At 38.7% G+C, this 72,089-nt stretch overlaps 2 protein-coding genes across 9 annotated transcripts in view; one reads left to right on the forward strand and one right to left on the reverse strand.

Annotated features, from left to right (window-relative positions):
• Positions 1-9,043: 9,043 nt before the first annotated feature.
• On the reverse strand, positions 9,044-33,035 carry LRRC8B (leucine rich repeat containing 8 VRAC subunit B). 3 transcript variants are annotated; one of them, XM_054834031.1, is made up of 6 exons: positions 32,895-33,028; positions 21,707-21,771; positions 17,407-17,461; positions 15,953-16,048; positions 13,124-15,285; positions 9,044-12,128 (listed from the first exon to the last, which is right to left on the reverse strand). In XM_054834031.1, exons 5-6 carry the CDS (start codon positions 15,257-15,259, stop codon positions 11,856-11,858), a joined length of 2,409 nt encoding a protein of 802 aa, XP_054690006.1. In that variant the 5' UTR covers positions 15,260-15,285; positions 15,953-16,048; positions 17,407-17,461; positions 21,707-21,771; positions 32,895-33,028; the 3' UTR covers positions 9,044-11,855. The 3 variants fall into 3 exon arrangements, with proteins under 3 accessions (XP_054690006.1, XP_054690007.1, XP_054690005.1); XM_054834032.1 differs by lacking the exon at positions 32,895-33,028 and adding an exon at positions 30,992-31,025 and having other exon boundaries at positions 21,707-21,777; XM_054834030.1 differs by lacking the exon at positions 21,707-21,771 and having other exon boundaries at positions 32,895-33,035.
• Positions 33,036-45,106: 12,071 nt separating this feature from the next.
• KYAT3 (kynurenine aminotransferase 3) overlaps positions 45,107-72,089 on the forward strand; it is a 27,339-nt gene continuing 356 nt past the window's right edge. Inside the window, exons 1-15 of one of the 6 annotated variants that reach the window (XM_054833828.1) lie at positions 45,107-45,262; positions 47,763-47,798; positions 49,735-49,865; positions 53,064-53,122; positions 54,349-54,493; positions 57,491-57,640; positions 58,908-58,994; positions 60,368-60,490; positions 60,581-60,701; positions 64,668-64,744; positions 65,642-65,731; positions 66,370-66,556; positions 67,565-67,638; positions 68,082-68,168; positions 70,534-72,089. The exon at positions 70,534-72,089 is cut by the window's right edge and continues 356 nt beyond it. In XM_054833828.1, the coding sequence (XP_054689803.1) occupies positions 49,767-49,865; positions 53,064-53,122; positions 54,349-54,493; positions 57,491-57,640; positions 58,908-58,994; positions 60,368-60,490; positions 60,581-60,701; positions 64,668-64,744; positions 65,642-65,731; positions 66,370-66,556; positions 67,565-67,638; positions 68,082-68,168; positions 70,534-70,596 (1,362 nt within the window). In that variant the 5' untranslated portion in view covers positions 45,107-45,262; positions 47,763-47,798; positions 49,735-49,766 and the 3' untranslated portion in view covers positions 70,597-72,089. Of the gene's footprint in view, positions 45,263-45,616; positions 47,799-49,734; positions 49,866-51,496; positions 51,568-53,063; positions 53,123-54,348; positions 54,494-57,490; positions 57,641-58,907; positions 58,995-60,367; positions 60,491-60,580; positions 60,702-64,667; positions 64,745-65,641; positions 65,732-66,369; positions 66,557-67,564; positions 67,639-68,081; positions 68,169-70,533 lie in introns of those variants that run through there. The other 5 variants (XM_054833824.1, XM_054833823.1, XM_054833826.1 and 2 more) reach the window with 5 other exon arrangements.

Below are 72,089 nucleotides of genomic sequence, written 5' to 3' on the forward strand. Positions count from 1 at the left end.
AAAGTTCATTAGAGTGGATGATTTAGCTCAGAGGATACTGCATTCAGAGTAACAACTATGGTTTCTGCAGATTTCTCAGGATGAACATCATATTCCCACAGGAAATTAGGTAAGGGATAAACATTAAAGTAATGATGTGATCTGTGTCATCATCCTAATAACTACTGAATGTGCTGGTTGATTTCAAACAAATTTAATGAAAGAATAGAAGTGTCAGATAAACCAAGTTACTTCAAGTTGCATGAAGATAGGAAACTGGCTGCCTAGGGGAAGAAGATCCTACAAGTGTTCCAGCCAAGAGAAAGCCTGCAGGATTAAGTTAAACACCAGAAAAATCTGGAAGAGGGAGGTCACTTTTAAATACCCCAACTATGAGGAAATCTTCAGGGACACTGATCTGTAGGCCAGGCTTCGTTCCTTCAGCTGCTTATGAAATGATGCAGTGTCAGGCTCTTCCTCCCTGTTTTCAGTTTTCTTAACTTCCATCAAGTTAAGGAACAGTTTGTAAGACTTCAGATAGACTGTATGCTTGTGCAAGCTAGAAACAGTAAAAAGCATCTCCAAGGAAGAATGTAGAGATAATGTTTCTGCATCTGAAAAATCCTAGGGATCCCCAAGAGTTAGGGTGCTGATGAAGTGCATGTTGTACTGACAGGAGTCCCTGGCTACACACACATTAGCTGGAAGACCTACAACTCTGACACACAGCAATGGCTCCAGAGAAGTTTTCTTTATTGCTCTACCCTGTTGGCTTTGCCACTGTTCCCCAAGGCACTCACCAAAAGCAACCTCGGGCACAAAAAGGCAAAGGTCTTCAGATTTACTTTTTTCTTGCTCCTGGTACCTTTAAAAAGCCTACACGGTGAGAAACTACTAACTCCTGTTTTACATCTTCTGTCCTCCTAACCTGGAGGTAGACAGTGGCAGGATCAGTAACATCCCATCATGAACATTTAAAGCTTTAAGAAAAATGAACTGGTACAAGGAAGAGACTGTCTTTAACTATGTGGGCGTTAGTGCTCTATTAGAAGATGATGATGTTGACCTCTAGTGACTAGTCTGGGGATACCTGGTGGCATGATCGGAGTGAGACATTTCTGTGAACAGGTAGCCAAAAACTTCACTGAAGCTGGCACACAGAAACAGTCACCCTCCTTGTGGAGTTACACATCCTTTTTGTGGAACAGAAACCCCCAGCTGAAATGAAGACCCCAGAAATGCTGCTATATAGCCCAAATTATGGATGCAGAGAGATTTAAATAGGGGATGATTGTACATGGATGCCTTGAGCTGTACAGTGGCTGCAACCTCCAGAGAGAAAATGCACCCAGAATAAGTGAAAGGACTGGACAAAGCAGCCCATGAAGGCAGATACCATGGTATAATCCCAGGAGAAAACCAGAGGGTGAGGAGTCAGCCAGGAAAGGACCCGAGCTGGAAGCAATGAGATGTCCCAAAACACAGAAATGAAGCAAGAGAAGACAATTGTGATTCATTTTAAATAAGCAAAACAGCAGAGGAACGCCCCAACCCACTGTCTATTTCTTAGCTGACATAACCCATTAGACACAACATTTTCCCAGATTATTAGTAATGGAAAATATTGTTAGACATTTAAATACTGGCCATCAGCGAGCTGTACATTTGATTTTTAAATCTCATCCATTCTACATAATGAAACTATTTATTCAATTATGTTTGAAAAAATCATGTGGAGTATGTTATGATGCATGTTCACAGACTAAAACCAGAAGACAATACATGATACCTTAAGGAAGTTACTCAGATCTTATCCACAGATTCAAAATAACAAGTGTTTTATTTTCCCACTTATTCAAAAGAAATGAAGAAAAACATCTCTTCCCAGCAGAGCCACCCAAGGCATATGAAGAAAATAACAGATTTTCAGGAAAAGGTTAAAGAATGAAAATGATTCAAGGATTGGGAAGGAGAGTATGTACCAAACTAGTGACATGGCCCAGGTGATATAGTGACTATACTGCCCCATGCAGAGATAGACACCAGCAAAAGGGAAATTAGGTGAGCAGGGCATGCTCCCAGGTAACTATTCTGACATGGATTTGAAGTGGGGAGAAAATTAACATAATTTCTAGCCCCTCCAGAACTAAGTCAGGGTAGCTGTTCCTCAATAGGAATTCTCTCTCCCCCCCCCCCTTTTTTTTTGGGGGGGGGAAACTTTTTCCATTTAATACAACTTTTCTGATAGAGCTTATTATCCATCTTAGTATCACTGCTTACTTCTCAGCTTGGACTGATTAGCATCAAAACTGGGCAAAGACACCCTGACAGCAAAAAAAGTAAACTGAAAATGCACATTTTGACACTCAAACACATAAATTAAGGAATTCACTTAGCTTTTTGCTATTTGGGTAGTGCACTTGCTTTGCACACAGTGGCTAACTGGCAGTGTGAAGATGAACTGGTGCTGCTGTCCCCCATTAGAGTTCCATCCCTGGTTTTCAGGGCTTTACTCCATACTGCAGTGACTGGAAATCAAGGGTGTGTTTACAATCAAAATTCAGAGAGCTTAAATTGTGATTTGTATTTAATTCATTAAAATATTTTTCAAACTGTCTTTTCAAAGAAATTGTCCATACCTGAAATCACGTTACAGCACCCATTTAGTCATGCAACAGTGCCAGCAGGGGGGGATGAAGAGTAAAACTGCATAAAGCATGAGTAGGAGAGAAATTTTACAGTAGAAATGCCTTACACAGGGGTCTGGTAGCATTTAAAAGCAGAAACAAACTGGCATTTAAATAGGAGATTTAAAAAATAAAACAAATAAAAGATATTAAGGAGCAAGAGCTCAAGGTAAATATTCTCTACAAAGTCTAGTTTTCTGGGTATAGCTGATTATTTCTGAACACATACATTAGTAGCTTAATTTTTGAATCTTTAATAATCATACACACATACCTTATACATTTCTGTAACTGTTCGTAAATGACTGCGATCCTTTTGTTAGCATTCCTCAGCACATATCCTCTCTCTCAACTGGAGACGTTCTCAGGACATGTATCATTTTGGGAGGGAAAGGCAAAGACATTACTTGGCATATCCAAATGTGTCAGGTCCCTAGCTGCACAGGATGCATTTCCCATACCTCAGTGGCAATCTGATTCAATATCAGTATGTACAGCTTCTGCTAAAAAAATCAGAGAGCTTTTTTAGTGTATTGCTTTGGCTGAGAAAGAATTAAGGTAAATGCTACTCCTTCCCCACTGACCTACGGACTTACATAACTGCAAAGAAGCCACTGGCTTAACCCTGTGAAGATGGCAGAAATACAGCTGTTGGCTAAATTAATGCTATGGATGCAAATAGAAATGCTGATATTGGGAGACAGTTGGACCTACAACCAAAGCTTTCCCCTCCAGACAGTGTTTTTTTCCAGTACTCTTCGCCAGCTCAGTTCTTTCAACATATAGCAGGGACAGTCTCTGGAGAATTACTGAGTTTGCCTCCCAGTCTGTGTGTTTCTTATTCATGCTCTACACTTGGATACGGCCACTATTTAGGTCACATTTCTATCTATGAACAACCAAAACTGGCACAGCCACTGAAATAATCAGCCCTATTGTGCCCCTCCCAGCTCTTTCTCTCCTGCCAGCACAAGCATGAATTCTCCTGCATACCAGGCTGTCATTGTGTCAACAGCTGGACTCAAAGCAGGAGGCAGCAGCCACAGTGATTTAGCATCTCTCTGCCCTCAATACAGGAACTGAAGGAACATTTACCTAGACACAAGGGAGATAATTTTCACTGCCATCTAGAAGCTGCAGGGGACTCTTTTGCCCTATGAAATTATTACTATGATTAAAACTAAGGGTAGGCCATTAATGAGAAAAGGCAGAGTTGAAATCAACTGGCATACAGGCCTTCCTTAAAGAGAGAAACTTCTGAAAAATGCAAGAGGGATATTGCAACTTGAAGGAGCTCAGAGCCTTATTAACCATACTAGACTTCTGCAGCATGCCCTCCTTTAAAAAAAACAGCAGCTTTTTTTCAGGGAAGAAAAAATCCCCCTTGTCCTCTGCTCCAGTTCTGTTTTCTTGAGTCTGCAAGGTCCTGGAGCAATACTCCAAGGGAAGCAAATGACTGAGATCTGAACAGATTAAGCCTGCAGTCTTAGAAGATAACTCGTCATGAACTACTTGCTACTTCACTGCTGACTCAAGAATGTTCAGCTTGTGTGCGTGTTCCAGTTTCCCATCTACCCACTGCTTAAGCTTCTCACCAACAGTTGCGCATTTCCAGCACAAACATCTTCTATATATTAAGAAAAAAGTGCAGGGCAGCATAAAACATACAGAGCTTTTCATCAAAGTATCAGAAGTACTACTCTATTGACTATTAATCTTCATTTGTGAGCTTAACTTAAAAGCCTCCATTTTAACATAATAATGTAACTATGTATTGTAGCCTACTGCAACTAGAAACTTTACATAGAATTTCAGACTTCTTTGCTATGGAATATGAGGCTTTGTTTATACTCTTGATGGATCTGTGTAAATCTACAGCAATGAAAACCAATCCCTCTTTATAAGCTGCTAGTGCTATTAAATACGGAAAAACAGACAGCTATAGCTAAGAACAAGACTGAATTTAAAACATTATACCTAAAGTTTATCAGAGTTTTTTCCTGAACCAATGCAGGAAGGAATATGTTATCAGTTAAGACCATTCAGTGGATTTATTTTTTAAGCTAGGAAAACCACACGTGCTTGGCATAAAAACAGCTTTAAATCAAATAAGATTCATATGTCCTTGCCTTTGACATTGTTGCTTGTTTCTAGCCATTTTTAAAACAGAAAACTGTTACCCATTTCCTTTTCATGCGTATGTTATAATTTATATCCACAGAACAGAAAGAAAACAAATTGTTTTACAAGCTCCTTTTATCAAGACATCTTTAAGAATAAGAGGGGTTATTTGGAATGGTATGAATACCCTGAACTCCCACTGGCTTTGGGTGGGAGTCAAGCACATTCACTAAGCAGTTACTCAAAAACTCAGCACCTTACAGAATCAGTCCCTGCACAGCCCTCAAATTACTTCATGAGTTTTCTATAATGAGATAGACTGCTTTGAAGAAAAACTAGCAGTATCTCTCATCAGCCACATTAAGGAACTGATTCATGAGTGAAAATGGCTTGCTCTACAACAGTTGGACTAGCTCCTGCCCTAGCTTCTTCTTGTGATTTAACCTGACAGGCAACTAAAATACTACACAGATGTTCACTCATTCCCCACTGCAGTGAGATGGGGAGAGATTTGGAAAAAACACAAAAGATAAACTTGTGGGTTGAGATAAAGACAGTTTAATAGGGCAGAAAAAAAAATATGCAAGTGATGCACAGTGCAATTGCTCACCATCCACTGACCGATGCCCAAGCAGTCCCCAAGCAGCGGTCCCCTGGCCAGCTTTCCCCCTAGTTTATATGCTGAGCATGACATCATCTGGTATGGAATATCCCTTTGGCCAGTTTGGGACAGCTGTCCTGGCTGTGTCCCCTCCCAGTTTCTTGTGCACCCCCAGCCTCCTCGCTGGCTGGGCAGTATGAGAAGCTGAAAAGTCCTTGACTTAGTGTAAGCACTGCCCAGCAACAACTAAAACATCAGTGTGTTATTTGCATTATTCTCATCCTAAATCCAAAGCACAGCACTATACCAGCTACTAGGAAGAAAGTTAACTATCCCAGCTGAAACCAGGACACTTCTCTCTTCAGTTTTCCATGTCCAATACAGGAGTGGCTCTGTTGCTTTAACGTAGCCACTTAACTTTTATTTACCTCACAAAAAGTGATGTCAACTTTGGGTTACCTTAATAACCCAGACTAAAATACAACAGTTAAGCTGCTGCTGCTGGACAACCTGAATCATCCCTAAGTAGCAGAAAACTCTCAAGGCAGCACAGAAACCACTATCACTACTCCATAATCAGAGCACTAATCTAGATAAAACATAGGCAACCTGAGGAAAGCTGATAGAGTTAGGGATTAATGAGCCCACACAGTCACCAATTACCATGGGTTACACATCTTGAAAGTCTGATTAGTTCCCCTCCTACTCCTAAATTTTCAGACAATCATTGCAGCCAAGGTAACTGAGCATATCTGTTATCCAATAAGATCAGTTCAAGACATGCTATTTATGAACTCCTGAAGAGTTTTTTTAAATCTTTCTATTCTTACACTTTCCACTTCATTAATGTCTTATTTTAGATAAACATATTTAGTACATTACTGTGTCCTAGACCTGTTTATTACCAGATCTGGATTCAATACCTATGTATGTGCATATATGTAGCCCATGTAAAGAAGTCATGACCATTTGGTTCTAATAGTGTACTATTAAAAAAAAAACCAGAAGAGGCAGCTGAAGATAATTACTTTGCAAGCAAATGTGAAGTTGCACCCTAAGCAATCATCATAAAGGGAGGTGCTGATGTTTGTCCCATTCTCCTACTGACTTCAGTGCTCATCAGACTGTACCAAACTAATTCAGCTTGTTAAACTAGCAGAAAACTAGTACATTAAGTAGTGTTTTGCCAGGCTTTTGCATTGAATCAGCTCAGCATAAGGTCCAGCTAAAGCCAAAACAGTGGTGTAGTCAGACCACAGGGCTGAAGCACAGGGGCCAGAGGACTGGGACCTCCCCTATGCTGATGCAGAGGGATTAAACACTTTTAGCTATAATGAGCTAATTCACTCAGAAAAAACCCAACCCACACCAAACTGTTTCATGCACAGTTTTACGTAGTTTTGCTACTGAGCAATGATCAGTATTTACTTGCAGGTTTGCTACATTTTCAATTAAGAATAGTGAGCTGTGTTCATCCGTTCCCCTTACCATCAATATACTAAGCCTTAACTCTGATTTAGATTTTCAAGTTGCATCGCCAGTGAGACTGCAGTGACTGGTATTTCTACATACCTCCTCTTACAGTTTTTGTCCTTGCACACTTCTCAGATACTAATCAGTTAGTTGCTTTGCAACATTTTTTGACAAAAGCATTGGTTCTGCCATACATAGATATGCAAGTATGAAGGAGGGGAAAGAAAAGAAGTTTTATTCAGAGTTTTATAAGTAAGTTTTAGAAATAGTAGCATTAGATTTATAAATAGTATTTTTATAACAGGAAAAAAGCAATAGCAAGTAATAAATTCACCTGTTTAACAGCATGCCTACAAGCACTATAGACTAATACCTCACGGTGTTAAGCACCATACTATCATAACTGCCTACTAACAAGTAATACTTCCCAACAGCTTCCCAATAGCCTTGCTGGGCTAAGTAGTAATAATGATCTCTCACACATCTCCCTGGTTACTTTGAGCAATTATTACTTTCCCCTCTCTCTGCAGGTAGACCATTTTTCACCTTCTCTTCTCCACCTCTCCAAGTGTTAAATGCATATGGTTTGCATATCCATACACCTGAAAGTCAAAATAAAAAAAATGGATTATAAGTTATTAGAGGTTGGACAAAGAGAGAGCAGATATTCACATAAATGGAGGAACATAAGGAAGCAACAAGACAAAGACGTAACAGTTCATTTACTAAACACACTAGACCGAGTTAATGCCTAAATCTTCCAGATGCCAGTCCAGCCCTAGTGAGTTGCTACTGCCCCCTCTGTCACCTATGAGTCCTAGTAATGGAGGACTGGAATAAACTCTTTATGTAATTCCAGGATGGTGACTTCTCCAGACACAGGAATTCCCAAGACATTGCTGTATTCTACAAGTTCATAGGACTGTAGTATCACTGCTTCTTCTTATCAATTAACTACAATTCCTTCTCTCTTGCCACAGCCTACATTAGCTGTCAACTCCATCATGACAGCAAGTAAACTGCACAGTCTTTGCGTTCTCTCTGGGAAATACATTACCATGCTTCCACATTTGAGGGACTCACCAACCCAAGAAGGCCAAATAAAGTGTGAGAGCTTGATCAATTCCTCATCTCCAGAAATACCAAAAGTTCTGTAAAATCCTTGATATAAACAATCCATAGGATTGCAAATCTTTCAGGATTTTCAGCCATGTATTTGCTAGTAGAATTCTTCAGTTGCTCCTATATTGCTCTCTATATTCAGAGCATTTATTGGGGTGGAAATGGAAAAGAGAAAGAGTCACTTATTAGAAGTGATTACAGAATGAACTTCAGGTCACATTCTTGAAGATGGAAAGTCTACATACCAAGGAAGTTTGTTAGCATGATGTAAATCAAGAGAGATACAATAAGTTGTCATGAAAACAAAATACATGGATCTGTAGGAGCATGGAACAACAGCTTTAAGAATCATCATCTGCCTTGTTTTACTAACACTACCACCTTAAAACAGGTAAACCACAGGTAATTTTTATTAGTTATTTAATTTCATCTTCAAGAAGAAAGGTCCACAGTTCTGTAAAACTTGCTAGGAAGGTTCTTATTTTGAAAAATAGGAAGCTAGCACTTGAATACATAACATTACTTGCATATTTGGTTTTTTCCCTTATCTTCAAAACATGGAGCCAAACCCAGGTTCCCACAAAAAGCTATCAGGTATCATCTCACATTTCAAGAGAAATGAGATCTTTGAGATAACACAATGTGCAATACTTGAAACACATTCATGATTTACTACAAACAGCATTATTTTTGGCAGTTTAGCTGCATGACAGCTGTATGTGCCAAGCTGGGAAGAGAATCATTGTCATCTTGCTTCTCCCAGTAGAATTCCAGGCTGTGTTCAACATTTACTCAGCTTACGAAAATTAAAGTGGGAGACTTGGAAAACAATTAAGATGGAAGCCTAGTTCTAATTAACACAGGAGCTTCTCTCCTACCCAGAACACAAGTACTGCTTTGATATGGAGCATAGTGTTCATTTCCCACTGCTGTTCATTATCTTCACACTTTCCTGTGGAAGATATACCTGCTGGCACATAGGTACAGATAGCTAGAAGCAGACTTGAGCTTTGCATTAAACGCGATCTCTCATATGCAAAATAAAGAACAGTTCAGAGAATTGTAATGCAAAAAAATTTAATTTTTCAAAAAATGTTCATGATACGGAAGGTCACAATACAAAGTTTGAAACACAGTACAACACCAAAACAAGTTGAAAAGCTTTTTTTTGATTGGAAGTGACTGTTTAATACAAAGATGAGATGCCAACAATACTTATTTGTATAAAGTTTATGACAGTGGATTTGTATATCGATTCACTGCAAATTCCCTCATTTTCAAGAAATATTTAATATTAAGGTCATGGCTGAAGTGAATTAAAGAAATGCAGAGTTATAATTGTCTCCACCCTCAATTCCAAGCACTAGGATTGGGTTTCACGGTACAAAATGGATAATAAAGGCACACTGTGGTCTGAAAGCAAGGCTAGAGATTCTAGCCTTTAAACTTTCTGGCTTTTGTCTGGGTGTTTTATAAACACCCAAACATGCAGTTGAAAAATCCAACCCTCTTGAAGGGGTGCAGAGTGAAAAAGTATTAAAGTCTCCAAAATATGTAACCCATTTAACCTATAAAACAGTATTTATATTCTTAGGCTTTTCTTAGTGTTTCCTCAAATCCTTTGAGGTTACACGTTTTAGAAATTAGGTACCTTTCCCCAGGTTACTTCTGTTATTTCACTCTGACAGAACTAGCACAAAATGCACATTTAAGATCATTCACCTCCATCAGTTTTTTTGATTACGGAAAAGGACAGATGCACTGCTAAAAAGTTGATTGGCCAAGTCAGTTAGTTGCTTATTTAACTTTTACAATACAGCTTTCCAATTTAGGAAAAAAGCTTTGAAGAAAATGCTTGCTTAATCTTTTAAAAATTACTAGACTGCAAGTCTTGTGTGTCAAATTCTGGCACAAAGTGTTCTTCAATGTTGTTATGAAGTCCTGACAGATCTATTGCAATTATTAACAAAACGCTTGCCACAGGGGTGCAAATCAGTGTACTCTGGTTTAGTCACATCTATCAGAACTAGCTCTGTCTGTGAACCATGTCAATTCCTACAGAACTATTATACAACTCAAAATCAGTTGAAAGTAGAGTTTTGAAGATCTACATACAGACGCTATGAAAGACTGTTCCAACAGCACTGGTCTGCACATAAGCACAACTAATCAGTTTACACTAAACATTTCTAGAACTACATACAAAGTAATAGTTACATCACATTTTGGTTCCCTGAGAAAAGTGCTCTAACTACAAAGGTCTTTGGAATGCCACCAGTACAGTGAATAAACATGCACCTCTTGCACTGCTACTGCAGAGACATCTCCTACTTCCATGTTGATCAGACTTGGGTTTGGCATTTTCATTCAAAATAAACCTTACTCTCCAGAAGTGGCATTGAAATGGGAGCACGACTAGAAGTAGTCTAGTACTAAAACTGGTTTATCTGTGATGATTTGTTATTACAAACTGGCATGTAAGGTTAGCACACTTGATGAACACAAAGTCATTAAGAGCACAGTTTACCTCATCTATTTAACCCATATTTGAGATTGGTTTTGAAAACTTGAATATACTACAAAAAGTTTTCAAATATGGTTTTTGAAAGCATGCTTCCCCCGCCCCCCCGGGGCAGAACTTCAGTGAACATGACAAACATCATGAGAGTTAAGACTTCAAATACAATAAAACAGCGCACAGAAGAATGAAGTCAGGAACCATTTTATTTCCATCCAGTTTTGCAAGTATTAAGGATGGCATAAAAGCTCATTCCACCACTATAATTTATTAAATTATTACATCCCTAGGAGAGGCAAAGTTTATAATGCTTCCTGTTTTTCCCTCTCAAGTGCTTACAAGCTGTATGATTATTTGGTTTAACTGCATCTTTCTCTCCCTGTTAATACAAACCTCCTTCATCCTGTCCCCAGCTACCAAAATACAGTAACTGGGTGTGGAGAAAAAGCACTGAGGCAGTCAGTAATGAGAAGTTATAAAAATGTTAAACAGCAACATACACTACACTAACACCTGGGATGCTCACAACATACAGAAGACACCTTTGCAACTCTATTGCATTCCGTTTGCCATCATTATCTATGAAGATCAGTACCGTAAGATTTGTTGTCTAGTATACGCGCATAACAGTTACTTCAGATTCTTCTGATTCCTCCAAATTTCTAGGCAACAATTAATTTTGTATTTACTATTTAAGATAAAATACTGAAACTGCTTTCAGATATTATTGTCCAACTGGTTTTAATAACAAGATTCAAATTACATCTTCCGCAATTATAGAATTAATGTTCAGTATTTCTCAAAAGCTTTAAAAATTAAGGTATGTTGAAAAATTACTTTCGGTATACCCCATGCAATTGAATTGCTCAAATAGTTTAAACTCTTAATTTAACATATTCTAAGTTAGTGAAGAGTTCATATTTAGAAACTAATTCCAGACAGTTCTTAGACCTCATACAGCAGGAGGAAACTGTTTAAAGTTATCACTATCAACAGAAAAAAATTCCCATAGGAAAAAAAGTATATACACTCTCACTACAGCCAGGCAATTAACTACTCCATTTCAATACTGTCATAAACATTTAACTGAATTATTTCAACCAGTAGAACCCAACCAACAATTCATATTTCAGATTTTTCCAACATATGATTACCTGTTAAAGGTTACATTTTTTGTTCCGATCTAAATAAATTTTTCTTTTCCAATACAATCAACTCAGTTCAATGCATTTAATTTTAAGACTGATTTGTAAACTGTTCTCTCTCCTTTATTTCTTTCCACCTATACAGATCTTTAGAGAGATATTAAGCAAAAGGCTTATAGAATGCAATGATGTAGAGTTTAATTGTAAACTTAGCACTTATCTGAGCATGCCTGCAAACGCTCTCTTACACGAGGTGGAAGTGTTTTTAACAACCTTTCTTCTACAATTAGACTATTCCGCCTTAAGAACTGACATTCTTCCAGTTCAGCAGGAAGTGATTCAAGATAGTTTCCAACAAGCTCTAATTGAACAAGATTCAGTAGCTGACCCACACAAGGGGACAAATTCATCAGGCTGTTATTTCCCAGAAGAAGAAATTGCAGCTTTTTGCACTGAAATAATCCATCAGGCAGCATTTCAATCTAGAAAAAGGAAAGAACAGAACAAAAATAATGTATGTTGGAAGCTGTTAGCCTACATGCAGCTGCATGTCTTGACATTTCAGTTTTATGTTAGTGTAAAAAACCCTCTTAGTTTATGGAAGGCTAAGGAAAGGGAAAATTGTAATGCTTCTACCATTATGCAAGAAAGTGCTTGAGAATGCTACAATGGTTTTATATACCTGTTTTGTTGTGAAGGTGCTTAGCTACGGGCAAGCAAGACATAAGCATGCGGTGGGGAGTATATACATGCACGCATGCACAGTAGTACGTAAAAATGTGTGCAGGTGGCAGGGGAGATAAATAGGCTACTGTCTCCTAAGAATCACTTAATGAAGAACAAACACAGAGTCTGTGGAGACACATTAGCAGCTCCTGTGTTGTGAAACCTGTACAAGTAGTTACCTGTGCAGTACAGGAGTAAGTTAGTCCTGGTCCACACTACTGACATATAACATCCAAAACCAATTATAAACCTCAGAAGAAGTCTTAAGTCACAAGCCTGGACCACACGCTAACGAGCCAGACAGTATAGCACTGCTGATGACGCAGCTATAACTATTTCCCTCTACTAAGACAACTGAGCTGCTCATTAACTAGCTGTTGATTCACTACAGTTTTCGGTTTGCCATTTTAGGATAAAAATTTAGAACTGTTCACTTCCATTAAAATACTATATAGGATAGCCAGCTGCAGGGAAAGATAAATTTCTACAGCCACCCTAACCTATACTATCTCTGGATCAGAGCCCTTAAGCTGCTACAGACCAGGTTAGTACTTACTCAGTATTACACAAGCTTTGATGATACCAAAGTTCTAGTAATTAAACAAGCACCACCCCTTTTTTCAGCTTTACTGGGTTTACTTGAATCATACCACCACAAAAGCATTTTGAACCAGAGGCTGCTCCAGAAGAAATGGTAGGTTAAAAAAAAAATCAAATATTGACTTCATTAGCAATTCAAAGTTCTACTTACATGGTTTTTTGTCAAAGCCAAGTACTGCAGATTGGTCAGATAACTGATTTCTTCAGGGATGGAGGTTAGCTTATTATAGCTAAGATCCAAATAGTGTAATTTTTTACAAAGAAATAGCTGCAATGGAACATTTTTAATATTATTATAGTTTAGATACAATTGTTCCAGGTTTGATAATGCACCAATCTGCACTGGGACATAGGAAATACTGTTGTGCCACAATTTTAAGCAAGAAAGGTTCTTAAGATGTTGAAAACTAATTATTTCTTCCACTGTTCTGAGATTATTCTCTTTTAAGTCAATTGCATGCAAATTGTTTAGGGTAAAAATGGAATGGGGAATGCGCTCTAAATCACAGCAGATTAATTCCAAGGTTCTCAGGTTTACCAGCTTCTTCAGGTTATTTAGCACTATCAGTTTGTTTCCCTCATTGTTGATAGACAAGTGTTGTAAAGAAGGCAGAAGATCTGTAACCACTTGAGGTATACGGGAAAGGTTGTTTTTTAAGTGAATTGATCTCAGATTTTTTAGCCCCTGAAAGCTTTCGTTGTATATAGAGTTGTGATGATCTAGCATGAAATATCCTGTTAAGCACAATTCTTGTAGGTTTTTCAGATGAAAGACCCAAAATGGAATTCTTCCCATCTCACTAGATTTCAGGCGCAATGTTTTTAGATTTTCTTCTAAAAAGCCAACTGCTGGATAATCCATAGTTAGTGATGAATGATAAACATTGAGTTCTTTGAGATTGACTAGCTGGGTCACAGCTGAAGGAAGTTTGGCTTCAGGAATAAGTTCCAGGCTTAGAACTTCTATTTCTGTCAGTTCAAAGACACTGTCTGGAAGACCATTTAACATGAAAAGGTGAAGTTCAATCTTGTCTTGGGAATTGCGTACTAGTTTATTTTTCAGTTTTTCCACTGACCATTCATTGTTAAGATTTATCTGTTTCAGTTTGTTTTCACTCAAATCAGACAGGAATATTGAGAATCGCTGGGAATAAAGAGGATCGTACTGATCTGCTAAGTGGAGAATAAATGCAAAGTCATTCTTTACATCAGGTATATCACTGTAATTACTTTTCTCTCTCAGCTTCTCAAAAGAATATTGCTTAAGTGAACTTCTCAACATCCACCACAAACTATAAGTACAAGTTAAGCCATAGAAGATCACTAAAACAACATAAAATGAAGCCAAAACTTTAAAAATTTCTGCTAGCGAATAAACACACTGGTACCTTTTATAGCCTGTAAAGGCTTGAACATTAACTACACAATCAATTTCAAGTGTAATAAATGATAAATAGTAGGGGACATAAATAATTATTATTACAAATACAATGACTTTTACTATAATTTGTTTCATATACACTGTATATATGACATCCTTCTCTTCAACATGTACTCTGAATTTCTTCACTTTTTCAAATATAGCTTTAGCTTGTTCCCCTTCTTTTTTGTCAAGAACACTTGAGGAATTTTCTCTTCCAGTTGTTTCCAAGCCAGGTTGCGAATATGGCAGGGACTGTCTGCTGGCCCCTATATCTACTGAACTCCCAGGTGATGAAATGACTGCTTTTGATTTGGCTATTGGCAACTTCCTCACGGACTGCTCGGCAACTGTTTCTGAGAGGGCACGGGTTGTCCATGGAGAATCGAAACACTTCTGAAGAATGGCTACAAAGTGCTCAAGCCTGGAACTTGTACTAGGGTAGTAAAGCCAGAAATTACTGCAAGCTGCAAAAATAAAGGTATGCAGAAGCACTAGGTATGGAAAAAATTTGGCAAACCAGTGAAGCTGTCTTTCGTAACATACTGCATCAATATAGGAATATTGCTGCCGATGGAGATCATTCTGGATTTTAAGCGGGATGATTATCTGTGCTGTAGAACTAGCTGACATGTTAAGGTTGGCTTTAACTAAATCCCAAGGCACGGCACAATGATTGTCAAATTCTAGCTTGCAAGGAAGACAACACAATACTCTGGTTTGAGTAAGCTGGAGAGCCCCAGCAAGCACAGCAACTAGCAGCATTATCATGGTGAGGTAATACCAGAAGACATCCCACCATGGCTTTAGTATGTGGTAGGATGACTGGGCATCTGCTAAGTATTTGAGTTCTGTTAGCGTGATCATGACTTTCACCTGTGAGAGAACAGCAGCTGGTAGAGAAAAAAAAAGAAAAGACATCCTTAGAGAATTGTTAAAGACAATTTATCTCACCATTAAACACTTGAAGCTTATTACTGTTTTCAGTTTTAAATATGTGTAACATTTGGCCTAGCATCCAGAGCATAGCAAAAGGATCCAAGAACTCCTGGCATGTAGCCATCATTTATTTTAAAGGGAAGTTACTTGGAATGCAAAAATTTAAATGAAGAGTGAAACTAGCATCAGAGATTAGGAGAAAGTATGTTTTCACCAAACATCTAAGTATTGCTCAAGTAGAAGTAACAAGCAGGTATAAGTTAAAGAAGTGTCTGATATATTACTAGCAGTCCTTCACCACTGCCCTAAACTTACATAGCACAAGTGATTTCTCATTTATAAAGAAATCAAAAATCAGAGCTCTATATTAATGATGGCTCTTGTAATTTAGAATTTTCTACTAGATCAAATCATTCTACCCAATTAAAGAATAAAGAATACATAAAAATTCTCAAAAGAGCAGTTTTGCATTACATAATTCCCCATCTTTTCCCATCAAGAGATTTAAGCATACCAACAGAATGAAAATGAAGCTAACACAACTTGTTACTGTCTGATATTGTCACATACATAAAAATGGAACACTTAACCCCCAGCAGCATAGGTCTGATTCATACTTACTTTTTAAAAGAGTACAAAATACACAGTGCTGCTCAGTCAGGAGGTCTACACCTTTTAAAATTCCTTGGACATGCCATCTTTACATTTGTCTTCATTCTGGATGGAGAAAACATTGAATATACTTTATTTTTAATGGCCTCACCTAAATAAAGAGCAAACATTTCAGCTTTCATTAGAACTACAGCCTTATTGCAGACATCAGGATCCATTAAGTTCCGCATTCCTACAGCTACATGAAATGGAACAGAACATAGTCAGACATGATCATGTAGAATGTGAAGTCAAAGTTTTGCAGTCACATCAACACAAAAACCAGAAACCACCTACAGCTAGCCCTATTTCAACTGACAAGTAATTATTTGTTTTTGCCAAATAATAACTAAAAATAAAATATGCAACATGCAAGACTTCAAGAAGTAGAATTCAGTCATAACTTTGGTATATCAAAGTTTGACAGAAAGCCAAGTTTCTCAAGAACAGAGGCCCATATTTTACATCTTGAAACAAATTAATAAACTATCCAGTGTCAATGGCAATACTACAGACACTGCCAGCTTTGGAGAAAACTTAGTATAAGGTTTGCTAACAGTATAGATATGAAGCAATGGGGATTTTCTGTATTTTTCTTAATCATAAAATCATAGAATTGTTTAGGTTAGAAAAGACCTTTAAGATCATCAAGTCCAACCATTAACCTAGCACTGTCAAGTCCACCATTAAACCACATCCCTAAGCACCACATCTACATGTCTTTTAAATACTTCCAGGGGTGGTGACTCCACCACTTCCCTAGACAGCTTGTTCCAGTGCTTGACAACCCTTTTGGTGAAGAAGTTTTTCCTAATACCCAATCTAAACTTCCCCTGGCACATGCCATTTCCTCTTGTCTTATCACTTGTTACTTGGGACAAGAGACCACCGCCACCTCACTACAATCTCTTTTCAGGTAGTTGTAGAGAGCAATAAGGTCTCCCTTCAGCCTCCTTTTCTCCAGACTAAACAACCCCAGTTCCCTCAGCCGCTCCTCACAGGACTTGTGCTCTAGACCCTTCACCAGCTTTGTTGCCCTTCTCTGGGCACACTCCAGCACCTCATGTCTTTCTTGTAGTGAGGGGCCCAAAACTGAACCCAGTACTCGAGGTGCAGCCTCACCAGTGCTGAGTACAGGGGGACTTCTCTAGTCCTGCTGGCCACACTATTTCGGATATAAGCCAGGATGCTACTGGTCGTCTTGGCCACCTGGGCACACAGCTAGCTCATATTCATAATATATTGGTAGTGGACACTTCAATTCTAAATAGAGCTGACAAGCTGTTATAACAAGACAAACAACAGCTGAACTAAAGCAGAACCTTATTCTTACTCCACATTCACATTTGAAGGGAGAAGAATAGCCAAAAATAAGGTAATCCTTGTATTCACATGGCTACTTTTAATAGAATGTAGAAACTTACCAGGCCCACTCAAGGGAAAGCAGCTGAAGGAGGACAGGATGGTTACAATACACTCCTGAAAAGAAAATAAATTGTCATCAGATGATGAAATATTTGGACTCCAATAACTGTATTAGAACAACAGTTCTTACTCCTTCCACAGCAGTGTTTTAAAGATCCAACATTTAATGAGCAAAATATCTAACTAAATCTACAAGATCTCATTAGAATAATTTGAGATGCCACCCCTGTCAAATTATTTACTTGGTCACCATCTGAAAGTTGTTTTTCCTAAAGCAGAGATAAAGTAATGGCCTTTGTCATTGCTCCCTTCTAAGCACTAAAAGCCATTTAAGCTCAAACCTTTTTGCATTTACATAAAGTTACTAGTCCTGCAGCTGAGATGCTCTAACCATAGCTAAGAAATAGCAATTTCTTCAATCACTCCAGCTCAACGTGCAAAAACCACATCTGTAGATACCTTTTAAATGAGTTCTTTCAGTACAATTCTTTGGGGTTTGAATATAAATTTGTAAGTATATCAGCACAAAAAGGTACTAAACCCAAACCAAAGCTTTCATTCTGCAAAGAATATGTGGATCGTATCTCAACTCAAGCCAAATATGCTTGATTTGAATGTAGACAGAAAAATCAAAAGTATTGTTGTCATTTCCAACCTAGAATTAAAACCAGTCAATTCTTCTCACTTGAACTTTGTCACAAAAATGAAAGACTTGGGACCCCTATTAGGGTTGTAAAGAGCAGGCTAAGAGAATGATTCAACAAAGTAAGAGCAAAAGGTACAAATAGCATATTTTTAACAAAGAAAAACATTTGAAAAGGCAAAGAGTGATCACTGAACTGGCTGAGAGTTTAAAATAGTGTGAAAGGTCTAATTAGCATGAGGATGGGAGCAGTTATTTTCCTGACAAACATGGAAACCTCATCAGGGACTTGGGCAGATACTAACATTTTAAGAATGTTTTATATAACTAAATGCTTATTAAAGAAAATTACAAGTAACACAACTTAAAAATGAACATATGTACTTTGCACTTTTATACAAAGAACACCACTCTCCTGATAACAGACCTATTCTGGGGAATAAGGTTCTTGTTGAGTATAAGGGACAGAATTCAGAGTACAATAAAACAGTTAAAGTATTTTCTTTAAAAGTTACAGAAAGAAAAACAGAAAATGGAACTTAAGCCAATTCTATTAAAAACATATTGGTATACTTGATAATATGCATAACCCAGTACACCTTCAAACAATGCCATAATGCTCAAAGTGCTTTGTTTTTATAAAGATTGAGAACTCAAAGATGCACAGACCCATGTAATTTTGTAAGGTCTGTTTCTATAAAATGCTTCATCACTTCCCTGCCTTGAAGTGGAAAGTTGTTAGTCCCTATCACATATCCCAGAAAAAAGGCTACCTTCTTGCTGCAGTTTTAGAACACTTTCTAGCAGAAAGCAAGTGTCACAGTATTAAGTATTTAAAATACTTAAACTCTGGTCTTGTCAATGACTATTTTTTGAAACCTTCCAATGAAGTGTGTGTATTCATTACAATTCTCTCTCTATATATATATGTATATATGAAATAAAGCTTATCAGAGAAGTACACAGTATATACAAATGTAAAATAAACATGTGAATTATTAATGATAATTTTGCTAAAGACAGTTTTCTTTCAAATCCTATCTGTATGCCAAGAGTGACCAATCAAATGGAATAACGCTAAACTGTAATGGGTTTGATAAATCTTATCTCCATCAGCTTTCAACCCATATCAAAGCCATAAAAGCTTTTCAAAGTGGCCTAATTCAATTGGCAATCTTTCTTAGAAGATGAGAGACAGAAGTTTAGCCCCAGGCTAAGTGATGACTTCAGAAGAGTTACCCCAGACCAGTGCTGGGCCACAGGCCAGAAAAATAAAGTTAATAAAGATCACTAATATCTAGGCAATTTTTAGTTACTTCAAGACTTATAAGTCTGATCAATAAAAACATATCCAGAATATGAATAAAAGGCAATAATTTTGAGAAATATTATCTATCAGCATCAGACACCCCCCCCCCCAAAAGATTGCTCTCATTTGGTCACTGCTTACATGATTGTAGGCATATTTAGTTAGGGATGGCTCTGCAGCAAGATAAGTGCCTTGCTTGTCCTCCCCAAAGGACAATGGGCTACAAAAAGCCAATACCTGACAGGAGGCTTTGTTTTATTTTTAAACAATCAACAAAACCAGTGTAGCCTTAACTATTCATCTGGTGTTTATGACACACTAAGTTAATCAAAATAGACTTATACAACTAAAGCATACTTTGACAGGTATTCCAGTGGTCCCTTTATCTTGCTTTTTCCCCCCCTCCCCCTCAGACAAACACAGCCATTAAGTTTTCAGCCAAACTCTTTAGACTCATGCTGTTATTCCAACAGCATGATATGCTTCTCACCTGAGATGAGGAGATGCTGATATACTAAGTAGATGCGTTTTATCGATTTTCTATCAAAAGTGATTCCTGAACTACAGTACCAACTTAGCTTCTAGCTAGTTTAAATGTATCCCTTTTCTCCTGAAGTTTTGGATGCAAAATTAAGTTCAATAAAAAAAACTAAACAAACAATCAATTTTCCTTAATAGGCAGTTTTGAAACTCTCCTGTGGGATTCCTAGTACCTGCTTATGGTCTCACATGCACAGCCTGAACCTCCACTTGCAAGTAAACCCTCGTTTTCCTCAAAGGCAAAAAAAAGTAAAAGCTTTACCTGTCCCCCCACCCCCACCCAAACCACATCTTTCCTGGCTAAAACTTCTCCTTCTGTTGGCATGCTACCATTTCCTTTTTCAAGTGTTCCCTAAAAAACAAAAAGCCAGGTACTGCAAGAGTTCTGGGGCAGGTCTGACTTCATAAAGAATGATACTGCCATACATACTCTAAGCAGATGTGTTCAGATGACTGCCTCTCCCTTTTTTAAGCCTCCTATTGACTATTCAATTCAAGCACTACATTTGATATATGGTCTTTCAGAATCTGTACTTTGACCACTTGTGTGCACATGCAGATTCAGTTGTAAGATCTTTTTCAGGGGGACTGTATTTTTGGATATGTATCCACTGAATGCAGAACAACACACAAATAAGATTAGACAAAGCTTCTTTCCAGTTCCTTCTGAAGAAGGTCACAGGTGATAATTAAATATGTATAAATGATTATCCTTTTGTATTTAAAATAAACCTGAAAACATTCCCACACTCTAAAATAACCAGCACATTCCTCAAGCAAAGGATGTTCAAGACTACACTAACATTGTTCCAAGTTTTCCATATCAACCTTTCAAACAATTAAAGGCCTAAAGTCCCTTCCAAACAATCAAAGACCATAATTACAGCTACACACAATCTCAACCATCTGTGTCTGGATCAGCTAGAGGCCTTGCCTTTTTTAAACACTCCTGCTTTCAAGACAGTTCTGCTGAACATAAGATGTGGAACAGTAATAGCAAAGTCTTATGCTGTTTAAGAAGCAGTCCTTGCTCTTTGGAGAAGACTGCTTACGTAAGACTATGTAGCTCAATAATTTCTGGGGAAAAAATTTGTAAACATTTTTAGTTTGAAATTTAGTAAGTTAAGCTATAGTTATATTTTTACCTTACATGGGTTACTCTGCTACTGCTTCAGAGTTAACTGCACAGCACATAAGCTGATAAGAAGTCTCAGAAAATTAAGCAACTACTACCCAGCACTACCATACCTTCAGGAAGCTGAGAAAACTAGAGTACAGCAAAGCGAGTGTATTTTAAATAGTTTGCTTGACTACCCAAAAGCTTGAACACTCCTAGGTTCAGCACAAAAGGCCTTAGAATAGGTGAAAAAAACATCTTAAAGGCAGTTTCACCTAAACTCAGAATACCCATCTTTATCCTATTACTTCCTTTTTCTGGTACACTTAATGCAAGAGAAATACTTTATCTTGCGGTCTAATCAAATTGAAAATAAGCTTTATTCCAATTTGATTTACTTTTAAGCACAAAACTTACTGTTGAAATCTGACTGTGCAGGACTAGACATGCTACATTATGCATTTCTAACCTATGCCTGCAGCACTCCAGAAAAGACCATTGTCTTCCCTGTGCCATATTAAGGTACCTTCCCGTTAAATGCCATCAATATGCAAGTATTAAGCCTTTTCTCTATTCAAGAAAGGCCAGCAAAGAATTAAGCTTTGGTAGTAAAATATGCCACTGGTCAAAGACTCACTAGGGAGATGGATCATCTTCAAACATTCTGGTTGCATAGGTAAAGTTACATACCTGTACGCCACTTGATAATGAATCACACCAGCGAGGTCTGCCCAAGTGTGTGAAGTTACTTGAGCCTAATTCTCAATAGAGGATGGGAGGGAGAAACCAAGTCAACTATTTTGAGAGTTAAACTCTAATAAAGTTATATTACAAGATATGTATTTAAAAGGTATGTTAAATGTGCCTTTTATTTCATACTAGTCTAGCCTGGAGAGCAATTTTAAATACAAATTCATATTCAGACATACATACTTTGACTAGTAAAAGCACTTTCTCCAGCCCTTTCCTCAAGTTAAGTTCAAGGTGCTAAGGATTGTGTTCTAGCTAAAACAGAAGGTCATAACCTATGCTCCAAGAAAGGCCTGTACTAGCAAGAAAAATATTCAGTTCAAAACCAAGTTGAAGATCACATAGACAGTAGGTGAGACAAGAAGCTTACACAAAACACACTGCAAAACAAAATGCAGAAAAACTGACAAGCAGGTACAAACCTAGGTTTCTGAACAAGTATGTTTCAGAGTTAAACAGGCAAGCAAACTAACAGTAAAAAACCAAAAGTGAAATGAAAGGTAGGCCAGCTTTGTTTTGCACATAATCTCTTCGAAAGCAAACTGTCTACATTCTGGGCAAATATCGCTTCATTTATAGTCATGGTGCTTCCTAAGATCCCTACCAAACCAAGGAGAATCCAGAGTCTGAATCAAATCTGAACATTTCTAGTAAGCAACAGTTTCTACAGTTTTAGTGTCCCAGCACTATTTTCAAACTCAGAAATGCATTTAAAAATAATAATTAAGGTTATATCAGGTGATGATAGAAGCATGACAGAGGAAGAACTTTAACGACACAGACAAGTACTATAGTCCTCTTTTCTTGAGGATGCTTTAAGATAAACCTGCAGCCAAGCTGTAGTAGCCTTGCCAGACCATGGATTTATTTTCATCTTTTGTTCTCATCCCTTTAATTCTCTTTAACTACAAAAATACATTAACTTAAAATTCAGAGATGTATTAACATCTAAAATACTGATTACAAATATCAAAACAAGCACCTGTTTAGAAGAGTGCTTAGTATTGGTTATACTAAGAATCCAAAGAGTAAATTCACTTAGAGACAAATTTTGTTTCACCCTAATATTTAACAAATAATTTAACTTATTTAATTAGCACTCTCACTGGAGACTCTAGCACTCTTTTTAGAAAGCAGATTTTTTTTAATACGCTCCATTAATTTGCATTTCTTCAAACAGTTGTACATTTCACATATTCCACTTTAAAAAGGAAATTATAAATAGAAAAAGACTGCCAAAACTCCACATTGGTATTTACCCACTAAAAAATAGCTCTGTCCTCACGAGTTTTTTGGCAATTCCTAAAGAAACGTAGCAAAATCCATTAACAGATAAAAAAATAACTGGAATGAGTTCCATTAGGCTTTTAAAAAAAGAAGAGAGAAAACTGTAGTAGTGCTGACCAGAAGACTGTGGCACATTGAGGTGTAAGTGGTCCACTCTGACTAGTTAACTGGCCCAGGCCTGCGCTGTGCAGACCGCTTGGCCACAGGATAGATTTAGCCAGCTCATAATGGAGGAGTCTGCAGGCAGCTCCCACTTGATACCAGTGATTACACCACCTGCACATCCTTGTCTTTATCAAGAAGTGTGGCAAGTTCTCCTTTGAACATCTTTCCTGGTTGACAGAGAAACGATACACAGAGTTGTTTTCTTGTAAGAAAATTCTGTAATAGCTTGAATGATCAAAATGAGGTAACCCTTTCTACAGACAGGGTCTGCACAAGGATTGAAGGATCATTTTATGCTGTACAACTCATGTTCCCAGCTTCTAAAGGGATGTAAGATTATCTATACTTTTCTTTCTTCAGTGTCAAATCCAATAAAAAGCATTTTAAGTAATACTGTACAGAGCCTGAGTACCTTTCTTACCGAGATCATCATGGACCAGCACCTCTTGGTGCAAAACACAAACCATATAGATTGTCTTCCAGAAGTTAACTTCTGAAATTCTCATGAAGTAAAAACAGGGGCCCAACAAAACAAAACAAAGAACAAGTCCCAAATATCTGTCATATGGCACAATACAGTCTGATCACATCTCATTCATTTTCAAAAAGGTTAGTATTTAAAGTGAAGCACTATCTTCTGACAGCCTCCTTTCCCCCTTTTTTGGCCCTGTAACACTTTCAAGTAAACAAAAACTTTAGTATTGAATAAAAAGTAGGAGAGGGCATGAATTCCTACTACTTCTAAAGTATCTATACACTTCTAAGAGCCCAAAGAATTGTATTTAAGCTTGGCATTAGACAGTCCATAATGAAGTATACAGTTTAATGCAACAGAAAGTCAGTTCATGTTAAGTCTCAAAGGAGGAGGACAGGTACACAAGCAGAATCAGCATGCAAGCAGTACAACAGATTTTTTGTATTTTTTATGAATAGATTTGAAGCCAAGCACATTCAAAGCATGTATCAGTTATCTCCTCGTAGACAAACCTACCTTTTTAATGAAATGTTAGTGTTAGTGGATTTGTGAAAAAGGGATTGTGAGAGCACTGAGATACTAGACTACATTACCCACAGCAATGTACTCAAATCATCATCACCACCCCTGAGTGGCTCATGCTATCACAGACCCAACAAACATACAATCATGAACTTCATATATATTTAAAGAAGTAAACAAGTCTTGTTACAAATCCATTTGTTTTTTCCTTTCAAAAAATATGGTGCTCAAGTTATAGAAGTAAAAATGAAACAGAGCTTGCCAGACCAAGTAGGTGCATTTCTTTGATAAAGTAAATGGTTTTCTAAACAAGCCAAGTCTAAGAGATTGAATCTAGGTTACAGAAAATAATTTCCAGAGTGACTCCATTCTATACCAGCTGAGACAAAGCTGGCAGTTTCACAAAAATTACAAGTAATTAATAGAAATGGAGACAAGTCATAGGCCATGTTGAACAAAGAAAAGGTAGTCTAGATAAAAATTAGATTTAACACTTACAGGGACTGCAGCACTAGGAACATGTAAAAAATGTTCAAGTGTGCAAACAACAGTTTTTTTGCTTTAACTTTTGAGTCATTTGTTGGAAGCAATCAAAAGAAGAGAGGGAACACCCTACCTGGACTAATCCTTTTCTAGGAGGAATGTGCCACCAACGATGTAGCCCTAAGAGTAGCAAAAGCTGTCCTCCAGTAATACCCAAGAAAATACTTGTGGCTGATAGCGGCACTATCCCTGTACAAACCTAATCTGGATGCCTAAAGAGCATTATCATCCCAATTAGAAAAAGCCAACAAACCCACAATCAGAACTGCAAGAGTAACAATGCTCAGAGGATGGTGACTCTTAAGAAAGTAGACTAAAGGAAGTGGGCTTTCTAGCATAAGAAAAAGAGGAATGAGAATATACTGGGGGTGGAGAGGAGGGGATAGAACAGTATGGGAAATGCATCTGCCTTCTCAGGACAGAAGTACATAGTCCATCTGTGCTCAGCTAATGCTTATTCAAACCAGTGTGGGAGGAGACAACTCTCTCTAGAGATGACTGCAGGCATGCCATGCTGTCAAACAATCCAGCTCAAAGGTGTCATGGAAGGTATCAGGGAAGTGGCACAGATTACACTCTTAAGTGATACCTAAAAGAACAGGCCTCCTTTGTTGTTCCCCCATCCCCCAAATAGGTTTTAAAATCAGTATGGCAACACTGAGAACAGAAATAGTACACCAATACTACAAACAGTCCTTACTTCCAAGTTCCAAAGAAACCTTAGAGCAAGTTTGGACCATCAAGTATGAAAAGTCTCCGTGGTTCTTCACCTATTCTTTCCTAAGAAAGGAAGACTACACCAAAAGCAATCTCAAAATGTCTAGCCTGGGAATGATATCTGTGGCATGCTGTACCTTTTATAGCTCTCCCAGAAACCATCTTACACAAGATTATATCAACTCCTTCCTCCCAGTACTAACATAGCTAACAGAGTCAGACACCTTCCAACTGCATGAAATTAGATTTTCAAGCTCACTTATAATGCCTTTTTTCTTCCTCGTAACCACATTCTTGGGTCTTTCTCATGCTGAGAAATACGAATACATAACCATAAGACAATGGTATCAGTAGTATCCCTCCAGCATTCTAAAGGAAGCCTCAATGGTATCTATTTAATTCTGCATACCAAGATAAGTACTACAATAGATAATTTTAATCCCCTTAGTTCCCAGAAGTCAGACAGATACTCACGATGTCCATTCATTGTGCTGCTATACTCAGGACACCAGAAAGCAAAGCAGAGGAAGATAACAATGGAGAATATTGCTACAAGGTTTCTCTACTAGCAGATTCTTTAAGTATAGTATAGTTTATTATCTTCAGTCTTCAAGAGCAGCACAAGAGAGCCAGCAGTGTAAAAGTTATAATTATTTAACAAAACATACTCTTTCTTTGGGAAAAGGCAGGAATTGCTCATACATGCTCTTCCACTTTCAGTGTACTTTTCAATAAAGTCATAAATGGACATATACCCTTGAAATAGCCAAGACAACTCCTGTAACCTCACTGGAAACAACTCTTAAATAAGAAAATATTCTCAGGAAGAGCTGCCTTGGAGTACGCCCACACTCCTGAACTAGCTCTGAATGAATTTCTCAAGTACCACCAGGACTGCTGCTGTCACAGCAGAACAGAGTGGGCTACAAATCCTACTTAAGAAGTTAGGTAAGCATTTGGGTCAATTTTGTAGTCCACAGGATATCATGCTGCTATAACTAGGCTATCAACATAATTCACTATATGGTCATGTAATACCATATGTACTGATATATTAACTAAAGCATGCTCATATTCTGATTTGATACTTCTTCATAAAGGTCCTACAAGGAATTCAACAGCACTGCATTTAAACAAAGATAGAAGGGGTCAACATTCTTCATACCACAGCAAGTCCTGCTAGTTTTGCAGAGACCAGAGTTCTGAAATCCAATGTTTTTAGATATTCAGAACCTCCATTCTACATTATTTTCCTAGCTCAAACATTACTTTCCAATACAATAACCATACCCAATCCAGTTAATAAGGAAGTTTATCTCTGACAGCTGAATAGCTCTATGCAAATAATTTTATTTCTCTATACCTCAAATTCCTCAACTGTAAAATCATGGTAATGTTTTTCCTATTTTTCATAAAGTATTTAAATGAGCAACATTTTACAGTAATAACACTTAGCTTCTTACTAGGTAATCAGAGAGACTATTCTAGATTATACTACAGGTTCTGAGAGCTGGAAGCACACGTGCTATTACTTTTCCTAAAACTGGTCAGGTAGTTATCACCTTTGCCTAATCTCAGAAATATGAATTTGTACTTATATTCCTTATTCTAGCTAGAATCATTTTTATGTTTCTAAACTATGAACAGTTTTCCAGTACAATAAGTTAAAATTCCAACGTTTGGCCTAAAAAGGAAACTGATATTTTTTCAATGTTTATGGACTGCTGAGACTGAACAGTGTCCTATCAGGATAACAGATGTTGAGAACAAACAGAAACATCAAGTGAGGTCACAAATCAAAAATATATACCAAATACATTCTGTCTCTGCAAAATAATTATTACCACACACAAATTTAGCTACAAGATTTAAGAATGATCACAAAACAGTTAAGTTTTCCTTATGCTGCATAAGTTTCATGAAGAACTTTCCAGAAGGAAATATTATTACTTCCATAGACCACAGAGAATAATTTAACTCCATCTAGGAAAATATAATTATCAGTGCAGCAACACAGAAACACATCTGATTTCACTCTATTAGTTCTGACACTGGAAAGCTGATTCAGATTATCAGCAGTGGCTTGTATCTCTTCTCAAAAGCAGCAGCTTTTCATTTTGTTTAACAGGACAGATACTTACTCTTGAAAGCCAGCCTGATAAGTTGAAACACTTGATTCTAGATGTTTGGTCTAAACATCCAGAATAAAATTATGGGAATAGATACATTTCCAATTTACATCTGATTCAGACTCAGGCACTCTTTCTGTGTGCAAACTCTCCTGAAACCCATCTTGTAATATATTTAAAGAATGACCCCACTCCAAAGTAAAAAAACCAACCAACAACAACAACAACCCACAGCCAACCAAACAAAAAACCCACAAAAACAAACTTGTGAAACTCTGCAGTCAAATACAAACTCACCTGAAATGAAATGGAATAGGTTTTACTAATCTTCCAGCAGGGAGCACGCTGTCCGTATAATCACCTCAATCTCTTAAATATCTTACTGTTCATATTACTCTACATTATGTATTTATTAATAGCAACCAGCTACATCATCTTTTCTATTAATAAAATGAAAGGACCAAAGGACAAATTTCACACTGCACATACTGTGTAATAGTGTATGTACAAATTACATATCAATGCCTAAACACACGTCTACAGCTTGAGAACTGCACATATGCATGTAGTCATGACAGCTAAAAGCGGGGTTATGTTTATCAGAAGTACCTCCTAGAACAACGCTAAGTTTCAGAACCACGTACAAGCGATCAGACTTGAATGCTACAGTAAACCTGCAGTAATCTCACGGTTTCTTGAACAAACACCAAGTTAGCTTTGCACCTATATTCACACTTTATACCTCCATCAAGTCCAAGTATGCTGTGCAACATAGTCTTCTACTACACAAAATTTCTTTTTTGAGTAGGCTGAGAGGAGACCAAACAACTGGCAAGTTTTTCCAGATAGCAGTACTACAAGAAAAACACTTTTTAGTATGAAGCCGAGTTTAATAACTTCAAAAACAAGAGTCAAGGTTTTATCATCACCTGAATCAATTACGAACTTTGAAGTAAAAAATCTCCAGCCCCATATTTGTAAGAAACTGAATAATAGTTTGAAGGAAAGCAGACACTACTTTTAACTACTCCAGTTCAGTAAAGCACTTGAGTATTGACATATCCCGTCTCACTTCAATTAAGTAATGTTTTGGTGCTTTCCTGACTTTAAATACTAACTTTGCAATGACATTGACTCAAACAACGTTAATGTTTAATAAAAAACATTTACTTAGAAAACAGTTTTCCTGTACTGCAAAGGCACTGGCAAAGTAATAATAATTTTCACACTTCCATTGGCATAGGTTGGAAGTGATACTTTATCTTGTTAATTTAAACACAGCCTAGAAACAGACAGGTTTTAGTTAAAACTTTTCAAATGCCATCCCTTCTTCAAATATTTTGGATTACACAACAAATGCACATCAAGATTTTGCTTTCATTCAGATGGAAAAAAATTAAAGGATAAATACTCTAGCATTAGAGTCTAAATTTGCAGTTCTTAAATTCCAGCTCAGTAGACCTTTACATTTGCACGTAGATGAACTTTAGCTACCAGAAAATATCTGAATAAATATTTGACAACCTGAACTATTCATAGAATACCAATATTTTCCCCAGAAAACTAAGGCAATAACATTCGGGAAATCAGGGGTACATTTCCTGGGGTTTTAAGTGAGAGCTTTAAAATCAACCTCAGTTTAATTAAGCCTGAGTAAACTATATGACCATAGTTTTGTAGCTGCTGTGCCACAAAACTAAAATTTTGTTTCCATAGTAAACTAAAACCACAACTCAAACTAGTATCTCCCAAAATACCAAAGTATGATAACAATGTCTAAGCCTACTAACAATTAGCAGCAACAAAACCAGATTGTGTTACTACCATTTTCTTTATTGGTATCACTGGATCCCTTACTGGCATTTTTATTCTCACAATCAACTAAATTCTCAATTTCAGTATCAAAAATTGCATTCCAGTTTACAGTATCAGAACATACTGAGAAGGTGTGTACTTTTGATGGAAATGCACTAACATAATTTAATTCAGGGTGTGTGAAGACACTATTTTGAAACAGAATGGCACCATTGAGAATTAAATTCAAGATATTCCATTATGAGTTTTCTCCACAATTCCCTTCTGATTGTTGAAAGGCCCTAGAATCCCCTCGGGTATACACTGGAGTAGGGTGTGCCAGCACTATAGCTCAAACCGCATTTGCAAAAGCTTTCTTGAGAGCTGCATCATCTGCCTTCTTTCCAATGTACTATACTAGAAAGTACAGCCTTTTCATATCAGTAAGTTTAAATCAAATAATTGGGGAAACTATTCATAAGTATTATGAATCTTTAGTTCAATATTGAATTACAGTTTGATTTCAACGAGCTAGAAATTAAATCCAGAACTAGTTTGTAGCACACTAACAACTCTTGGGGAAAAGAATCAGCAAACCCAAGCACAACTACAATAAACTGAAGCCCGCTTACCAAGTCTGGTAAAACTCTAATTGGAATGTATACACAAGATAGTTCATATAAAAATGCAGTTTAGTTATTAATAACTTAAGACCACATGATTCTTAACAAGCTATCTGACATTAATGAGGCTGACTGCCCACATGGTAGCGGTAGGGTTAACAAACTGCAGGCCACAGCCTCCCAGCTAGATTTGCCAGCTCTCAGAAAGCACAGTTACAGGTTTGTGATGTGTGGCTCTGACTTCACTCCATACAGGATACAAACATGTATTAGACAAGGCATACCACAGCTTGTCACCAGTTAAGAATAATAAAGCATATTAGTTAACTATTAGCAAATTAATAATAGATTATATGTTGCTAAACCAACATATAATCTATACCACTTAAACATTAAAATGACAGCATATTTAAATATTAGAATATTAATTCCGCTTTACATTCCTCATCGTTCTACACGGCTACCCATGGTTTCTGAACCAAGTATCTTCATAATCACAGCACAGACTTCTAATTTATCTTTAAAAAGACTAACTGCAAGAGCAACTGGCAGACTAACACTATTTGCAAGACAACAGCTGAACAGCTGTTACAAGGATGCCTACAGAAAAGACAAACACAGCCCACAGGTTAGTGCACACAATAGAGACAGCACTGTGAAACATTTAGATAGGCAACATAGAGACCAGTATAAACTGCACCTTATCCCCTTAGTCACATAAAATATCCATTTCTAATCCTAGCTGAGTAAAGCTTTACAGCTTTAGCAGTCGGTATTGTAAGTGGAAGTAGTATTACTAGTGCCACAGCCTCTTTTCGCTACCTGTAGCACCTCAGGCAGAACAGGCACAGTAGCAGCTAAAGGAACACAAGATTTCCCCCTCAAACTCCTCTCCAGAAATCCATTACAAAAACACTGATTTGGTGGTAACATACTACTCTACAAAGCTCATTTTACAATGCTGAAATACCGATGGATGTTTCTTTAGCATTGTTGGTCCCCCTCTAAAATTTACTCAACATGCTTTCATCAACTTCAAAGAGCAGCTGTATTGGTATCTTGCAAGAAACAAAAGGCAATTTTCTTTTTCTCCCCATGAGAATCCTATTTTCCTGGAAAAAGAAAAAAAAAATTAAAGTGTCAGATCAGCAACTCTCTTCTCTCAAGAGTGCAAGGGAACAAGCATGTTAGTACTGCAAATTTCTAAGTTACATGAATCCTACTGAAGTTGAAACTCAGTTACATTGCACTCATGTAAAATTCAGTAGAATGTAAAAATATATGCTAATATAAACTCTGTGATAAACATTGTTATCTAGCTACAACAGAATGTTTTAAACCCTGGGAGAAAACCTTAAGAAAACCTGTACCCTATCCTAACTATTGGTTCTCTGCTACAGTCGTTCTCCTTTGTGCTCTCATTTCATGTCCCTTGCCCTGCTCAGCACCACAGATACTGAAGAGAAGCACTACTTTGGATAACTCTTCTATTCCCCACATGGTCAGATGAGTTACTCAGAGTAAAGAAAACACACACAATATACTTAGGCAGTACATAATAAATTCTACAAGAGATATACTGTAAGATTTCAACACTTGAGCCTTATGGGCTTCCTCCCACCCCTTGAAAGTTTAAGGGCTGAAACAAGATAAATCAATGAGCCCTGATCTGTTGCCCTCTGCTAGGAAGGTACATAAGGAAGAATTCTGGCACACCAGGAAGTAATTAATGCCTTAACACTTCAGCAAACAGACAAGGAAAGCTGGGAGTCAGCAGAACATAAAACTTAAACGCTTAAAACTGCAAGTGACCACATAGCTCCTAGTTTATTGTAGCGCCACCTTAAATGTGTTGTTTTAAATGACCGCACTAGATGCCAATTCAAACACACTTTACCTGATCAGCATAATTAATGACAATCTTCATATAAAATTAAGCTTTAGGGAAGTCTGCTTTAATCACTCCTACAGATCTGGTTAATTGCAGTATTCACCACAGACAAATTCTTAATTGAAGCTAGGAAGCTGCCTCAATTTCACCACAGAACAGATTGGCACAAAGGAAGCCTTACATCACTAAAACAACTCGGCAAGGATACAAGTAAAAGCTACCATGTAAGAAACCCCTTGGTACAAGAACACCGTCTTGCTGGGGACAAGAAACGCGTTGGCAAGACAGAGGAAAGGAAGAGAACAACAAAGACGACGATGCTTCTTTTTTCACACACAGTACTGTCAGGCCTCAACGCTGAGTTTAAGTCTTCTCTCCCTTTCGGAGAAGTTGGGACTCGGCAGCCGCCTGCCATTTGCTCGAGGGCAGGTGCCGCCGCACCTAGGGCCGCGCGGTGGCAGCTGCCGCCCGGCCGCGCCGAGCCCAGGCGAGAGGAAGGAAGCCCCAGGCGACCATGTAGTGCCCCGGGTCACTTGAGGACACGTGTAAATATCGGTTACGCAAATCAGAAAACGGTTTTCTTCCGAGCCCCACCCGCACAGGACCGGGGCGGCCGTCAGGCTCCGGGCCAGGCACAGACTCGCTCCAGCGCCCGCGTCGGTTCCTCCCACGCCCCGGCCCTGCGGGGAGGCGGGCAGGTGAGCGGCCCCGCTGCAGAGCGCCGCCGAGGGAAGGGGTGGCCGCCGCACAGGTTCACCGGGCCGCGCCCTCCGCTCCCGCAGGTGTGGCGGGGGAGGCACCCCGGCCCCTCAGGGAGGCGGGAAGCGTGGGGGCGACCTCCCGGCGGCAGTGAGGGCCAGCCGCGCACTGACCTCAGAAAAGCCTCGCTCCGTCCTGCCCACCGCTCACTCCCCCTCCTTCCATCCCTCCCGTGCCGGGATAGCGGGGCACCTGTCAGCGGCAACAGCCACCCCTCGCTTACCTGGCCTGGCCGCACCACGCCGCCTCTCCTCCCGCCTGGCCTGGCGTGACCAGCCCGCCCGCGCGCTCCTTTCGCGAGGGAGCCGGCAGCGCAGCGCGAAGTACCGGCTCCAACCGGCACTTCTCGGATCCGGCCCCGCCCTCTCCCCGCCGCCGTTGTCACGTTACCGGCCGCGCCAGCCAATGGGGCGCGGCCGGCGGAACCGCTGACAGGCCGTGGGGCGGGGGAGGGGGCTGCGGCGGACAAAAGCGCCCCGCCGCGCCCGGGCTCCTCCGCTCCCCTGCTCCTCTCCTCGCGGCGCTCACCTGCGCAGGCACCTGACGGCCTCTCTCGGGACGCCGGCGGCGGCGAGGGGTGCTCCCGGCACCGCGGCTGTGCCCGCGGCGGGGAGCCCTGTCAGGCTGAGAGCCCCATCAGGCTGAGAGCCTCCCGGTGTCGGGGCAGCGGCCGTGCCGGCCCACAGGCGGCAGCCGCCCCCCCCCCCCCGCCCCGGTGCCGGCGTTTAAACAAATCGAGCCGCTCGAAAGCGGGAGGAGGTGGAAGAAGTGAGAAAGCAATAATCGCCGTCGATTAAAAAATAAAAATTAAAGAAGCAAAGAGTCAATTTAATCTGACAAGAGGGAGCGCGGTTTCGCGGGCACCGGAGGCCTCGGCTGGGTCCGGGCGCCGGACTGGGGAAGGGGTGCGGGTGCCGGAGCGGCCCCGGGGGCGGCTGCGCGGGCAGCGGGAGGGGATGAGCCCGACTCCCGCGGGGGAGGGCGGAAGGAGCGGGGCTCGCCCAGCCGAGGAAAGCACGATCGCGGTTACGTTCGGCACACGCTTACAGCCCTGCTGCACCCCACCAGGTGGTACCGCGGTACCTATCCTGCAGCAACGGCGGTGTCTTTGCTGTGGCCAGGGGCATCCAGCGTCCACCCCCCTTTTTGCAATGGCAAGACCTTTCTATGGCTCTTCAGTTCCAGTGAAAACGTGGTAACAACATTAGAAAGTTCCCAAATATACACAAGGTGTTTAACAAAATCAATCACAGATTCATTTGACTTTCCTATTTCAGTTGCTCTTTCTCCAGTGGACAATGCAACTCCCTCCAAATGTCCCAAGGGGCTGATTCTGCTGGGTAAACGCATGAAGGCCTGAAGGAAAATTTTGATTCCTACCTAGATTTCTGCAAATAACTGGGACAAATGGGCTGTGTCTGCCTCCTCTTAGTCATACACACTGCTTAATCTACTCAGGTAATTTTCCTGCCAGATCTTCATTCTTAGCAACTCCATTGCAAGAATCTATTAAAAATTCTGTTTACAATATAACTATACTCTTTACACTCACTCTGCTATAGTAATGTTTATTGTCTGTCTAGTCATCAGTTTTGGGGGAAAAAAAAATTCGTCTATTTTCAAAATATTGCTTTTCCTCCATAAAGGACCAAAATAATTTTCTTCATAGGTGTACAAAAACCTTTCCTTTAAACAGCACAGACACTAATTTTTGCAAAAATAACAACTTGCAAATTGTATTCAGTACACATTTAGCTATTATTACTAGTTTCAACTTAAAAGAGCCATTAAAATATAACACACTTTTGTGCAACACAAAAGTTTGTACTCGCTTTGAAACACAAGCATTGCAGTTGAGCCAAAAGTGAAACTGATTACAAGCAAAAGTAAAGCACGCTTTTTAATCCAAACACATAGAAATACTAATGCAAACATCTATGTTGCAAAAAAAAAAAAAGCATGTTTGTTTCACTAGTTTGCAGTCATACTGGTAGCCTAGCAGAGAATGTGTTTGGTTTAGGCTGATAGTGTCCACTTAGGGTGATGTACTTTGATAGTAATCTAACCTCAGAGAAGGCATTATTGTCATCACAGAGATGATGTGACACAGAGATGACAATAGCATGGCATTGTCTGCAATTACTGCTCAAGAGTTGTTGGTAAGGTTTGGTAAACAGTAGACAGCAGGCCAGCAATCTTCCCAGGAGACCAATTCCCTTTTGTCTCATGACCTGCCACCTCCTTAGCTGACTCTATCTCCATTTCCATCATCAAGACAAATCTCTCCTGCTCTATTAGGTTTTCCCTGAGGAATGATTTCATCCATTTAACCGTATTGGAACTATCTCCCCTTTCTGTGAGCAAAATCAAAGTACATCTTATTCTATAACCTTTCTTTCTACCAACTCAAAAATGAAAAATCTGTCTCCAGGATCTGCCACATTTTCTTTTTGTCAGCAATAGGCTAGGAAGACAAATTAATGTTCAATTAAATTATAAAACCAAGAACTATTTCTGCTAAATTGTAAAACAAATACCTATTTGTGCTAAAAATAAAAGTACTGAATTAAGTCAGAACACTGAAGTTAATGGTCATAAGGTTCATAACTGCTTGAGCAAAACATTGCAACCCAACTTTCTAGGTTTGGTTCTTACTGTGCTACTGAGTAGCTCCTGGGGAAGCACATGGGTAGCACTCAACTCATCAATCACGCCCCACAAATCTCCGAGAGATGATATCCAAGCAAAAGGAATATTTTGTTAACCGCCTACTCAGAAACAACACTGTTTTTAGCTGTGCAGCTCCTGACTGTATACCTAGCAGATCAAGTTCTTCTTTGGGGTTATCTTAGTGCAATTATTTTAGGATTAATTTTTTCCAGTTTTTTTCAAGCAACATTATCTGGAAAATGTTCTTCAAGCTCTAATATCCCTTCTAATTGTTTGTCACAGCCACTTATAAGATAGTGAAAAACAACAGCTTGAGAATCCAGGGAAAGTTGAGTTTCATTTCACACATCATGCCATCCCCTGGTCTTTTTTAACTTGATATTTAGATGTTACAAAACCAGCTTTGAATCTCAAAAGAGGTAACAGTTTCAAATGTTATGCTCAGTGTGACTAATTGGTGTCCTGAGCATCTACTTCAATCCCTTCACTTGTACGACTTTGGGAAATCTCATGTAGTAAGAAAGGGAAAGCAATATAGCAGAGTGCTGTATATTTAAGAAGGTAATATTTATAGTCAGAATTTCACTTTAAAATATTTCCTATTGAACATTCTTTTTAATACTAGAGAGATGATATTATACTTGTCTTTTAACCCTCCTGTAGTGCTTGGAGTTGCAGGAGCAACAGCACCTTGACTGGCAATCGTGCTGACAGCAGTTATCTGAAGCTGAGCTAGTTCTTTGGATAAAGCACCCTATGACAATTGCTTTGTGATCACCAAGTGCATTTCTGACCGTCTGTTTCTCAAGATCCCATCTTTTGATATGAAAGGCTACAGCTTCATAGTCAGCTGAAGCATGAACCAGCAGATCACAACCCTTTAAACTCTAAAATGCCATACTACCATTTATTCTTCTAAAGAGAATAAAAAACATGTAAGCTTCCTACTTTACCATATAATTTAATTTCCGTACTGGCACATCCTGATTATTATCGCACTTGCTCTTTCTGGCATTTGCTAAAGCTTCTTTGTCTCCTTCTGAGAATTTATAAATCACATGTTACAGAGGCTCCAGATCATTGATTTCCTGGTGCAATAATATGGCTTGCAGTTAACAAAAAGAGGCTCTCACTGCAGGGGTGGGTATTTTAGAACAACACTTCCCTCTGCTGGATCTATGGGCAGTCACAGCTCTGCCTGAACTGGAGGGACCTGCCCAAATCCTCTGCCTCTAGCTCAGGCAAGACCCCTGCTCCTTCCACACAGCTTTGGACAGTAAGAAACTAGTGAAGATCTTTGTAATCTATCAAATGGAAAGTTTAAACCAGCATCAACTGGACAGGAATATCAATTTAGTTTCTGCTTAAGACAGTAGTATCTCAAAGCTGTAGATATTGCTAAAATTGGGAGTCTTAGGGTCTGCCATTTCATATTCACTCCAAAATCCTGACACATTAGCTCTTGAGCTGCACTACAGTAGTTCAGAGTAGGAGATGCATCCTTGGCTGGATGTACTTCAGCATCAGGATCACAGGGTATCCCAAGAACAACACCATACACATCCTGCAAAACACAGGAAATTTGAGAAGACAGCATGTTCTTTTTCTTTCTCCGTTCTGTGTTGCTACCTATTCTCTGTGTCTAACTGTGAGGAAGTGAGTGCAGACAAAGTGACAGCAGCATGTTAATAACAATTTTTCGGCCCATTACAGTGCAGGTAGCTTAAAAACCCCAGAAATGTACAGTATACAGGGTTGCCAGCATGAACCTCACGTTGCAGCAGTGGGTATATATAGATCTATCGTCTGCAAAGACCATCTCTACACAGCCTATGCTGATTTTAATTGACAACTCTTAAGTGTCAACTGGAGCCTCATGCCAGATAAAATTAAGTCAATATTTAAAACATTTTTTATCCACACCAACAGGCATTTATTTGTAGAGTGTGTATATAGGGCACCACAGATTAAATTCTTTAAGAGAGAGAAACATTGGCCACACTTCTTGTGACTCTAATGAAAACCAAGAACAGTGCTACAGTGAATTTTGAGTGCTACACTTCCTATCTGGCCATCTTTTACGGGGGGGTTTGATGGAAACTACCATACTCAGATACAGCTGTCTTGTGTTCAAGTCATATAGTTGTTGGAACACTGTCCACAACTGAGGGAGGGGGAATGGTAAAAGGAGAGAGAGAATTGCAGAGATAGATGAGTAAGTTTGTGCTTAATTCTTGCTTTCCACAAGGACAGGAATTGGTCCCAGTGTACACACTCTGCTGAATGAAGGCTTTTGGTGGACTTCAAAACACAGGAAGATGACGAATAAGCTAAATATGGGGGAAGGGGAGTAGAAAATACAGTTATAATCCTAAAACAATATTCCCAGTCAGATAAATTTACTTTGAAAAGGGAGACAGAGATGTTCCACAGAAAAAACTGTTAAAAGATTGGATCAAAGTGGTACTCAATGTTAAAAGGTACAACAGGTGACAGCGCTGAAAGCCATACTGAGGTTAACCGGAATAAACCTTCATTAGAAGACAGGAAACAGATGATTACGCAGTAGGTGGTTCCTGGTTTGCATTCAGAACAAAGCCCGTGCTAAGCACACTGAAGGTCTAGTGAGAAAAGATCATAAAAGAAATATTTCTCATGGAAAAAAAATGTTTTCAAAGAGTTTGGAGAGAAAATAAAAGGCTTGAATAAAGGAACTAGAATGTCAGGATCAAGGAGACATCCTGAGTAACAGCAGTAGGGAAAGGAAATTAAAAGAAATATACAGCACAAGGTGGCATAAGCAATGATTTTCTAAGCAGGATGTTTTCGAGTCATCACCTGTTTTTTTAAAAGCTGAAGAATAAGGATTACTCTCTGCTTCTTTTAGATTGTATTGCATTCTTGCCTCCTGGTGATCCTTGCATCTTATTCTTATTGACTAATTGTGAAGTCTTTGTCTGAGACTTTCCAAGAAAACTTCTAAGGTGGACTCCAAGTAGACAGACCAACTAAAGATGAGTATTTGTCTCCCAAGTGCTTTCAACACAAAATAAATGTTTGTCGGCTCTAGTAGCCCTACAGGCATTAACAGCTCACACATGACACTTAATACTGCATTACTAATAATTGATGTGTGTCTGCTAGAATGCTACTAACAAAACCAGAAAAAAATAAATTAGTGTTTTGGGATTCCAATACCATTCACTCTTGTTTACAAATGCTTTGTCTCCACCGTACAGTTCTAGTATTGCAACTACAAGTCATAAAAATGCAATTAAGAATTCAGCATTTGAAACTCTACATCACATAATTTTCTGCAGAAAACACAGGAAATACACTTCAGTGTATTCTTATGCAGATCCTGGTTTCTCACAAGTGTCCTAGGTCTTTCTTTTATTTATGCTATCTTATTTTTTACATTTCACTCACCTTGCACAGAGGTGAAAGAATTTTACACCTAGTACATATTTCATTAAAGCCCGCTTCTGTTTGCTCAGCACTCTTGCAGTCTTGCATTTCTAGTCAATTCAGCACTTGTCTGGAGACAACTTTATCCTTGCTGTGGAGGTTAACACACTAGAAATCAGAAGTCCTCCAGTAGGAAACTACTTACTGTGTTGTTTTATGTAATCGCTGTTGCTTTACTTGTTAGGCCGCAGACATGCAGCCCTGATTTCAACTGAGACAGCTCAAGCAGGTCACCCCCTTCAAATAACCTCCTGTTGCTGATTATAGTCCCCAGCTAGTTTTTCACCAGAAGTTGCTGCTCCCTTGGAACTGCAGTCTGGTTTACATGTGACGTTGCTCCCCAGTTTGGTGCTACCAAAATTAACCCGGTCAGTTTAAACACTTTTGGTTACAGCGTTTCTTTAATCTACGTCATTTTGAAAGACCAAATTTGGGATCAACCAGTATAAGCTCTTTCCCATTTAACTGGCCCTTACAATAAAGCAGGATCTGCTCTGCATCTTGCAGACGTAGATCCTCAGGGAAGTTGTTAGATCAAAAGATGGAAGGCAATTTATTTGTTTTTCAGCGCACTTTCATTCCAGACCTTTTTTCCCTCATTCTCTTCAGTCTTCTTTCCTAATGTGTAGTTTGAGGTTGGCCAGTGATTTATCTGAAAAAATTATTCCTGATATCCCTCCAGAAGGTGAAAACATCAGTTCTGTACTATTTGTAGACCCTGCCAGCAAAAATGTCACAGAATCACTTTCTGATAGCCTGAGGAACTCATAATAAAACATGTCACTGCTACATCTCAAGCAGACATTTGCCTTCTGTTTTCTAGAGAACATGGGAAAAATAAGACAGAAAGATCTGTTACACCAAAGTATCTCTACCCAAATGTTAATACAAGGAAGGTACCTCTGGAATCTGTTAGAAAATACTTCCATTGTCATATCCATTTTCATTATTAATGGCTTGATTCCACAAGGGAAAAAAAGCCAATTTTGTCCACAAACCGTCACAACATAAAAATACATAATTTTATAAAGAAGTCAAAGATACAGAGACATAATTTTAAATCAGCCTTGGCAGTATGAATAATATCTAAATAAATAAATAATAATTTGCTTACGGATACTGCTAAGAAATGCTAGAGCTATCCACTACCTGCTCCACTCTGCAGTTGCATTCAAGTTTGAGATACACAAAATGTATGAGGTCACTTAAAACTGGAGTGCTCTCAGCACCTGCTAAGATTAGATCTTCAGAGGCAATAAAGCCAGCATAATCTGAACTTCAGGATCACACTAATTGGCTATGATACCTTTTTAAAAATAGTGCCAAGTATACACAGCAGCTACTATCTGATAAGTAAATCATTACAGTGCAGCCTACCAGGCAAAGAAAAGAAAAAGTCATCCTTTTTGAATGAAAATCAAAGTAAATAATAAATGCGTACAGCACAGCCTCATATGAGGAGTTCCTTGGCATATATTTGGGATGTTTAATCATAAAAAAATGTCGTTAGACACGAGTCATACAGCTCACCCCAAATGACTGAAAGGTCTTATGCATTTTTTTACTACTGCATACAGTGAGTAATATAGGAAATTCTCACTGAAGTATTTCCAGCTTTCTAGACTTCTCTGATGCAATCCAGTGTCAGTCACGCAGTGTGGGAGCAGTCAGATAGCCACATCCTCTTCCCTGATCCAAATGCTGGCTGGACTCAGCCTTGAGGAATAAAGTTAGGTCTGCCAGATATTTGGGCTGTATTTCTGCCTCTGTATTATCATACACTGTATTTAAGATGGCATTAAGATTAACTTCTCAGAACATCTCTTTAATAGACATTTGCAAAAGACGAGATTCATACTATTTTTCTTGAATAGGGCTTACAGACACAACATGGCAGACTGTGAAGTGGCAGCACAGCAATGAGCTGGGAGTGAGGATCATACCTCCCACCTGAGAGACTCCAAATTATCAACTGCTGAGAGGTTAATGGGTGTCCTGCCTAATCTATTGCACAGGCATGAGTACAGGACTGGACATTGAACTGCTGCAGACATCAGCATGTCTTCCTGTGCTTTTCTTTGAAAAGCAGGACTGTTAGCACAGCATAGTTGTGCAGTTCTGAGGAAGAAAAAGAATAGAAAAAGATAACGAAGAGGAGGAATGGTGAGCAAAGAGATTCTCTCATCTGCTGTCCAGTTGCTTTTGTGATCAGAAAAACAGGCTTTCGTCCATTTCTTCTTAGTAAACAAGACTGCGTCAAAGACATATATGTCCCATCATTTAATATTTTTTCCTCTTGACAAAAAAATCCTCAGGGCTCTAAATTCATATAAAAAGGAAATTACAACACATATGTGCCTTTTTGAACTGCCACGTGTAAGGGTTTTATTTTTATGACTTGCATAATACCACTTTGGAAAGTACTGGCTCTATCCCAAGGGAAAGCTGATCTAAATTTTATGGTTTTCATCTCTACTTTGATTCAACCAAGATACAGGTTCATTAGAGTCTTATCTACTGCAGCTAGGGTACAAAACTCCAACGGACAACACAAAGCTGAAGTCAGCTGATTTTCTACAGATTGTTAATAGTGTGATTTGTGCACCCAAGTTCTGCCAAATAATTTTCTGCTCTTCAATTGAACTGCCTCTCACTAATCTGTTTTGAAGTATAGAGATTCCTGACTACCATTCCTACTTCACAAATAAAATGAAGCTGGGTTACATGAAAAGAAATTAGCCTAAAAATGCTCTAATTCTTCTAATGAATGAGAATGTGTTAAACAGTTAGACCAGCCATGCAAGACTTTTATAAAAAATTCAGGACACATTACTGTGCACTTACAAAATGATTGAGATGCTTCAAAACTGAAAATCAGTATGAGATACTTGGGGTGCTAAAAAAAGACAGAAAAGTTTAATGCAGGTGCTTGGAAAATTACTGATTTAAAATATGGAAATAAATATTACTTGTAAGTATGAAAGATAAATTTGAAAAAGCAAATACCTCACCATACCTAAATTTATTACTTTAGCTGAGTCCTGGGATTCAGGACCGATTTAATTTTATGAAAACTGTTGAATGCTGAATTCAAAAGACTTCACTTAATGTATTTAATCATTAGGCTCAGATGTCAGTGTTCCTGTTTTCCTTGCTGTGCCAGAACTTGGAAAATCCTTTTAAGCTAGCAATCTTTGAAACAGAAGTTTTGGCCCTTCACTCTGCTGAAAGTGTGGCAAGGCTGAACTGTTCAATTGGTTTCTCTAACACTGTTGAGACAGGCCTCCTTGATGACCTTCTGACTGATACACAAAGTGAGCCTTTCCTGCTTAAAGCACAAAATGCCGTTCAGTTAAAGAAATTAAATTGTCAATTTTGGGGGAGGAACTAAAAAAAAAATGCTACTGAGCATAGGTAGCAACTAGAATTTTCATAGTGGTCCATCACTACAGCAGACTTCGATTGTTGCCTAAGTTGGACCTCTTATATGTTTTTCCTATTACTTCAGGTGAGATTTAGACCAAAAATGTTGCACCAGATGCTATAGAATTGTAACTAAAAGAGCAGACAATATTGCCTTTGCCATGTTAGTCAAGCTGCAGTGGATCCTATCAGCTCTTGTGCTCATAAGATTCTGTTTTACCAACAGCAGCCACATAGTCAGGTGTCTTGCAAGAGATGAAATGTCAGAGCCAATTGGGGCAGACAAGACTTTAAAACCGCCTTTATGCTTCACTATCTCAGATGATCTGGTAAAAACTGAGCATCACTTAACAGCGTAATGACTCAAACAGTGCTTGTTTCATCAGCTAAGGATGAATCAGCAGTATCTTAACCACATTCCTTAAGCTATCTGCATCACGGACCTAGAGTAGTGGTGTCGTGCAGAAGCCCGGATGGATTTCCCCATGTCTGCTTTGTACACGATATTCTGTGAAAAATATGGGTATCAATGTGACGAACGGCCAACGGAAAGCTGAAGTTTCTTTTTTTTACCTTTCTGAACCACCGTGTGACATGGCAAGGTTTGGGATCTGCTGCCCTCCGGTGGATGCTTGGAGATGTCCTCTCTGCGAGCAGGAGCACAGCGTTTGAGAAGACAAGAATTCTCAAGAAGTATGACAGAAAAAAGGAACAAAGTGTTAAATTCTTTGTGGGTCTTATTTAGGATCAAAAATAATAGGTGCGACTCATATCTTAATTTTGCCATTTTGTTCTGTTTTTATCAGAGTATTTCTATATCCAAGTAGAGGTGTTCTAGTTCATTCTCTGACACTGGTTCTCTTCAATCAGCTTTCACTCTTTCATTTTATATGAATATCTATAATAATTACATATATAACACAACTGTCCTGCTTTTGGCTGAGATAGTTAATTTTCTTTCTAGTAGCTGGTATAGTGCTGTGGTTTGGATTTAGGATGAGAATAATGTTGAAAACACACTGATGTTTTAGTTGTTGCCAAGCAGTCAAGGACTTTTAGGGTTGTTATACTGCCCCACCAACAAGAAGGCGGGGGCACACAAGAAGCTGGGAGGGGACATGGCCAAGGCAGCTGACCAAACTGGCCAAAGGGATATTCCATACCATATGACGTCATGTTCCGAATATAACTGGGGGGTGAGCTGGGAGGCAGTTCAGCTCAAGAACTAGCTGAGTATCAGCTTTGGGTGGTGAGCGATTGTGCTGTGCCTCACTTGTTTTGTATATTCTTTTATCATTATTATTATTGTTTTCCTTTTCTGTCCTATGAAACTGTCTTTATCTCAACCTACAAGTTTTACCTTTTTTTTTCCTCTTTTCAATTCTCTCCCCCATCCCATTGGACAGGGGCGTGGAGTGAGCGAACCACTTTGTGGTTGTTTTAGCTGCCTGCCAGATTAAACCATGATGACAACACATACAGTAATGATATCCAAGTAGTAGATCGATCGATCGATTGATTGCATTTGATAATATCTGCATTCTGCCTTCTAATCCATGTCTCTGTGATTATTATTGACACACTAGACCTCTTTCTAGCATCAACATTAAAAAAAAAATGAAGACTTGCTATAGAAAGTGTTCTCTTATTGTCCTGTACAGGTTTTTTTTTTTAAAATATTTATCTGTATTACTGGACATTTTAGAACAAGAAATGTATTTGACACATAATGTCATGCCAGGCCTCTGTAAAAAACTGATTTGTGAGGTGCTTTCAGCTCTTCGGTGGTCTGAGATACTGGATGTTAAGATCACAATGTTAGTTAGCATACAAAATCAATTGGAGTTGTACGACCTTTCTCTTTCTTAAAGCTCAGTACAGTGATGTTGATATTAAGGCAAACTGGTTTTGTAAAGATTTACAGAACCAGCAAAAATAGGTTGCAAAGACACATCAAATATAAATATGTTTTTCTAACTGAATAATCAAATTTAGTGATGATGAGGTGTTGATTAAAGGGAATTTCTTAATTTATGAATGGAGTAAGTCTCTGTTTGTCCTGGTTGTGAACAGAACCTTAGAAATGCAAATCCTGCGACTTTGTGGAATACCTTAAGAAATCTGGAAAACCCCATTCTTTTCCTGATAAGGGGTTAACTTAGGTATGGGATGATTGTTAACAATTTTGACGCTTCATTCCTTCCAGAAAGAAAGACTGAAGGTAACTAGTTAGCCCAATTTACCCTGAGTGCCAATTTTTATGTTGCTCCAGAGATGCTACATATATGCGTGCGTCTAGCTACATATCAAGTATTCGAGCATGAAGTGATGCGAAAAATCATAATCCAGGTTCTGACAAAAAATCCACCAGAACTTAGAAATCAGGAGGCATTTCTAAAATGTTTAGCCAAGTGGCTGTGCCTTACTTTGTGAGCAGACCGCGTACTCGTGAGACCTTTGGGCAGCGCCACCTCAGCCGCCTGCCTGGGTACAACGACTAACGTCGTGCTTTGGCGGATCGCCTCTCCCTCAGGAGTGAGGACCGACAGGCCGTGGCAGGGCGCGCTGCCTTCCCGCCGCATTTTCCAGGCCGTGCCCATAGATGCCATCGCTCTTCACTCCCCCGGCGGCTCTGGGGCACCTGCGAGGAGGTGCCCGCGGGAAACCCACCACGGACAGCCTGCTCCCGCCCGCCCTCCCTCCTGCTCCAGATACGGGGCCGGACTTCACCTATCTCGGGCCACGCAGCTTTACACCTTTTTCGGCCGCTCGCTGCCCAGTCGGTGCCCTGCCCCGGGCCAGCGATGACGAAAGGGCCATCTCTGCCCCTGGGGCCGCTATTTCCCTCAGGAATCGCCCTCCCCTTCCCCTGAGGCGCCGTGAGGGAGCGCCCACGGGCGGCGGGGAGACGGGCGCCCCCCGCCCCTCTAGGGCGGTGGCGGGGCAGGCGGGCGCCTAGCTCCGCCCTGGGGGCTCCGCGCCTCCCTTCGCGGGCGGGACGGGACGGCCGGTGGAGGCGGCGCCCGGGCGGTGAGTTGTGGTGGCGCGGGCAGGGGGTGGAGGCTGCGCCCTCAGGGTCTGTCTCCGCCGAGGGCCTGTGGGGGAAGCGGCTTCGGTGCGGGCAGGGCTTCGCCGGCACCCAGCCCGAGCTGGGGGTGGCCGCGGTTCTTGGCCCTCAGAGCGGCCGGGAGCCAGTGCCGCGCACCCGGGGAATGCGGAGCGGTAATGGGGTGGAGCGGCCTGCGGCCCGCCGTCTCCCTCCTCTTTGCTGAACATGGGGCTGTCGGTGAGGGCGGGGGTTTTGTCAGTGCCTGGCAGTTTCTGGCCTTTCAGACTTTGTGCTGCAAGTGCGGAGTGCTTCAGGGTGAAAATGTGGGTGGGTGGAGGGCGTCACTGAAAGTAAAAGTGCAGTGTAAAGTGGCAAAGGCAAACCTGCTATATGAGAGGAAAAAAGTAAGAAAAAGCTCCACAACCTAATCCCTCTCCTCATTCCATATTGTAAAATTTATTTGTCCATCCTCAGTTTTCTTTGTTCTACGTAGATTATGAAAGAAGAAATGACAAAATGTTGGCTACTATGGCAAATCCTTCACATACAGCAGTTTTAAGTTCAGTGCCCTTAATAAGAACACCCAGCTTCCCTGAGTCCAGCAATTTTAGCAACAGTTCTCTTGGCTTGACGTGTCATTTATTACTTTTAGATGGTAGAAAAAGAAGTTTTGGAGAGACCTTGGTAAGATGGCATCTTTTCTTTCCCTGAAGCTTTCATCCTATAGATCCGTACAAAGAGACAGTCTTTCAGAGGCTTTACAAAGTTTGGCTGAGATATAACATTTTCCAGGTTTGCATATCCAACAAATATTAAACACAACACAAATATAACAGGGATTATATTTACATTATTCTGGTGGCTGATGGGCTTGCAGGGTTTCTAGTAACATGTTTGTTGCTGAGACTGCACAGTAAAAGGGGACTGCTTGTTACATGGAAAAACTGCAACAGTTTAAGGGGTCTTACTGTAAGTCTTTCAAGCTCAAAAGCATTGTTTTTAGAGAGGTGGTATAACTGAAGCTCAAAAACAAAGGGGCACCAGCATTTGGCCTTTAGTTTCAAACTGAAAAAAATCAATTCCTTACAAACATGTAACTTTTCATAAAATGTCCTGGTGGTGCAGCAGCATCCGAGGTCAGGGTATTGTATGACCAGAAGGCTGGGCAGCTGTTGCGAAGGGAGCAGAAGAGCCTGTAACTCAGAGGTTGAATCTGTGCTGGAGTGATTATAGAGTACCACATGAGCTAAATGATTGTTAGTCTACAGATATATTCATAAAGTTCCCATGACAAAGTCTAACTATATCTTCTGGTCTAGTTTAAATCACCAAATCTGAGTTTAAACCAGATTAGCAACCAGAATGTGTCTTCCTCCCAGCCTCACTAAAAAACATGTACTGTGTTGACCTTTCTGGTAGCCTTCCTTGCTTCTCACTCCCCTAAAAAAATAGGAAGCTGCAGGAGTAGTCATTCGTTACCATTTTTTCCCTAATGTGTTCTTCTTCCTGTTTAGTCAACAAGTATGCAAGCCTGAATTCCAGGAGGACTGACTATGAGTTAAAGCATTAATGCTTCAGAACACTGAAAATTAGAATGGGATGAGAAATATTTCCAGCTGTTAATTTCTGAGCTTAACAGACATGACTCTTGGCCTAAAAGCCAGTGCCTTTCTCCAAAGAGACATTAATAAGACTAAGAAAGAAAAAATCAATACCTTTTCATTCCCCAACAAAGACCAGTGCATTTTCTGTGTTTGAAGAACCTTACAAATTTTTGAGAGACTTGAAACAGGGTTTGCAGTACCTCTGTAGCTGCCTAGCACTGTGTAACTTCCCTGAGCTGGAAGAAACTTTCTATCTTGATGAGGAAAAACTAACTTAGGACATTATAAAACATCTCATTGTCTCATAGTCTTATACATACTTGGTCATTGCCAAAACTCATACAGAGGTAATAATTAAACATGCACTCATCCTGAAAGTAACAGTAAATAATTCTCTTGAGCTTGTGATATGTATTAGCACGTCATATACAATTATAGTGGGAATGTGTGTGTTTGGGGAAAAAAAAAAAAGTAGGTCTTGCTTTTGTTTGCGATCATTATGGGAGAGAATCTGGTTATATTAAGGAGGCCTTTGCCTTTACTTCCTAGAATAGCTTAAATGGAAGTATCCAGTGTTGCCGAAGAGAGAAGAGGTATTTTTAGAAAGAAAAAAATGTCATAAAAGTATTTTATAGGAGGCTTTCCCATTTAGTGGCCAGTAGTCTTGTCTCTGAGTGCTCTTGAGTCTGAACAAATGCTTTTCAGCATTCCCTGGAACAGTGTCACAAAGATTGAAATGTAGCGGGACGAATGTTACATGCTAGTGCCTTGACTTTCCTTACTGAAGCTGTTCAGCAAAGTATTGTGTCCAGTATGTTCCTCATAAAGTTTTCACAATTTCTACATTTCTGTGGTGTTAAAGGTGTTTTTACTTCAGGTACTTGCAGAGATTGACCATGCCACGGTGATACAGGTCTACTGCTCCTCATGCTATGTTGTGGTTTTGTATGATTGCCTTGTATCAAATAATGGCTTGCCAAATACCACACTGCCTTTCAGTGCAGCATGGCACTAATGCTAGAAATATTTACAGCTTTTAATAATTTTCCTTACAAAAGTTGCAAGTTAGTTTTGCATGTAAAGTTTGCAAGTTTTTTTATTCAATTTTGCCATGCCTCAATACAAAATGAAACTGGCAGATATGCATGTTTGTCCCTCTGTGCTAACTACTGCAAGTGTTCGCAGTGTGCTCAAGAGTAACCCCATCTCTGGTCTGATCCTGGGAGAATAGTGCTGTTGTTATAGTCACATTTTAAGATAGTATCAGTATGTTACATAAGTAGTTTTTGTAAACATATCCAAGGAGAGAAATAGAGGCCTTCACAATCTTTTTGATTTCATGTAGTTATTATCAAAGATTATGTCAAATACACTAAGTGCTGTTATTAAAAGTAACTTAAAATGTATTTACAAGTCTTCTTAAACAGATATATTTCTTTTATGTCTTTCAGAGTGTATGCTGAGTAGTGTCAAAGATTTAATTGCTGTTTATTTTTGGTAGTTCTCAGGCCAGCAGAGTTGAGGAGATTGCCAGTGTTTCTTCTTGTAAAGGAAGTGTCAATGGATTGTATACTTGCAGATTGCTAAATGCAATGGGATTACATGGGTATGATTGAGGGTCTAATTGAGTTAGCTACAACTCAGTACTGTGCAAGTAAGACCCTAATTTCAGAACTGAGACTGAGTTTGTAGCACTGGAATAAGAGAAAGGCAAAATCAACGTACTTTAAAAACTTAACTCATTCAATGAGGCATTCTTGAAAGGGAGTACTACTTGACCTTTTCTATTAGTTTACATTGAAAGTGTAAAGCACACTTTCTTGTTGGACTAAATCCATTCTTCATGAAAAAATCATGGTTTACTTTGATATTGAATTACCTTCTCTACTTCTATCTGCAAGGTTGCATGGTATTGTTTCAAGAGGCAATGGCATTCCTTTGTTTCTAATACAAATAGTATAGTTTTTTCTTTCTTTCTTTTTTTGTTTTCTTCCCCTTTTCAAGTAGCAAAGTCTGGGGGGAAGCAGGGATTATCTATTCTTTAATGAGTAAACTATGGAAAACAAAGTTAATAATTATACTGCTCTGGCTACTGTGTTTCTGACATAGGTCTATGGGTTACATGTTTTTCTCTTACACATAACAGTCATTTTGACAATGTCATCATATATATATATATTTAAAAATACATTCTGGAAGTAGTTGCCTGAAGTACCAGCTCTTACTTCTTTTTTATAGTTACTGATTAACAGGGCACATTTTCTCTAGTCAGTGAATGATCTGTTGCTCCACACAGAACGTTCTTTCTAGGTGTCTGTTGTCTGCCATGGTAGATATTTGATGTTTGCCAAGTCACTGTGGCAAAACTTAGTATAGTTATATAAAGTGCATAGGCCTGCCTCTCCAGTGTGACTAGTGATCTTAATTATCTGTTTCAGAATACCTGATTTGAAACACTTGAAAATGAAGACCAGTTTTAAAGCTGTGTGCATTTTTAAAAATTTGGCTCTTTTTCTTTTCTAAATAGCAATTTTTATTACACAAACACATTTTCACAACAATTCTAACAGAGACTTTGAACGTTGAATTGTATTTAGTCTTAATTGTCATTCAAGGAAAAGAACATCAGTGCTGTCAAATAGAGGAAACCTTCCTTCTAGGTGACATACAGAAACATTTTGCAGCCCTGTCAGTTAAAAAGTTTCATCCTCTATGCTTACAAATGTGATAAGGTAATAATTTACTAGAAATTATTTCAATGAAACAAAATCACTGAAGGGAAGAGAAGGGGATCTTATCTTTTAAAATTGCTTAGTGATGTGTAGAAACTCATTCCTGGAATCTGTAAGTTTTTTTCAGGTCACTTATTTATTATGCGGGCATGCTTTTTGCTTCACGAAGCTTCTGTTGCCTTGGCATTAGAACATACCAACTACAAAGAGATTTGCTTTCCAGATCCAGAGAACTTTCGGCCTCTGCAGTAAGTTTTCTTTCAGCTTTATAAAACTATTTTGTGTGATATTTTAGAGATGTACTAATTTTGCAATGTTGCCAATATATACGCATTAGTTATCTTTTTTTCTTGTTACATTGATCCACACATGTAATATAAAGAACAAAATGAGGTATTTGAATCAGTCAAATATTTAACCACGCTAGCAAAATAAATTTGTCAATTATTGCTTTGTGTATCCTTTTCAGTCTTTAAAGTCACATCTAGCACATATCAGGCCAGAAGGATTACCTAGTTGTTAGGGCACTAGAGCTTGAGATACAGGAGACAGGTTCAATCCCAGCTTTATCACAGACTTTCAATTAATTTCTTTGTAGCTCAGATTTCCTTTAATGAAATGAGAGTAGTGGTGCTTCTTGATGCTGCAATAACAAGGGGCACATAAATACCTCAAACTTGATTTTATACAGAATCTTCTCAATTTCCCAGCTTAACTGCTTATAAGATTGTGTAACTTCATTTTAAGTCTTCCAGTTTTGTTGAGAGAAAACAGAGCTTTGCAACAGGGTAGGTGGTTGGAGGTCACACTCTGCATTGCTTATAGAACACTGGAATGTGAATTGTGTTCCCAGGTCAGAACAGGAGTTCATCTAGTCAGCGCTGTAGGTCAACCAAGGCACATGTCAGATCCTTCAAAATAGATGTTCAAACCATTATACTGGACAGTTGCAGCATATTTTGCCCGTATGAGAAGTTTCTTTTAGCATGCAATCCACTTTGAAGGTCAGTTTTTGCCTCAGTCAGTTTTTCATATGCTCTAAGAATTGATAGTCTATTTAATGGAGCTGGATATTCTTACTAAACGTGCTGAAATCTTATCCTGTTTTTTTCTTCTCTTTTTTTTTTTTTAATTTTCTTAAGATCTTGGCTTCAGTTGTAGCTTTTGACATTTAATTCCACAATTTAATGATGCACCATGTAAAACTATTTGCTTCTATTGTTATTAAATATATTGCTGTTCAATTTAATCACAAGTTTATTTGTATTAGTAAGAAAGATAAATATGAGCAGCACCTGACTTTCAGGTGCTTTTCCTGATAGAAAGTATTAGGGAAGGCAGGAGGTCAGAGTTAGAGCTTGATGAGGACATACCTTTCCTGCTTAATACCAATCTTAAACTCATGGAAATCCTAGCCCTGCACCTACAAATGGCTTGAAGATTATCAAGGGATGACATAACTGGGCTAAACCAAAAAAGACTCTTAAGAATTCCCATGACCTTCTGGAAGAAAGAATGCTACTTAAGGTATCATTTAAAAATGTCAGCTAATTGGTTGGCTTTCTCAAAGTAATAAGGTGGACCTGAGCCCCACTGTAAGCTGAATCTGTGAAAACCTGAAAACTAATGCAGGTCCAGCTATTCTATTTTAAAACTAGTTTCAAGGCACAAGAAAAAAATAAATAGGAAGACTTAAATCATTAAATATTTAAACTTAAAATAGTATAAAATCTAGAAAGTGAAGGCTTCTTTTACTTGTCAATACATCTTTAGCTAGGGAAGGTTTCTTAATGCAGTTAAGATCTACATTATAGTTCATTATACAAGTCCTGCAGTTGATAAACCTTTAGCTTTTAGCAAACTGAAACAATTTCAAGAAGAGCTGGTCAATGGAACAAATGTACCCATGGCAGTATACAGAATTCTCATTATTAACTGGAAAGATGCGAGGTGAGACTTCTTATTCCTTGTAGTACAAGAAGTAGTCTAGCATGTGAAAAAAGATGTGTGTGGGGGGCTCAGTTTAAGTAGGACCTGTGTTATTTGTATTTATACAGTACAGCCAAATATTAATCGTGTTTACCAAGACGTACACTGTAAAAGTGAATTCATATTTTAAATTATATGTGTGTTTTTAAATAGATGCAGTACACATTACCTAGGTAGAACTCTTTCTTAACTATGGTGTATGTTCTGTGTCAAGAAGTACAACTTCACCTGTCTAGTTATCTTAATGGTTTTCTTCCTGAGGACAAATAAAAGGTGTCCTGTGCTTGATTCCTCTGGTTTTTGTGTCTCATAGATGAGGTCAGAATCAGATCTGTAGAGAAGACATATGAGCAGAGAAGTATCTGTTTAATTTTAAAGCTTTCCATTGTTCAAATCATCATGTATATGGTAGCTTCATTACTGTAAAGAGGTTGAGTGCAAACATGTGCCTGCATAATATTTCTACTGTGAGCCATTCCTATTGATTCAAAGTTGAAACTTGGAGTGTAATGGTAATGCAGACATTTTCTTCTCAGAGTATGGTAGCTAAAGTATGGTTTTTGAATCTTTCAGACAATAACAATAGCTAGCAGTGGTAAAAGTCACTAAAATTGCTTGTCTACTCAAAGAAACAGGAGTATCTGGACTACTGAGGGACTATGTAATTGCTATGAAATCTTTTTCCAGTATCAAGTTGGTTTACAAAGATACAAATGGACTTGCAATTTTGTTTGTTTGCACATAGAAGTAAATCTGGTTTTGTTCCTAACTTTCTTTTCTCTTTTTAGCTTAAAAATACCACAACTATCAATAAGTTTTTCTCTGCCTTTACAGAGAGTACTCATTGAAAGTCTATTCTAATGCAGTTTTCCAATACCTTAACTGAAGGTCTGAATACACAGCAAAAATGTGTTTTAATGTGGTTTTGCTGTGTTGTAAGTAAATACTTCAAGTTTTAAAAGTCTGAATGAAAATAAGAAATGTCTTTGCTATTTTCCTCTCACCCATCAATTTAACAAAATTACATAGAAAATGCCTGCTTTCCCAACTGGATTGAGCAGGAATTGGGCTAGAAATAACACAGTCTTCAAGTTGTTAGTGTATCATAGAAAAGAAAAAGAATGTATGTACCCTATTTTTTTTTCTTTTTAGGTCATCTTTTAAAGCTATTGAGCTAAATTATGCCCCTGCTCCATCCTTGCTGAAAGTTCAGTGGCTTTAGATAATGATGAATGAGAATTTAGAACATTTTTGTGTATTTTCTTGTTAGTCTGAATTCAAGCTATTATAGAAGCTTTAATGAAAGAACATGTCTATAATTTTGTGTAACTGCTGAATTCAGCTGGCAATGGTATATTTGAGAAAGCATGAAGGAGGGTTTGTCATGCAGAATCCAACAATATAGTACTTTGTCTTTCTTAACAAAACCCTTCTGTCTGTGTATTTTGATCTTGCAGACAATGGCCTTCAGACACAAAAACACAAGACGAATTGAAGGCCTTGATAGCAATGTGTGGTAAGTAAGAAAATATCTGTACATTTCAGAAAATATCTTTGGCTGATATATTTTCTTTCCAAATTGATAATTATTGCTAATAAGAAGGTACGTAGCACTTGCTATCTCTGCTGAAATATATTTGGCATCTGCTTAGAAGCAACGAACGAAATTCTGTAAAAAGGTGTGAACTAATTCTTATTCTTGAGTTTTAAATATTAGGCTTGGGCTTATCTTCATCTATTAAATCACGAAAGACAAGTATAACTCTTGGGCATGGTAGTATAGCTGACTTTCAAATTTAAATGTTAATTTTGTTGAGTAATGTATTTCAATTACACTTGATTTGTGTTTACCAAATAAGTCAGATTATTTTTAAAGCCATTATGCTTGTCTTTATAATTTAGCTTTTTAACATACTTTTTTCTAGGTATTAAATTGGTCTCAAAGCAATACTGCCATCACTGGTAAACATGGGATTTTGTTAGTTGGTGAAAACACTATTTTGGACTTACATTACTTGTATGCATATATGTGTGTGTGTATATATACACAAGGTGTTTTGGTCATCCAACCTCAAACTAATTTTTAGAAATTTGTATTAATTTTTGACAGAACTGTGATGCTATGTGGGGTGTTTTTAGTTTGTTTGGTGGTAATTTTTAAAAATCTTGATAACATTTGAGTAGTGAGGAAAGGGTAAAATGCAAAGCTCTGAAGGGAGGGAAAAAAATCGTTCAAGAATCATAACATTTGAATCTGGCAGGCTACTAGGAACAGTTAATGAACAGCCTGAAACAGTCTGTTACCTAAAATAAATTAAAAAAGAAGTACTTTGAGGTGACAGGATAGTTTAAATGACACCTTCACGTGACAGAGTCTACCCTTTAAATTATTAATTATGCCATTCTAATTAGATCTACTTCATTTTGCAAAAAGCATAGTGTCCATTTCTGCCCATATCCAGAGTTACTGTGTGTTTGTGTGTGTGCACATCTGAGCACAGTTCTGCTGGCATAAAAGTTACTCTGTGGGCGCAGAAAGTCAACCTTTATTTGAGTTCCCTCTGGCTCCTGTGGTTGGTTACCATTGTCCCAGCCCCCACCTCTCCATGTGAGCACCCTGCTTAAACCTGTTTCCACTGCTGTGAATTTGGCAAAATGAAAAACTTTTTTTGCCTTTTCATGCTAATGAAGGAAAAGATTATTTTATATGGTATGTTAACTTTAAGATTTTTTCCCCTTTAGGGTTGAATTTACAAAGGTGGCAGCAGATCCCTCAATTGTTAATCTTGGTCAAGGTCTTCCTGATATCTCCCCTCCCAGCTATGTTAAAGAAGAGCTGGCAAAGGCAGCGGCAGTCGACAGACTGAACCAGTACACACGAGGCTTTGTAAGTACTGTGGAACTTGAGGACCCAACTTTAGTGGAGAACATGCCACAGGGAAAAAACCCCTGACTTTGCTTTAAATTAGTTTTATCTGTAGGTCATACTGTTGTGTTCCAAATTAAGTTGATCTAGTAGCCTTATCTGTTACTAACAAATGTCCTCTGTATAGGCTTCTGCAAGGCAGAATCTTTCAGCAAGAGCAAAATGTTAGAGCACCTGAGGGATGGATTATCTTTGAAGAGTCAATTCACAGTTTAAAGAATGTAAATTATACATTTACATCTGATTTTGGTCAGTATAACTGTGAATCAGATAGGATAATGGTAGAATGATACCAGTTGAGACAGCGCCTCTAGGATCAAGAAAAGATTTACCCATAACATTTAGTAGATTTTAGTGGAGATTAGGAAGTGATGAAAACAGTAGAGTTTTTGCCCCTGGAAGATAGTTACTACCCATTCTGTAAGTTCACTTGTAGAGTTTATGTCTTGAGCTGGGTATGAGTGTGTGGCATTTATTATTGTCCAAGGCAGGATATTCAAGTGGACTATTACTGTTTTAGCAAGACCACTTCCTTGTTTGGTTTCTCTTTCTTATATTTTGTGGTAAAGATAAACCATATTGCCCAACTAAGAATCATGTGCCAGGATTGCTACAAGACCCTAAGGAGTCAAGTATTTTTCTAGATGACCATATTATGCAACAGTGATAGAAAAACATTGTATAGACTGGTAGGCCAGCAGTTGCTTTGGTAGTTGTGGCATCATTGTGTATATATTCCAGTGTAACTTTTTGCCTGTTCCCTGAGAATCTGCATGCATTAGAACTGACGGGAAGCAGCAGTGGCCAGCAGCTCCCTAAAGCAGGAGCCATCACAGCAAGCAGGGCAGAGGCCTCACCAGCCAGGGCCCATTCTCACAGCACCTGAGCAAGGCAGGCCCAGAGATGGTGGCTGAAGTCAGCCCAGATCACCAGGCAAGCTTGCGGTGGTGAGGTGGGCTTGAGGTCAAGCCAGGAAGTCAATCCACAGGTTTGGCCCGGCAATGCTAACCATGGTTAGACATAACCCACTGATCACTGGGCAGGTCCAGAGTGACAAGGCAGGTCTAAGGTCAAGCCACAGAATCAGTCTACAGGTAGAGGCTGGGATCAACAGGGTCTGTGGCCAGGTACAGGTGTGGCTGTAACTGAATTGCAGACCAGCAACCCTACTGCATAGCATTTAAATGGAGCTCCTGCACCAGGGGCACAGCTCTGGGTAGCAGCCCCACGTGTGGCTGGTCAGGGCCATTAGGGCAGTCAGGGCCCTGACAAGGACAAAAAATGAAAACAACAAAACAAAACCCAGTGAATGTAGACTCATTACCATCCTTCTTTGGGTCACTTTGTCAATCACCTTTAGTTGTGTGCAGTCTCTGCAAGTAGAATATATATATATATGTATAACTTGAAAGTATAAAGCAATTTTTTAAGTGGCAGACACATGCAAAAGATGGGTGGGATTTAGTGAACTTCTGGGCTCAGCATTAGTGTGTTCATCAGCCACAATAAGGCGCCTCAGACGTCATTGCTCACCAGGCAGACAAGGTTGGGGAGGAGCCTTGGCACAGGGGGAAAGACTACAGAGAGAATGGGCTACAGCCTACCTTCTGGCAAATGTTCACAGGCTGATTTTCTAAAATACTTTGCAAATAAAGCATAAATATATTTTTTTCCATTGCATGCAATTATTCAGTATTTAGTTTTTTCACTTTGTTCTTTATTTCCAAATAATTTGATAATTCCCGTGATAACTATGAATGTTTGCAGATATATTATACTGTAGATAGTAATTAAAGAGGAATTTTTACCAATATTCCAATTTTCAGCCTTTGCACTTCCTCTACAAACTTCTACACTTGTAAGTTTTTTGAGCACAGATATTTGTGGTAGCAAATATGGGCAGGATGAGTATGAAGGATGCACATCCATCTGATAATTGAGACATTGTCTCAGCTCTCTGTGGCACTTGGACCTCTCATTGACTGTAGGGCTGTGGCTTGTAGAGTGACCTAACGTGACTTGGGTGCTGCAGCATTCCTGTGTAGCTGACACATTTGTGGCAAGAAATGGTTGTCATTTGAATCAACAATGACTTGTAAGCCTTAATTTGTGGTAATTTTCTTGTTTACAGAAGTGTTCATGATTTTATGCCTTGTGTGTAGAGGTACAGTGCTCAATATTTTAGAGAAGGATTTTTGTTATATAGCTGCATTTTCTCATGAGCTGTTTTCTATTTCTACCAAGTATCCAAAAAGAAAAAAGATTTTCACAGCAGGAAACCTGTAGTCTTCCTCAGTAAACAGAATTGTGCCTTCTTATTTCCATATTGTATATGATCTTTGTTGCATGCTTGTTTTCTTGTTCTTTCCATGTTTTGAGAAGAGTATGTTAACTGCCATGTCCCTGTAGGGGACACAAATGGTGAATGGTGCTCTAAGATTTGGGGTATGATTATCTGAATCATCATTCTGATTACAAGTGCTGTTTATCAGCAGTATATAAACAGAATAAAAATATTTCCTTTGCACGAAATAATTTTTAGTTGAAAGATAAGGAAAGAAACAGAAGGAGCTTCAGATGGAAATATGGGCAGGTGGGAAAGTGGGTGAGGATGAATTAGTGTCAGAGTATTCCCTTCTCTCCTTCTGTCTCTTGTCTTAGTGCTCCTATAGGCTACCTGGAGCTATCCTGAGATGTGATAATAAGATAGACATTAAAAAGCATCAGATATACAAAAATAATTTCCTAGTAGATATGAATAAATTGAAATAACTTTTCTTCCCTAATATGCAAAAACTTTAAACCATGCTACCTGTTACAGCCATTAACACTTAGGGCTTATCTCATATTTTTTATTTCAAAATGTATTATTTTGATATATGTGGAAAAAACCCCAAACGCAGGCTTTGTACATTGTCAGGAACACACTAATCAGTTGCATTTGTTTGCTTTGACCAGGGACATCCACCGCTGGTGAAAGCCTTGTCTCAAGTGTACGAGAGAGTTTGTAGAAGAAACATTGATCCTCTCACAGATATCCTGGTGACCGTGGGAGCTTATGGATCTCTCTTTAGTACAGTACAGGCATTAATTGAAGAGGGAGATGAAGTAAGTTTTTATTTGAAATATTAATGCATACTCACTGAAATGAGAATTTGCCTATTTTTTATTTGTTCACTTTAAAATAGAAATTAATGTTGGGCCTTCTTTTATTTGTCCACTTTAAAATATAAGTTAATGTTGGGGCTTCTTTCTGATCTCCATTAGTTTGATTTGTTACAGTTGCACATCTGACTTACAGTTTCAGAAGCTGTGATCAGGAGACTATCCTTTGGATGTCTTGCTATCATTCACCAAATTACAAACCCCTTTCTTTCATACTTACGGTACCTGTAGCAGTTTCTTTATCAGTATTACAGTTAGGTGACACAGTAAATACTGATTTCTTATTTGAGAAAACTTGTGGGCTTTTGTCTGCAACAGAAGACTAAGGGTGATGCAAAATATGGTTGGTGTTTGAATAACCTTTGTGTATCAAGTTCTGTTTTGGACCATTGCATGGTAGCAGAAAAGCAGAAAAGTCCTTTAAAGAAAGGATTGATAATTTACTGTACTAGCTGTGATGATTCATCCCTTTGTTACTGATGTCTGCCTTTTGGCAATGATATTAGAAGTCATTTTGCGGGGATATTTGTTTGTGGTGGACAAGAACTTTTTGTGTTGTCATGCATTTTGTTTTCAGTGTGTTGTTGGTTTCGCTTGTATAATGTATTCTCATCTGTATCTTTTCTTCCTTTTCTGTTGTTCTGATACTCACTTCTCTTTTTTGTATTACAGTTGTCTGCTATTAGCCTTTGGTTTTTTGTTGGTTTTGTTTGTTTGCTTTCCTATTATCTAGCCTCTATACAATTTTTCTTGAATTGATCCTCATTTTTTACCTGGAAATTTTCCTCTGATAAAATCTGAGGACTTAAGCCATTCTTCTGAGATTCCTAGATGCTTGGGAATCCTGGAATTTCATGGACAGAATTAGGGCAGCTATGCTGTGGTAAAGCAATTTGCTGTTGCTATCTCCCATCTTTGCCTTGTAGTTTCAAATCTGTGTGCAGGACCCAAACATTCCTAATATTATATCTTAATAGTTGTAACTATAGAAGAACAGCCTGTGTGTGTTGTCAAAAATGATTAGTGCTTATCATACTTAGACTGAGGGTATTGTTATATGATGTTCTAAAAGGGGGAACATTCTGCAATGTTAGATCAGGATGGAGTGCCAGAAAAGTTATCATGTTATACCACAAAAGTAAATCTGAAAATACAATGATATCATGCACAGTAAATTCTCTCTTTCTGATACTAATGATTGTAATTTCAGGTAATAATAATAGAGCCATTTTATGACTGCTATGAACCAATGGTAAAGATGGCGGGTGCAAAGCCTGTTTTTATCCCACTGAGATATGTGAGTAGCTTTTTAAAAATTATTTATCATATAAAGTTTCTCATCCATACTCAATGCAGTTTGAAAACCTTCTAGACGATACTTTCTGTATAGTTTTTCATAATAGCCAATTATATAAAAATGAGATAAATCGCTATAGTGTAAGTCTGAGACAATAATAATCCAGAGCAGATAGAATATTTTATTAGTGTTGGAAAAGGTGAGATAATGTTTCTCATTTACTTTAATTGGTGCATTCTGAAAGCTGATCAAAATTCCTTTTTTGAGTGTCATCAGAAAATGTTTTTGGTGCAAATAAGGGAAGGAGGATCACATATCTGCAATTTCAGTATCTGCAGAAAATTCAAAAATTTGGTTTCTGATCCCTTCAGCAACTCCTACAATGACAGAATATAATTTCTTTTCCAAAATCCGCTTACTAAATAGAGTGATCATGCAGTAGACATATTGCTATACATACTAGAATTACTGTTTCCTTTATTGTTGAAAATGAATAATTTTGGTATGGGTTAATTTTCAAATTGGTACTGCTGGCATTATGCTGGCAGCTTGCAAGGATTGTTCTGAATGCAAAGCGTTGATCCTGTTACCATCACCTCGGGTGACTGGCAGCCTTGCGTGGGAAGGGCTGAGGGGCTCGTTAGGCAGGGCTGTTGCACGAACACTGTGACATTAGAACAATACGGAGTGACAAAACCTCCAGGACTGCGATGGGAGTAGGTGAGACTGTTCCTCTGAGTGCCCTCCTTCTAGGGATGTTTTGAATGACGGGGTTCTTTCAAGTATTTTCTGTTTCACACTCTTGTTTTTGGTCTGGCTCTCTCCCGGTAATGCGCAGGTGTCAGAAAGTTAGTGTGGCCATGCTCTTTGTTGTCTGCAGCAACTAGCCCAAACTTCTGTTGTCCCTGAGTAATACCACAGCAACTCCAGAGCCTCAGTGATGCAGATTTTTAACTGTTTGGCCATTTTCTTATAGACAAGGAGGAAGAAAAGACCTTGAATCTCTGCAGTGGTAATCAATCTTTCCAGCCAAGCATGGACATACTTGTTCCAGTGTCTGGGAAGGCCATAAACTCTCCAGTCATGTGGCTGGACTTCCTGCATTACACACTGTTATAATCAGCATGTGTGTAACCAGATTCTGGAAACCAGTTCGTAGGTTCGAGGAGAGGACAGCCACTGTCATAATAATTTACCTAGCGCTTAGCTTCCCTGCCTGTTCCTAGAAGTGTCTTCTCCCAGGAGAGCAAGACAGATTGGATAGGTTGTCAGGTATGGTTATGAAAGTGTCTGAGAGTGGTAAGTTGGGCATCTCTGCTTAGGCTGTAACATGTCGTATTCAAGTAATGCATAAATTTATTGGTTTTTTTTAGAAAAATAATGGAAACTCTGCATCTAGTGCTGATTGGGTCTTAGATCCTGATGAACTTGCGAATAAATTTAATTCCAAAACAAAAGCGATTATTCTGAATACCCCGCACAACCCTATAGGCAAGGTAAGAGTCCTGCTTTAACGCTGCTATGATTTCAGAGTAAGCCTTAAATGCTATGATTAATGCATTGTCCCTTACTTTCTTGTATCCCAGGTGTTTACCAGAGAAGAGCTCCAGGTCATAGCTGATCTCTGTATTAAACATGATACTCTGTGCATCAGCGATGAGGTGTATGAATGGCTGGTGTATAAAGGGAATAAACACATTAAAATAGGTACTGATTTTTTGTGGCATCTTAGAAATGGTTGTAGAATGATGTTGTAAATGTGCCTCTTGGAGACAATGGTTGCTGGAAGGAGCTCAAACTTCAAGCTTTGACTCTTTTACAATGTTTAGACTAGTAAGAGGAGAGCTCCTCCCTTTTCTGAAAAATATTTTAAGGAATAATATCCAAATAGAATTTCCAAAAGCTCTTAAGTGACTTTGGAGCAGATATCTATAGAAAGCAGCGGGACTGATGCTCATAAATCAGTTATGATCATCTGAATATCCCATCCTTATTCAGTTACTTTGTTGGCCATGACATACCATGTATGTGTATTGGACTATGCTTTGCTGAAGAACTAGTAGAAGAAACAGGGATTAAAACTTCCTTCTCAAAGCATTGTAGAGATAATCAATGAGGGAAATGCATAATGAGGAACACAATTATTTTCACTCCACTGTTTATAAAAAGAAAGAAAAAAGTAGAAAGGTTAGTGCAGAGATAGGGCCTGAACACTGACTCTACAAAGTGCAGTGACAGTTTTAAATAACGGACATTGAATTCAATGCAGTAAGTCGCTGCATGGGCAGTGTGAAAGCATGCTAAAGTCTTCAGGCAGTATTGATATGGGGTAAAGCACCATTGCAAGAACAAACCAGAAAACTAAATATGATCTTATGTCCCTGTCTCTCTTGTTTTACTTCTTGATTCAAGTTTCACTGAAGTTAGTGGAATCACTCCCACTGTCTTAGAACAAGTGAATCTAGTGCAGGTTAGTGAACTCCTTCCCCAGTCCTATAATGCTACAGCTAAGCATTTATGTAAAAGTGTCTAGTGTGGTGGTCTTGGTTTGGATCTGCTGATGTATTTGAGCTGGCTAAAGTCCCAAACTTCCTTCTTATATGTATAGACGTTTTCTTTCTGATAGTAGCATCTTGCATGAACTATCTGTTATGATGTACTTACTGTCACAATGAAGGCACATTTCATTTGTGTGCATAGAGACATCTAGTTGAGATTTAACAATGAAATCAAGAGACATAAATATAACTTAGACATGAAAAAGCTTAGTTTTTTCCTGGCTTTACCACTGGTTGAATGCTGAATAACTTTGCTGTTTTGCTTCAATACCATATCTGTAGAGTGACGATAAAGGCAACATTCCATTAGTGGGGGCTGGATCATTCTAAAAACTGAATCTTATAAGTAATAAAAAGGAAATTATATCTAAATGACCTTGCAATACTTATTAGCTGAGCCACACAGTTGCTGATCATACAGCTGCAATACATTGATTGTATTGGCCATGCATAGAATATGAGTCTGTTTTGAAAGTGGCCTCATTTCATGGCTGTTGTGGTGCCTTGATAGTGATACCTTCTCGAAGACCTTCAGACATGGAAGAAGGGGAACGTTTTGGGTACGTTCATGCGATAGTAATCTGAGTCAGTGCATCCTAACAAGTTGCCACAGTAAGTGATCATGTGTGGCTTATTGTGTCCCAGTTGCAAAGTAAAATGAGTTAAATTTAAGCTTTCTTCATGGGCTTAGCAGGTGGTTCATGCAAATAGCTGTCCTCAGAACCAAAATCTCTGTGGGTGGTGTAAGGTAATACATTTTCCTTGGCAATGGCAGCAGATCTGAACACTCATGTTGTCAGTTACACTTTGGCTTAGTGGACAGGTGGTGAATTATTAAGACACAGTAATTCTATTGTTAGTATCAGTATTGTAATTTTAGTACTTCAAACGAAAACATTTCCAGTTGAACAAAAGGCATTCTGTAGTTTAGCATAAAATGTAAAAATCCCGTGTAATGATAATGCAAGTTAAAACCTGGACAATTAGCCAGCTAGGTTTACATACATATTCTCTAACAGATCCCATGATAGCATCTTTAACTTTAGTGTTAAAATGACTATAAAACCTTCAGGGTAACACTGTAAACAATAATATTATTTCAGTAATAAAAAGAACAGATCTTGTCTCTAACTTAAGTTTCTTAGGTTTTTTTAAGTCTACAAAAGATAATACAAGAAAAAATGAATGTTATTTCACTATTTAAAACCTCTTGGTTTTCCGTATTAACCTCTACATATTCCATCAAATGCAGTGACACGTTTTTGTGAGAGATGCAAGATGGATATTGCATCAATTTACAGGGTCTGATGGTGGTTCCTTAATAAAATTTAACAGGGGTTGCTAGCCACAGATCATAAAATTAGTACAGTCTTTTTGCTGTCACTGAAGCAGTTTTCTGTAGTGCAGAGCACTTCATCATGTTTCTCATCATTATCTGACTTCCGTAAAACTGTGGACCTCCTCTAAGTAATGATTAGGGTGCACTGGCAGTTTTAGAGATTGTGTCTCATAACTGAGGATTCTGAACAAGCCTCTTAAGCTGAGTGCCATCCCAGGTAACAGACTTATTATATGTGTTAGCTTGCACTTCGTTAGTTCTTAAACTGTAGTCAGACTTGGTTATGGTGTCGTATAATGATGTTGCCATATGGCATGGAGGAATTTCCCTCTCTATTTAGAACTTGCTGCTTGTAAAAGCAATGGAGCTGCTTCTTCCCCTGTGCCCTTTTGCTGCTGCTGCTATTGTTTGAAATGCTGTTACATTCCATCTCCAAGGTTGAATTCCTATGACTATGTGGCAAAACAGTCTCACTAGAGGGCATTAGCTTTGAAATTCAATTCTTTTTGCAATCTGTGAGACCTAGTTTGGTTGCCTTTAGGAAGTGATCTGTGCTCTTGACCTAGCTAGCTAAAAGAGGCATCTGTTGAAACTGCCTTTTTGTTTTCAAGATCACAGAGCAGTTGAATGAATATGGGTGGGCTAATAGGAATATGAACTTCTTTCCTGCTGTTTTGTTTCTCTTCTTGGCAAGTGTGCTCACAAAAAATTACAACACATGTTTTCAAATAACTGCAAAGACTTATACCATGTCCAATGCAGATAATTGCTGCAAAAACTTCCTTATGAAATTCAGTGGTTTTATTTGGAAAATCTTTGTTCATTGGCCTCCCTAGAGAGGGGATTTAACAATTGACAGATTCATTGGTAATGGTTCTAGTGTACAAATGAGGTGGAGCTGGACATTGTTGACCACTGCAATTGCAGTAGTGGTATGACCTTGTCTAACTGCGTCTCAAACTTCAGTGTGTCTTGATTTATCTGTTTCTGTTGAAAATGAATTAAGTTAGAGTCCAAATAGAGCACCCCTAAAGCAGCATACAGAAAAAAAATTTGCAAACTATGGGAAGACATCTTTGCTCTGTCATCTCCTTGGAAAGAAAACAAAGGATTTTGGTCTCCTACCAGATAGAAATACAGAGACAGGCCCCCATGCGTCCCTTATTCCTTGCAAACATCCTTAGCTAGCTGCTATTGTTGGTCAGTGCCAGGCTTGTTCAAATTATATAACAAAACGTAGTTTATTTACTCACTCTGCTGGTTTTCTGATTCTTGTGGTGTTTGGTTCCGGGTTAGAAGTCTTAGTAATTTTTTTTTTCTTGATATTTGAGAGAGCTAGTGACACTGGATTGGACAATTCTATTAAAATGGCTTGCAGTGCCTAGTTAATGTTGTGTATGGTGCTATTATCAGGCATCAGAAATTATGCTGTATTGAGATGAACAGGTAGCAACTTCTTAGATCATATCATATGAATAATTATGCATTTTAGCTGAGGATAACTAAGATGTAGTTTTCACAAACTGTGCTTCTCACTTTCTGCCTCTTCCTTCTCCTTTCATTAATCCTTACCTTCTTTTCATGCCAAAAAGCACTGGCCCATATATCCTTTCTCATTTGTTACAGTTGCTATAATTTTACAATATTGTCATTGCTTGGCTAATATGCTGCAATGTTATAGCAACATATAGCTCTGAGATAGGGGCATTACAGTTTTTCTAACTACATGGAATATGTGAGTGCACCTGTACCAAATTAATTTTATTTTATATACAGCTACGTTGCCAGGTATGTGGGAAAGAACAGTAACTATAGGAAGTGCTGGAAAAACATATAGTGTAACTGGCTGGAAGGTAAGAAGAATCAATATAAAAGAGTTCAATTATATAAGTAACAGAATGCATTTATTACACTAAAAAAGGCTCTGTTTTTATGACCTGTCTTTTGAAAGCTTCTGGCAAATCTCAGTGTCTCCAAAACACAAAGACAGAATTCACGTGGAGCAATTACCTGTCTTGAACACCCATGTTTTAATTCTTTTCTTGTCTCTCAATTAATAAGCTCTTGTGAGGAAAACCATACCAAAAAAAAGAAAAAATCACAGTATGATTTGTTTAAAACGAGTCAAGATTCTTGGATCAAACATGGATATTATTATATTTTAACTTTCCTGTTTTGTGGTAAAAAATTCAGATTTTGATAACTGTATGTTTTGGAATGTCTTTTATTTCTGTAAAATATTTAATGATAATATTTTGCTTGACTTTGAAATACATATCAGAAAGGAAACAAAAATATTTAACCATTTGGCAACTAATTTCTTTCTTCTTCACCTGTTTTCAAACTGAACCATGACATATATGAATCAGTTGTGAGCTTTTCTTTTATGCTTAAATCACCTTTGAAAAAGGAACTTATGAGATGGAAAGATTCTAAAACAATTAGGAATAACATTCCTAATAAATGCTCAGTTCGATTTCTAACCCTTAATAAAGAGGTAAGAGTTTGCTCAGTACCCTGTGAGAGAGAGGGATAAGTGAAACTGTAGCTGTTGTCTCAAATCTAGAATTTTAAGGGCATCGTTCAACAAACTTTGTGTAAACTAGCTCTTTTCTGAAATCTTTATCAGAACAAATTCATTACCAATTCTTAAAATAGAAAAACTTGGGATATTGGCTAATTTAGTTCTTTGTTTATTTTCAGTAACACCGTTGCTGTAAGTATAACATATGCGTGCTTTCTTCCCTTAGCTTGGTTGGTCTATTGGCCCCCAGAACCTGATTAAGCATTTGCAAGTTGTTCACCAAAATACACTGTATACTTGCCCAACTCCATTACAGGTAGGTACAGATGGAGCAGAGGAGGCTATTTTCTGGTGTAGCAAAACTGTAGGCCTCACTAATAAAACTGTAATCACAACAATGAATTTTTAGTTGTCAAAAATATATATGCTGGGGTGCAAGAGGAGGAGACAAATTTCATCAGCTCAACAGACATTAAAAAAATAAATCAGTCTTGCAGATTCTTTCTTTCTTCTTTCACCTTCAAACTGCTGCTTCTTGCATAGTACATGACAATTTTAGTGGTTTCCTAGCAAATACGAATAAAAGTTGTTGCAATAAGGTCTTGTTTTACTGAGCGTTACCTCTGTCTAGTAGTTTCCAGTATTCCATGATACGTTATTATCAAGAATTTAAACTTAGCTTCAATTCAGATTGTAAACCCTTGTGTCAAGGACTGTGGCTTCTGTATATGATTAGTGCCTAGCAAATGATTGGGTGCTTTGGGTGTTGCCACAGCACAAAGTAATAAACAAATTACACTCTTGGATGTAGCTTGCGTATTTTGTATATGCTGATTTGCTTAATAAGGGCCAGAATTGAAGGAAAAAATCCATGTGATTTCAGTAGGAAGTGTGTGAGTGTCTGTGAGTTTACTGAGTGTCCCTGAGTACTTAAAACATTGATTATGTTTCCAGGAGGCGTTGGCACAAGCATTTTGGATAGACTATAAACGCATGGATGACCCAGACTGCTATTTTTACTCACTGTCTCGAGAGCTGGAAAGCAAGCGTGATCGGATGGCTCAGCTACTTCAAGAAGCTGGACTAAAGCCTGTCATTCCAGATGGAGGATACTTTATGATTGTTGATGTTTCTACATTAAGTTAGTATAAAGTTTACTAAAAAGGGTGTGGAAAGCAAATATTATAGTGAATCTGAAAATACAGCTTTCATTTTAAACTATATTCTCATTTCATGTTTGCATAACTTTGTCAGAAGTACTAACTGGGACTGAAATTTTCTGTTTGACCTTAGCCTGGGAGGCAGATTTTATAAGCTTCAGCAAAGCCTTTGTTTGTGATCCTAACTACTCTCCGCGCTTTGCAAAGCTTTGGCAAGGTTTTCGGGAGGATAAAGGAGGTAGATAAACACTTTTATTTTCAAAAGGTCTATAATTATGAAAAAGTTTGAAAGCGGAGCACCTGGGTTTATATTCTGAGTTCGTACCCATTTGTACTTTCCCCTGGTTTTTTTGTTTGTTTGTTTTTCTTAATCTGAAGTCATATCCTGCAAGCTCTTTGATGCATTCTGATTTTTAAACACTATAAAATGCTACCAAAATTTACAAAACCTTTTGGAAATTCAGTTTATGGTATCATTGGAGGAAGAATTCCCACACGGGAACATTTTCTAGTTCCGCATTTTTCACAGACTGGTCCTAATGGCACTTGTCATTCACACAGAAATGTTTAAACACAGCTGGACCTCACAATGCTACCATGTGTCAGAAAGTTTTAAATACCCCAGTTTCACAGATGAGAAAACTGCAGTTGCAGTGATTATTGCTGTCCATGCAAAAAAATACACTCTTCAGTACCCTCCACAATCCTGATCCCTCAATAATCCAGACTTGAGGACGTGGAGTGCTACATCGTTTTTTTCCAAGCTACATGTCTGAATTTGCTTTGAATGGAAAGCAAGAGCTCAGGTCAGAACGGAAAGGTTCAATCTGTTGGACAATTTTAATTGTTATACTATAATTTTTAATTATATTTTAAAATAAAAGCATACATATTTATTCTTGAATATTAACTATAATGAAGTGCTGTTAATGAATGCCTTCCCAATGGAGTCTAGGAAAACTTACATGTTCATTTTGAATTTTTTTTAGATGTGGATCTCTCTGATGTAGATGAGAAAGAACCTTATGATTATAAATTTGTCAAATGGATGATAACATCTAAGGTAAAGTGTCTTAGTCATAGTCTAGTTTTAGAAATGCTTTTCCATTGAAAGCAAGAGCAGTGCAACTGTATGTATTAAACAATGTAGTAGAGATACTCCATTCAGAATATTATTTGGTGCTTACAGTAACTGCTGCTAACTACGTGGCTAAAATATTGCTAAATATCCTGAAAATGTACCCTGTAGGTTTGTGTTACATCCCAGCACTTTTCTTTCAGCTTGCTTAAATGCTAGTTGTACAAAAGTACCTATGAAATGTTTTACCTAAGAAAAGTTACTTGAATTTAGTTAAACCTAGCTAGTGCATACAAAACCGGACCTTGTGTTTCACTCACATGTTGGGAGAGTTCTAGAAATGGAATAGTAAAATCATCATGCTTAGAACAGATTTTTTTTTATACATATATAAAATAAGCAAATACTATTTCTATTTTATGTTTCAGAAGCTGTCAGCAATTCCTCTTTCAGCATTCTGTGGTCCTGAGACAAAAAGGCAGTTTGAAAAATATATACGGTTTTGCTTCATTAAGGTAAATTTGTGTCCTGGGAAGACTTAAGACTCCTAAATATCAAAGCAGTACATAAACCTGCAGGAGACCAATTGTTACATTTTCCCCCAGGATCTCATGAGCTGGATGGTTTTAGGCACAGAAAGTTAGCTTGGTGTAAAATTCAGCACAAAGTATCATAGAACGTTTTGGGTTGGAAGGGACCTTAAAGATCACCTAGTTCCAACCCCCCTACCATGGGCAGGGACACCCTCCACTAGACCAGGTTGCCCAAAGCCTCATCCAACCTGGTCTTAAACACTTCCAGGGAGGGGGCATCCACAGCTTCTCTGGGCAACCTGTTCCAGTGCCTCACCACTCACACAGTAAAGAATTTCTTCCTAATATCTAATCTCAATCTACCTTCCTTCACCTTAAGGCCATTCCCCCTTGTCCTATCACTCCATGCCCTTGTAAACAGTTCCTCTCCAGCTTTCTTGTAGGCCCCTTTTAGGTACTGGGAGGCTGCTCTAAGGTGTCCCCAGAGCCTTCCCTTCTCCATGCTGAACAACCCCAACTCTCAGCCTGTCCTCATAGGAGAGGTGCTCCAGCCTCATTCTTGTGGCGGTCCTCTGGACTCAGTCCAACAGCTCCATATCCTCCTTGTGTTGGGGACCCCAGAGCTGGACACCGTACGCCAGGGAGGTCTCACAAGAGCAGAGTAGAGGGGGAGAATCACCTCCCTTGACCTACTGGTCATGCTTCTTTTGATGCAGCCCAGGACACAGCTGGCTTTCTGGGCTGCAAGCGCACACTGCCGGCTCATGTTGAGCTTTTCATCAACCAATACCCCCAAGTCCTTCTCCTCGGGGCTGCTCTCAATCCATTCTCTGCCAAGCCTGTAGTTGTGCTTGGGATTGCGCTGACCCATGTGCAGGACCTTGCACTTGGCCTTCTTGAACTTCATGAGGTTCGCACAGTCCCACCTCTCCAGCCTGTCAAGGTCCCTCTGGATGGCATCCCTTCCCTCCAGCGTGTCGACCCCACCACACAGCTTGCTGAGGGTGCACTCGATCCCACTGTCCATGCTGCTGACAAAGATGTTAAACAGTGCTGGTCCCAATATTGACCCCTGAGGAATGCCACTTGTCACTGGTCTCCAGTGGTTCAACTGTCTTTTTGCTGAAGGACTTTAAACCATAAATGTGGGTGGCATGGCTAAGAAGGGCAACTGGCAGGAAACAACTCGGATGGGTAGGCCTTTTTTTGCTTAGTCAATTGATTTTTAAAAACACTCTTGACCATTGGTGACTGTGAAAATGAATGACACAGGTACACTATTAATTAACGTGGATTCTACAATCCAGAGCAGAGAATAATTGTATAGCAGAGTGGTATAGCCCATGCCCATTCAGTTTCCAACAAGAAAAACAGTGAAGAGGTCACCTTCAGGTTTAGCTCAGTTGCCTGAAGATACATAGGGTTTCACATGAGCACCAAATTACAAAAATCCCCAAAGACGCAGGAAGTTATCTTATATGTTTTTTGTGAATTAGCTGACTTTTGCCATTTTGTGAGCACCTCCTTTTCACATATTCTTCCACCTGTTGAGTCTGTTCTTGAAAAGACTGAAAGACTTTGGGGACAGGTACGTAAGCTTTGATAAGCCCACAGCCCTAAGATGTTTTCCAGTTATTCTGTAACAGTCAGCATAATGGAACATGTGCAACTCCTTAACTGTTCTAGTATAAAGATTGAACCAGTAATGAAGGGGAGTTTCTGCTTGTGTTACTTCATTCTTTGGATGAGGTATAAAGACTGTGATATAAACCGAGCCAGTAACAACCAGGATGAAACTTGCTGGTTGTAAACGTGGCTTGCCCAGGACAAACAGCTCTAATCATGTCAAGTTAAAGACTACTCGTATGACTCACCAGGTTGTAGCCAAGCCAGACAACTGGCCAGTGGATAGATTACCCATATTTAGAGGGTTTAAATACTTCACAGCATAACTTGGTTGCATGGAGATTTAAAGATCCCAACTGTACACATAAAGATTAGGAAACTATACTAGCATGTCTCCAATATAGAGCTGCCAAGTACATCACTGCATAAATGCTAGACATTTATATAAGAAGTATTGCTTTCATTAAATTTGATAGTATGAATACTGAGAAAATATGTTATCTTTTAAATATACCTAATAAATATTTGCAAGGAATCAGCATTGAATTCTTCATGTAGTGTTGATTTGTAGCTATAACTGTTAATCAAAAACTGACTGACAGATATTTACAGGATGCAAGTGAAACTGCCAAATATTGACTTGGGATGATACAATTATTACTGCTACTCTCTTTTCAAGAACTTCCTACTCGCACTAATAGTGATATTCCTTGTTTTGCAGAAAGACAGCACACTAGATGCAGCTGAAGTGATCCTGAAGAACTGGAATAAACAGACAGCGTGATTTTTCTTACTAACTCTTCCATCCGATATAATTATCTATTAGATAGGGGTTTTATTGCAAATTTAAGAACAAATTACTTAGTATAGAATTAATATGACATTGTCAATATATTTGTGCTGCCAGCTGCTGAGGAGTTAAAACAATGATTGACTTGAAATGTATGTAATGCAACTCAGAGGTTATTTTCAGTCTTTTCAAAATAATTTACTTTTTTCTTAAAAAAAAAAAATCCATGGGATGCACTTCTTTTACTGAAAGACAAAAAATTGTAGGACTCTGGTATAGGTATTTTAAAGCTTACAAGAAAAAAGTGGGAAGTGGTTTTGGTATGAGATAGTACAGGAACTAGGAGTGAGACTTAAACATCACGGTTTGTGAAACGCCATAGCCTGCAGTGGAGGAAAATTAAGATATGCCTCATATTAGATAATTGCAGTGACTTTCTGCATAGGTACCTACCTACCCTCTCCATGCACAAATTGCATCAATTTAAATAAAATGATTGAGTTAAATCAATACAGTGTTTATACTATAGGCAAGATGGAAAAGTGCTAAGTTGCCTAATTACTATTTTATTTTCCCACAATAGTCATGTGTGCTGTTCTGAAAGTATTCAGTCCTCAATAAAGTTGTAACAGTGGCATCTAGAATAGGAATTCTATTTACTCATGTCTACCTATTTATTTATTACGTGGTTGAATCTACAAAGCAAAATAAAAGACCTTGCTTTAGAAGCCCCTTCACAATCCCATGTCCAGTGACATAATTAATCCCATCATCCTTTTTCTTAGCATGTTCACAGCATTGGTAACTTCACACTAAACTTCTCTCGAACTCTTTAGATCTAGGGGGAGCATGGAGACGGGCCTAATACTGTGCTATGGAGCTCAGCTAACTTTGTTTCAAGCTCAGTTGATAAAGGACTGTTTCAAAAGAGTTCAATATGGAGAATTCCTTTCTAGTTGCCTCCTATTTCAGTTCTCTCTGCTATATTTTCATCTGTGGATGGGTTTCTCACTAGCAGAAGCAATCCAGGTAGGTAACCTTTTAGGTTGTGTATTATATTCTCCATGTTGTTTCTATAGTCTTCCCTCAGGCTCTATGGTAGAAAGCCTGAACAAATTCAATAGCAAGTTTTGCAAATATTTTACTCATTTTGTGATCACAGCTGGAATCTTAACTGAATTCCATCAGACAGTGACCATGGCCAGGGCCTTAAAAAAAGTATAGAAAGTGGACTGTGAGAGCATCTGCTAGGCTTTGTCGTTAGTACTTCTTGGGCCTCTGGGAGTCCAGTAGTTGGGACTTCTGTAGTCTTTGTAGTTGTCTTGCACTGCCATTCCCCAAGTCTCACCAGGAAATGGTTGGCTGGTATTTTTAAGGTGGTGTATAGTCTTTGTGCAGAAAAATCAATTCAGTAATTAAAATGACTTAACTGAAATTTCAGTGTGAATTTAATGTGGAGATTCCTACATTAAATTCCAGGAGGAACT

Source organism: Grus americana, chromosome 8 (assembly GCF_028858705.1).
Source record: "Grus americana isolate bGruAme1 chromosome 8, bGruAme1.mat, whole genome shotgun sequence".
NCBI lineage: Eukaryota > Metazoa > Chordata > Aves > Gruiformes > Gruidae > Grus > Grus americana.

Bases quoted from the DNA above. Each gene is read 5' to 3' on its own strand.
- LRRC8B (XM_054834030.1), bottom strand. From the start codon at position 15,259: ATGATCACGCTAACAGAACTCAAATACTTAGCAGATGCCCAGTCATCC. The intron at 12,129-13,123 runs GTAAGTAGAACT...TCCTTTTTCTAG, and splicing joins TGGCTTTGACAAAAAACCAT to ATTGAAATGCTGCCTGATGG.